At 36.9% G+C, this 72,089-nt stretch overlaps 3 protein-coding genes across 3 annotated transcripts; 1 reads left to right on the top strand and 2 right to left on the bottom strand.

Annotated features, from left to right (window-relative positions):
* The first annotated feature begins 9,686 nt into the window (after positions 1-9,686).
* On the top strand, positions 9,687-12,475 carry LOC147538910 (uncharacterized). The gene has a single exon (XM_086643989.1). It carries the CDS (start codon positions 10,841-10,843, stop codon positions 12,443-12,445), a length of 1,605 nt encoding a protein of 534 aa, XP_086500115.1. The 5' UTR covers positions 9,687-10,840; the 3' UTR covers positions 12,446-12,475.
* Positions 12,476-15,708: 3,233 nt separating this feature from the next.
* On the bottom strand, positions 15,709-19,743 carry LOC147538909 (Leucine-rich receptor-like protein kinase family protein). The gene is made up of 2 exons (XM_086642678.1): positions 17,002-19,743; positions 15,709-16,277 (listed from the first exon to the last, which is right to left on the bottom strand). The coding sequence occupies exons 1-2, from the start codon at positions 19,562-19,564 to the stop codon at positions 15,895-15,897; spliced, it is 2,946 nt and encodes a 981-aa protein (XP_086498804.1). The 5' UTR covers positions 19,565-19,743; the 3' UTR covers positions 15,709-15,894.
* A 19,391-nt stretch (positions 19,744-39,134) lies between these two features.
* LOC147538908 (uncharacterized) lies at positions 39,135-40,190 on the bottom strand. Its single transcript, XM_086643040.1, has one exon. It carries the CDS (start codon positions 40,188-40,190, stop codon positions 39,135-39,137), a length of 1,056 nt encoding a protein of 351 aa, XP_086499166.1.
* Positions 40,191-72,089: the final 31,899 nt, after the last annotated feature.

Here is a 72,089-nt window from a genome sequence, read left to right as displayed (position 1 = left end):
AGAGATACAAAAAAATCAATAGTATAAAAGTTTACTAAAAACCGAGTGATGGTTGATGATGATGAATGGTACACTCTCTCTGTAATCTGTATTATTTCCCTCTCTCTCTCTACAATTTCTCTCTTTCTCTCTGTAATCTCCCTCTCTTACAATTCTTTCTCTCTCTACAATCTCTCTCTCTCTGTTTCTCACTTTCTCTCACAAAAAGAGAAGAAATTAGAGGAAGAAGAAGATGAAAGTGATAATGGTGTAGTTGCTGTCCCTGTTTTGGCCGTGGAGGAGATGTCCACAACTCGTCTCACTCTCTGTGTCTATATAGAAAAAATAATTGTCATTCCTCCTTCTTTCCAACCGAGGATCCCTTCTCTCTCTAACTTCCGTTTTCTTTACTTTCTTTCCTTCTCCATCAATATCTCTTCTTTCTGTTTTTAAAAACTTCCTATAACTCTCCATATTGTGTTTCCTTCTCAGTTTTAAACGTTCAAATCTTTCCAAGATTTGAGGGGATAGGAGAGAAAGAGGAAGGTGTCTCTCGGGTTGATTTGCTGGCTGTCATTGGGGGAGATTCAGTGTATCTCGAAGTAGCTGGAGCTTGTACGGCGCATCCCAAGCTTCAGCCACGTGTTGTTGAAGGTGAATCAGCCGCTGGATCACGCGGTAGTCTCTTGCATTAGTTGTACTGACCCATGAACTCCCGGCGTACCACCCCGTGTGACCGAAGAAAACCCGAAACCAATCCAAGCCGTCGGGTTCATCCATCTTGCTCGCCACGTGTTGCTGAAGGGATATATGTTCACTTTAGTCTACTTGCTTTGACCCCAACTTTGACCTGCTCCTATTTTCGCATTCGGACTCCGAATCCACTTCCGCTTTCGCCGATGGATTCGTATTGGACTCTAATTTCACATGAGCACTAATATTGACTAGAATACCCTTGTCATTAAAATGACCAAAATGCCCCTCAAGTATGTCTATCACGATGTTTTCGCATCGAACTTTGTAAATAAGACCTGAGAAAGAAAATCAAACAAATCATCAGAGTAACCGCTCGAACTTGACTAACTAACCCGAGTTAAGAGATTCAGATGGGACATTTTCATGTCTCATCATGAAGGTGTGGTCATCCCAAATTCTTGTCGATAGTCTCGAAGACTCCTACGGGGTTGATTACCCTCATGCTCGTAATCCCTAACACCATATCTATCACGAGTCTGACCGACTCCATACATTTGTCGGTATTCACCCATGGTCATCCTAGGTCGGTCAGACTCAACTCGCCTATTCCTATCACTAGTCGAACCATTTCTATATAAATTTGAGTAGTCTTGACGACTTCTAGGTGGTCCACTAGTGTGGGAAATAGTTAGAATACTGTCATCATCATCATCATCAAACGACAAACTTGCCATGATCTCACAATGTTCAAGGATACTAACACACAATCACAAAATGAGAACTAACACTTATGTACTAAACAATCACACACAAGTAAAAAGGATGAGATAGAATGCGATACTACCGAGTGTTCCTTTAGTTTCATTCGCCTTTCTTCTTAAGCTTCTCGAATCCTTCATTTTCCTTCGCTTTTATGTCTCTTTTTGGCTCTTTTGTATAAAACGGTACCTAAAAAAGAAATAAAATTAAGAAACTACAAAAACAAAGAAAACAATGGTGGAATTGCTCTCAGACGATGACATCCACCCACCATGGAGGCTTACCAGTGATATATATTGGATAAGAGCTAGGGTTTCTCAACTTCAGGTTGAATTACAGTTCTGCCCTCGTATTTCTAATACGGTGGCTCATCAACTGGCGCAATTAGCGTTAGGTCCTCAGACGTGAGATAGTTTCTCTTTCGTCCTTTCTGTTAACCACCGTTATCTTTTGTATCTGTTTTGTTTTGTACTTTTAGTCCTTGCGACTATACTTGTGATACAATTGAACTCGGTTATCATAATGAAAGCTTATTCCAAAAAAGAAAAAGAAAAAGAAAACAAGAACGTCTAAGTATAAGCAAACAACACTAAACTAATGAACAAAACAAACAAACGATATCCAAACTACTAAACCTATGGTTTCGGATCAAGAAGGTTACCGGAAAAATCAGAAAATCCGGCCAAGTTTCCGGCCAAAAATGCATAAAATCCGGCCAACACAAGCTTCTCCCGAGCCGGTAGCTGCTGTCCCGAGCATGTCCGACCTGCAGCCGCGTCCCATGAACAGTCCGAGCTACAACTGCACGTTCACGAGCTTGGAACATTGGACCCGAGCTGCTGCCGAGTTCCGGACAGCTGCTGTTCCGGTCGTGCTGTGAATCCCGAGCAGCAGCTTCCTTGCGTCCCAAGCTGCTGCTGCCGGCTAGTGTTGTGGATCCCGAGCAGCTCCCATGTAGTCCGTGAAGTGTGCGCGTCCCTTAGCCTCCCGTGCATCCTTCCCGAGCAGCCCGAGCTGCTGCCGGCCAAGGCTAGGTCGGCCCTAGTGTTGGCTGGCCTAGCTTGGCCTACCACCTGCTTCTTCTCTCCTTTTCTCTCTCTAGCAACTCTTTGAAACCCTAGATCTCCAAGAGCCCTCAAACCCTAGCCTCTTTGCCTCCTTTCTCCCTCTCTAACTCTTGTTGTTGAATGATTGATGAAGATGATGAATAGTAGCCTAAACTACTAAAACCCTAGAGTCCCTTGACTTAGTCAATTCATTTAGACTTTATTGACTCTAATCCATAAAGAGAGGGTGCTCATATATTTCTTCCTTGTCATTCTTCTTTGGGCTTGTGTGGGCTTTGGGCTTGGTTTAGAAACCAAGAGGTGCCTCCATCCTTGTCTCTACATCTTCACATTGTCACAAAGGACTAAAATACCCTCGGACTTCTTTAATTTCTTTCATAACTTCCCCGTCCGAACTCGGAATTGACTTCCGTTTTCACCGTCGGACTCGTCATTGCCTCCACTTGTAATTTGATTTGCTTGAAGTCATTTTCTCTTGTTTTGGGTACATGAAATGATAGTGATAATTCGCTCCTTTTATTCTGAATCACACGCTTAACTCCAAAATGAGTACCTAACATGAAAAACACATAAAATATTATTGATAACACTCGAAAAGAACTAATTAGTCTATGTTAGGCTCTCCAAATGTGACATTTTCGTGTCACACCATTGATTGAGTTGAGATTTCAACTTATCTATCTTCACCATGCTTCGAGAAGCAATAAGCATGTCATCCACATACAAAAGGAGATAAATAAAGTCACCTTCGCTAAGCTTCTTGATGTATACACAAAAATCATAGTCACTTCTGCGAAAACCGTGCTTTTGCATGAAAAAATCAAATCGTTTGTACCATTGGCGAGGGGATTGTTTCAATCCGTAAAGAGACTTCCTCAAATGACATACTTGATTTTCTTTACCCTCAACCTTGTATCCCTCAGGTTGAGCCATATAAATTTCTTCTTCCGAATCTCCGTGCAAGAAGGCGGTTTTGACATCGAGTTGTTCCAGCTCAAGATCCTTGTGAGCAACAATACTCAATAGCACCCGAATAGAAGAATGTTTCACGACCGGGGAGAAAATCTCATTGTAGTCAACCCCTTCTTTCTGTGCATAATGTTTGGCCACTAGTCTTGCCTTATACCTTGTACTCTTGATCTCAGAAGAATCCTCTTTCTTGTACACCCATTTACAACCAATAACAGACTTACCTTCGGGCAATGGGACAACCTCCCATGTCTTGTTCTTGTGAAGAGACTCCATCTCTTCTTGCATAGCAACCAACCAACTCTCTCTTTCCTCCGCGGTAATAGCTTGTTTGAAGGTGACCGGCTTGTCGTCTTCCACCGAGAGTGCATATTCAACCACATTTGCCTGTTCGTAATGCCTAAGATGTTTGTCTGACCCTAACCCATGTACCGTCTTATAGAACTGTTTCGGCCTAGTGTGTACCGAAACATCCTGCTGTTGTTGTTGTAAAACTTGTGTACCTTTCCCTTGAACCTCCTCGTGACCGGGTTCATCAATTTCCTCATCCTGAGTACTATCCTAATGCTCCACCTGATCATGATTCCTAGAAACTCGTTGGTCTTCGACTTCTACTTCCACTACTTGAGCTTTAGTAGACCCAACATCACCACAACTAGGCATCGTAGCTTTCGCCATAGCTACAATAGATGACTCATCAAACACCACATCTCTGCTGATTACAAACTTCTTGTCTTCCATACACCATAGCCGATAACCCTTGACTCCTGTAGCATATCCTAAAAAAATTGCCTTCTTTGCTCTATTATCAAGTTTATTACTTTTAACATTGTAATAGGCCGTACAACCGAAAACCTTAAGTCTCCCGTAATCTGCATGTTCACCTGATCACACTTCGTAAGGTATGCCGCCATCTAAAGAAGAATGTGGAGACCTGTTCACAATATAACATGCTGTAGCAACAGATTCTGCCCATCATTCTACGCCTAATCCCGAATTGGAGCTCATACATCTAGCCTTCTCAAGTAGTGTACGGTTCAATCTCTCTGCGACTCCATTATGCTGAGGTGTGTTTACTACTGTCCAGTGCCTCACAATGCCTTCCTGATTACAAAACTCCTTGAATGCCCCATCCATGTAGTCGGTCCCATTATCCAATCTTAACGTCTTCACCTTTCGACCAGTTTTGTTCTCAACCATTGCTTTCCACACCAAAAACATGTTGAATACCTCATTCTTATGCTTCAGAAAATAAAGTCAGACAAATCTCGAATGATCATCAACGAATGTAACAAAATACCTGGAACCACCCTTGGAAACTAACTTTGCCGGTCCCCAGACATCGGTATGTACGTAGTCTAATACCTCTCTGCTCCTGTGCTTGCTTAAAGAGAACATCACCCTGTGTGCCTTCCCGAACACACAATGCTCACAAATCACCATGCAAGGCTTCTTCATGTCCTTCAACAAGCCTTTCCCGCACATCAAAGATAGACCCTTTTCCGACATAGGCCCAAGGCGCATATGCCAAAGCCTCGTACAAGCCGTTGGATCCCTTCCACTGATTCCTACTGCTACATCTCCCGTAATTGTTGTCTCCAAAAGTTTGTATAAATTACCGTAACGAGTACCTCTCATCACCACCAAAGAACCCTTAACGACTTTTATGGAGCCATGCATCTATAATTATCTTACAGCCGTTTCGCTCTAACACACCGAGGGAAATTAGATTTTTTCGCAAATCGGGTTTGTGTCTTACTTTCCTCAATGTTCTCACCACTCCATCGTGCATCTTGATACGTATTGTTCCGAGTCCCACAGTTTTACATGTATTATCATTACCCATTATAACTGTACCACCATCCATACTCCTATAGGTAGAAAACCACTTCCTATTAGGACACATGTGGTGTGACACCCCTGAATCAAGCATCCACTTATCAGAGATCTCCTCAGACACCTCTACGACCGAGAAACATTCGTCAGGGTCTTCTGACACATATCCCGCCTTTTGCATCTCTTGTTTCTCCTTGTAGCCTTCGTTCTTTTGCTTCAACTTTCTCTTTGGACAAACCGCTTTAAAGTGGCAAAGCTCACCACAACTAAAGCACGTTTTCTTGCAAGAGCCTCTAGATTTGGATCTAGATTTCTCGCCCTTTCCATTTCCTCTTTCATTACTCCTCTCCCTCGTTGCAAACAACCCTTGTGCTTGATCCTTGTCTACTCCACCCGACGTCATACCGCTAGTAGCAACCTTACGAAGGTCATCCTCTAATAACGAATTTCTCGTCTCTTCCATGCTTAGACTATCACCAATAAGCATCAAAGTTTGAACAAGGTTCTCATAGGATTTAGGCAATGAAAGTAACAATATGAGGGATTGGTCCTCATCCTCAACCTTAACATCCATATCCTTCAAATCTGAGATAATCCTGTTAAACTTGTTCACATATTCCTGAATAGAAGAACCCTCTTCCATTCTAGATGTGAATAATTTGGATTTTAAGTAGACCCAATTCGTTAGAGTTTTCGTCAGAAATTGCTTTCTATCTTTAACCACACACTCGCCGCCGTTGTTTCTCCGTCTACTAGGAACGCCACGTCCCTCTTAAGACACAACATAATGGTTGCCCGTGCTTCGAGATCTAACTCCTCTCAATCCTCATCTGACATATCTTCTAGTTTCTTTCACGTCAACGTCTTGTGTAATTTTTGCGAGATTAGCAGATTCTTCATCGGTATCTGCCAATAAGAAAAATCGTTTTCCCTATTAAACTTCTCTATCTCATATTTCCCTGCTTTGACTGTACCACTTCTCGATCTCATCTTCTCTTCGTTCAATCTCAACAAGGCTCTTGATACCAACTGTAAGTACTAAACATTCGCGGAAGCTATCAAACCTATCCTTCAAATTGATTCGACTACGAAAATTAATCGAAAAGCTAAGTCAAAACTAAATATGTAAACAAAATTAATGAGGTTCGACTTAAAGCCTACGTCCTCGGGCGAAAAAAAAACTTTATTGAAGGATAGACGAAGACGACTCACACAACCCGCAAATTCATCCCAAGACAGTACTGAATAGAAATTAACCTTCTATCTCTCTCACCTACTCTCACTCCCCCTTTAATGAATAGTTGTTGTGTTGTGTTATTGATGACAAGCACTCATATATATATATATATATATATATATATATATATATATATATAGTATATTAGACCCCATAATAGGAAAGGCTAAACAGTTTAGGAAAGCCTAAACCTCCTCTAATTTGTGGAAATTGAAATTGATCCGACTATGAAAATTAATCGAAAAACTAAGTCAAAACTAAATATGTAAACAGAATTAACGAGGTTCGGCTTAAAGCCTAAGTCCTCGGGCGAACAAGAAAACTTTATTGAAGGCTAGACGAAGACGACTCACACAACCCGCAAATTCGTCCCAAGACAGTACGGAATAGAAATTAACCTTCTATCTCTCTCACCTACTCTCTCTCTCTCTTTAATGAATAGTTGTTATGTTGTTATTGATGACAGGCACTCATATATATATATATATAGTATATTAGACCCCATAATAGGAAAGCCTAAACAGTTTAGGAAAGCCTAAACCTCCTCTAATTTGTGGAATCCTAAACTGATTAGGAAAGCCTAAACCTACCCCAATTAGGAAAGTCTTAAACCGCCTCTCACAGATCCCTTGTCGGTCTTTAGTTGAGCTCCCGATTAAGTTGCGCATGGAGTTTAGAACTTGGCAAGCGAGTAGCTTGTTTAGTTTCTTTCTTCTTTTAAACAGAATTGAAAACAAACATTAGAAAATTATTCTTTGAGAAAAAAAATAAAGAAATTTCAAACTTTTTTTGGTGGTTGGTTGTGGCCTGTGGGGGTGGAGGTTTAATTATGGTGGTGGTGGTAGTAGTGGAGATATAGTGGTGGAGGTTTAGTAATTGTGGTGGTGGGTGGTAGACTTTGCTCGCTTGCCCCCAGGGCCGGCCATGTATCTACCCGTATTCTCTAATTTAGTTTGGCATGCTTCAAAAGCCTCCCAAAATATACCTGGAGCTCCCTCTCTTCAAAATAATTTCCCATATTTTATTTTGGTGGGGGGGGGGGGGGGGGGCGTTTTAAAATACACATTTTCTAATAAAAAAGGGGTTGTAAGGGTACTAAAGTTTATTATTTGAGAGTAATCACATATACACATTATGGTAGAGTTAAACACTCCCACAACCAATAACAGGAGGTGATTTAACTGATGAAGTCTCAAAGAAGTATTAGGTATTAGAGGATACCTACGTGAGAAACATAATGGCGATCTTAAGTTACACAACCCCAAAGAAGTTACCTAATGAAGCAGAGTTGCATAGTCAAGATTTAAACCCTAATAAAGGTGTGGACATGATAGGCATCATACATGAGGCCCAAGACATCAATAAGAAGTCCAACATTGAAGTGCTCTTAGCAACAGGGCCATTACTACACATTGAAGCCAACAAAAATGGACCAAATGAGGATATGCACTGTGAGAATGTTGAAGCCATGACTGTAGACAACATTATGATCCAACAACAAACTCAAAAAAACAAAGCAAGTCTTACTAAGCAGAAGAACAAACAGACTCACAATGGTTCTAAAGGGGGAACAGAAATACGTAAACCATCATGGAAGAGGTTAGCTCGTGACGTTGGTGTCGATGAAAATTTGAAGAAAACAAAAATCGTTGAAACGATGAAGAGGAGTAGATCTCTGGAAGTAAAAGGAGAAGATAGTATAGACAAAAAGAGAGCAAAAACAAATACAGAGAGCTCGATAGAGCAATGGGTAGCGGCGGCCAGCCCTCAAAGGCCGCAAGTTCAATGATTATCTTTAGTTGGAATTGTCGAGGCGTGGGGAATGACTTGACAATCCGAACTTTGAACTCATTCTTCCAGGGAATCAAACCAGCCATTTGTCTGAAACCAAGTTATCTCAAGCATCATCAGTTAAATGGATTAGTAAAGTGAAGTATAAGAACCATTACATAGTTCCGGCAGAAGGGTTAAGTGGTGGATTATGGGTGTTGTGGGAAGATAATGTACAGGTTGATATTCAGAGCAGTTCAATGAATCATATTCATTGTCGAATCCTAGAACAAGGTATACAACAACCATGGAGTCTATTGAGTGTATATGGACCTCCAAAAATCTCCGATAGGGGTAAATTTTGGGACTTCATGAGAGAGTTCCATACACAAACAAAAGAGCCATGGTGTGCAATAGGGGACTTTAATGCAGTTAGGAGCAGTTCGGAGAAATGGGGTGGGAAAGGGTTCAATAGACAAGCAGCGACACTATTTAGAAACATGATATCGGCATGTGACCTAATCGATTTGGGATACTCAGGACCAGCGTATACATGGGCAAACGGAAGAGAAAAAGGTGCACATATCCGAAAACGGTTAGACAGAGTATTGGCTTCTTCAGATTGGAGAATAAGATTTCCAGACGCCCATGTAAAGCATCTCCCGAGATTCGATAGTGATCATGCGCCGATCATACTTCGATTAAAAAAAGTAAGACCGCGAGGTAAAGTACCTTTTAGGTTTGAAGCTTTTTGGTTAGAACATGCCGAGTTTGACAAAGTAGTGGAAGAAGAATGGGGTAAACTAGAAGGCAACGCTATGCAAAAATTACCAACATTAGCTGGTAAATTGAAAGAATGGAGTAAAGCCTCAGTAGGACAACTATTCAATCAGATTGAAGAAAACAAGAGGAAATTGTTAGAGATTCAAGAAGGAGTACCTACTACTAAAGTCATTGAAGAAGAAAAAGTTGCTAAAGAGAAACTTAGAGAACTATATATAATGGAAGAAAAATTTTGGAGTCAGAGAGCCAAAAAACAATGGATACAAGATAATGACCGGAATACCAAATTCTTCCACATATTAGCCCTGAATAAAAGAAGGAGGAATAATATCTTTGCCATTAGAATGGAAAATCAAAATTGGACAGCTGACCCGGTAAAAATTGCTAACAGATTTATTGACTACTTTTGCAGGTTCACAAGGGAAGAAGAAGTCACTCCTATTCCGTTATCTTTGAAAGTAGCCGAAAGTCCCTTGGAGGATGAAGCCAGCAACAACCTTAGTCGGCCGCCAACAGAGGAAGAAATACTCGACATATTCAGAATGATAAAGGCTTATAAAGTGCCAGGACCTGACGGATTCTCTGCCTTGTTTTATAAGAAGTATTGGAAGGTGGTCGGTAAAGATGTCACCAAACAAATTCAACTTATATTCGAAACGGGTTTATTACCAGATTAGTTAAATCATACCAATATAGCTCTCATTCCGAAGGTTCGAAGTCCAGAAAATCCAATCGATTATAGACCAATAGCATTATGCAATGTCTTATATAGGGTTGTTACAAAAATATTAACAAAGAGACTCAGCACTTTATTACCTGGATTAATCTCACCAATTCAGAATGCTTTTGTTCCTGGGAGACAAATTATCGATAATATCATTGTAGCACAAGAGATGTTCCACTTCTTGAACAACACCTCAGCAAACAATGGAGCTTTTGCACTTAATTTGGACATGGCAAAAGTCTATGATAGGGTCAGTTGGAAGTTTTTGGGAGAAGTATTAATCAGATATGGAATCAAAGGTAAGACTCATGAACTCATTATGAACTGTGTTACTGCCACTACCTATTCAATTCTACTAAACGGAAGGCCGAAAGGGAATTTTAGAGGAGGAAGAGGACTTAGGCAGGGTTGCCCACTCAGTTCGTATCTATTTATACTTTGTTCGAAAACACTCACAAGATTGGTTGAACAAGCTGAATTGACCGGGTTATATCGTGGCTTACGAGTGAATAGATATGCTCCTATTGTAAGTCATCTCATGTTCGCCGATGACTTGTTCTTCTTCGGACAATCGACTGAGACAAACATCCAACATCTAAAGCAAATCCTTGATCAATATGCATGTTTCTCTGGGCAGCAAATCAACTTTCACAAATCCTCGATTCAATTTAGCCGCAATTGCAGAATGGAGATGAGGAAAAATATTATGCAAACAATGGGAGTGAAGGAGATGAAATATGATGACAAATACCTCGGTAATTATTTAATGAAGCCAAAGTACAAATGTTCTTCATATGATTTCTTGATCCAAAAATTGTCCTCAAAATTATCCGGGTGGAAGATGAATTCCTTATCTCATTTAGGCAGAACAGTCCTTATTAAAAATGAACTAGCTGCTATTCCGGTATACTTTTTGTCTACTAATCTAGCCCCAAAAAAGGTATTAGACGACATCGAAAGATACCAAAGAAACTTTTGGTGGGGACACGAGGCGGACAAGCGTAAGATGCATTATCTAGGATGGGAGGCATTGCAAAAAGATATGAAACATGGAGGTCTGGGCATCAGAAATATGCAACTAGTAAATCAGTCGTTAATAGGCAAGTTGGTGTGGAGGTTCCAAACAGAAAAAATGCTCTTTGGGTACGTTTACTTGTGGCGAGGTACTTAAAACATGAAGACTTTTGGAAGCACAAAAGTAAAGGATCATCAACGGAGACATGGAAGAGTATGTTGGCATTACGAAGATTTATCGAGGACGGAAGATGTTATATAGTAGGAAACGACAAAAACACTCGCATTTGGGAGGACCCATGGATCCCCTCCATTAGAGGGTTTCGGCCAGGCAGAAAAGAAAATACAGGAGAGGTGGACAATAGTTACAGAGTAAGTGAACTCATCGATGGTCACCGAAAGCAATGGAAATCTGACTTGGTAAGCAAGATTTTTGATGACATCTCAGCCAGGGAAATAATGAAGATACACTTAGGCAATTTGGAAGAAGAAGATAAGATCATTTGGATACATACAGAGAAAGAAAATTTTACATCAAAATCTTTTTACCGGTCCTTAATAAACGAAACACCATCTTGTTCCAATTCAACCAATCATTCGCTGTATGAAGTCTCATGGGAAAAGTTTTGGAAGAAACTCGATGTTGCTCCAAGAGTCCAAATGTTTATTTGGAGATTAATGATGAATGCCCTCCCAACGAAAGTGAAATCGCTAAAATATAACCAGCTGGAATCTAAACTATGTCAACTATGTTACGAGAAGGATGAAGACACTGATCACCTATTCATAGAGTGCAAATTTGCGAAAGAAGTTTGGTTTCGTTCACCACTCGGTTTTCGAGTTGAGGCAGGGAAAACAATTGTTGAAATACTCCAACATTGGATCAATCATAAAATAGGAGACGAAGGTGTTCAATTTAGTTTCTACCTATTGTGGTACATTTGGAAAACAAGGAACAAGAAAGTGTTTGAAAACAAAGTTCCACAGAGCATCAAGGTGATTAAAGACGCCATTAACATGTGGTCAGATTTTCAAAAGAGAGGAAAAACAGAAATTGGTCCCAGTATAGAGAACGAAATCATTGATGAGTCGAGCAAGACTTGGAAACCACCACAATCTGATAAATTAAAGATCAACGTCGATGGGGCACACAAAGAGGTTAAAGGGGCTTCAGCTGCTGTTATTAGAGATGAAAATGGTGAGTTTATAGCAGCAGCAAAAGCAATGTGGTTTGATACTAATTATCCTATAGAAACAGAAGATCAAGCAGTTCTAGTGGGGATAAAGCTAGCGATTCAGCTGAACATAAAGGAAATAGAGTTCGAAAGTGATGCGATCAATGTGATCCAAGCTTGTACGACAGAGAGGGCCTTGATCCCTTGGAAAATAAAGAACCTGATTACTGAGATAAAAAGAGAAGCTACAAAAATTGAAGCACTCACATTCCGACATATTCCGAGAACCGCAAATAAAGTCGCTCATGCTCTAGTTAAGAATGCTTTAGAGTTTAACATTTGTAAACAATGGAGGGAGACAGAAGTCCCATCTTGCATTGTTAGTCCATTAAGATTCGATAGAACTAATATTGTAATCGACAATCCTATTGATTAATAAAAGGCGACAACCGCTCTTCATAAAAAAAAAAAACATAACTAGGAGTAAGACTCGAAACACTAGACATCTACGCGAAAGTTCGGTATTCTGATCTAAATACAGTTTTGTTATCATTAAATATCACCCGCGTTTGGAACTTTCCAACAAATTATTTACACTCTTATCTACCGATTTCTTTTTTAAGGTGTGTTCCAATAATCTAAAGTAGTTTTTTTTTTCTTCTTCTTATGAACGTTCTTGATTTCTTTCTCTTAAATCAATTAAACTTTGCAAACCCCATGTTAAGCTCCATGAAGTTTAATTAGTTGATGTAATTAAAGAGAGAAAAAAAGTGTTGTTTGATTCGCTTTATTCATTATTAATGCTTGTAGAACGAATTAATATATTTGGATAGAGAAGGAAAGAAAGTAAACATAATTATGAAAAGGTAGAAGGAGAAGTGGACCACTAGAAAGGTTGTGGCTTAGCCAGCTTGGTGGTTGGAAAAAAAAGATAAAACCTCTCTTTTTCTATGACCATAGTGGAGAGCATTCTGTATCTAACCCTTCAATGTGTCAAAGATAAAACTTGTATTAAAGTATTAATAGGATATAACTATGAGACAATAATAGGCAAACAAATGCCCACTATATATACTCCCATTTATATATATTCAGCAAATTGGAAAGACATGATTTTGGTCCGATAAGTTTTTTTTATTAGAACTCTTTTTGTACAATTTCCTCTGTTTTATTTATTTTGGTATTGATAAATGATAAAAACGCAGCGAAAATATATTGTTTTGATGCTTTTAATCCGAGCAAGATGTTTTGATGTTTGTCATTTGAATTAGAGCAAGATGAAACATATAACGTGGTATATATACATTTTTTGACGTGGTTATTCCATTGCCTAAATGGCACAGACACATCATGAATATATAATGTGTAGTTTAGATACATCTTAAATAGAATAAGCTCTACAACTGACATCAACAAATATATTTTGCACCCTAAAGGCTATGTATTCATACATTTAGGTTATATTTGGCGCGCGAGAATCACGTGGGAATGGAATATGATTCTTGGGAATCATAATCATGTTTATTGTATGCTTGCAAAACTGAAAGGGGAGTCCTATTCCTCCAGGAAGGATTCCGCCTGAGTGAGGTAATAGCAAACTCAGGGAGGGGGTGGGTTTGTGATTCCCATTCCCGAGAATGTTATTTTGATATTTATAGACAAAATTATCCTTGATAAAATATTAGAATGATAAATATTAAATTAGTCTTTCACATAATAACACAACTAAAAAATATTAAAAACCAAGGGTTTTAGCCACCACCATAGCATCTCTCTCTCTTTCGCTCGAACGTTAGTCTCTCTAGTTTTTTCTTTCTCTCTAGTTCTTTGTGCATTCCAATTGATTTCATAACGTTTAAAAAGTTAAAACAAAATTAGCCAGGACCTTTATTTACTTTAAATAAATTTTTGAATACTACTAAAATTGGTTTATCCCGTTACTAATTCATATCTGCAAATTTGAATAGATAATATTGATTAAAATATATAACAAAGTTGACATATAATACATGAAGTTTAAGTAGAAGGATTTAACAAGACTTTTACAAAAATTTACAGTCCTACTCTATACGAACCAAACACGAAGTTAAGAATCTATGAGGAATTAGATTCTTATTTCTAGTCAAACCAAACATCAAATTAAAATAATCTGATTTCCCAGAATCGCGTTACGGGGGATGTGATTCCCAAGAATCACATTCCTTTCCTGCTCGCCAAACATGGCCTTACTTTATTTATATATTAATATCCTAATTTCTGTAAATCATGTATTTCTATTTGCACTAAGTATCAAACCTAGAATTTTCGGATTCTGGAGTAGGTATACAAAATAATGCTAAATGAATACAAATTCGAAACCGTAGTGGACAAATTTGAAATATTCGCAAAAACATCAAACTCTTCATTATGTGAGAACTTTACACGAAACACGAATCTACATTTTTTTGAATTTGTCGTCGGAGATCTTCAAACGAATTGTCATTGGTGTGGCACTTCTCCTCTTTTGTTAACTGATGAAGAGTTTTGGTCTCACCAGCCAAGTACATACGCTCAACCAAATGTTATAAAGTAATGTACATTTTACATTGTTGTGAGAGGAATTTATGTAATGCACAACGTGAAGGCTGCAAAAATTTGTATAATACGTGTGAAGCGTTTTTCGTGTTTGCCTCCATAGTAGTTATGATTTTTTGCTTGTGGCATCTGTTTCGCAACTTCGTGTTTGTATAACAACGAATTGGCATTACAAAATGTATTGTGCTCCAAAATTCAAATCCAGCGTGTGATAAAGACATGACATAATTTTCTGAACTTGAACACATTTCGCGATGAACGAATTGGCGTTACAAAATGTATTTTGCTTCAAAGTTCATATCAAGCGTGTGATAAAGACATAGCACCAACTTTGAAATTTGAAATTGTTTCACATTCATTTGGCGTACAAAACACATATTGCAATGAAAAAACAACTTATTAGACCATTACTACGAATTGCCGTTACAAAATGTATTTTTATCCAAAGTTCAAATCAAGTGTGTGATAAATACATGCAGGCAATTTTGAAATTTGAAACTCTTCACATAAATATGGCGTTACATAATGTATTTACTCCAAAATTTATAGTTATTTGTAACGCAAAATATATATTGCTCTCGTCAGGATGAGATTTAGTTTGTAAAAAACAATGACTATTGAAAAAAGCAATAGTTGGCGAGAGAGAAACCAGAAACATGGATCAAATTATATCTTTTTTCCTGAAAAAACTATGAGATTCTATTAAAAACCAGATCTAAAGCTAAGAAAAACATGTGTTGAAGGTGCAAAAAACATATTTGAAGCTACAAAAATCATATTTTTTAAAAATCAAGACAAAAATGACAAACCATTGAAGTAATGATGAACAAAACCAACTTAGCTTGGTTGTTTTAGTTTGAAGATAAACATGGTTCCTTTCATGGGAGAAAATAACCAAAACTGAATCTTGAAACTCAAAATAAACATTGTTGGAGAAGACATGAATTAAGAAGATGAACTATGATTTCGGCTGGAGAAAGAAAACATGGTTTTCTGTTGAAAAGAGAATATGAGTTAGAACTAATGCGAAGATAAACCATTTTAGAGTTTTATTTTGGATCATTCCCCCGGTTGCGCCTAAATATATTATGAAATTATAGCTACTTTACATTTTTTACACTCTCATTAGTAAGAAAACCTATAATGTACTATAGATATATGTCACCTTAACAACAAACAAAACATTTGATGACTCTCATATAACATCATTTCAACAAAAAACTCATACTATATACTCATTACAAAAAGCCATTCCAAAAACAAAACTTAACCAAATACGGCTAAAAGAGAGTAACTAATTAAGACCAACTCCTAATTATTTGTACCTTTAGTAGAAACTTTAACATTTGAACCTGAGATGCAAAATGATCCTGAGCGTTGAAATGACTCTAGGGTTTTTAGAATCTGGGTTCCTGATGGTCGAGTACTACGATCAAGAGAAGTACAATCTAGTGCAAGATTCATCATGTCAACAATCTCATTTTGATGATTCAAAATGATTTCTCCTTTGATCTTGTTGTCAACCCAAGAATCAAAATGACCGTCTGAATAACAATAACGTGCCCATTCGATGAAATTTCCGTGCATGCCTAGTTCACTATCCGAAGGACTTTTCCCTGTTAGAATTTGGATCAAGGTCATACCGAATCTGTATATATCATTATTCTCTATTATTTCCATCTCCTCCTTCGCTTCTGTTTCACATAAAACGGTCTCATCATTAGTTTGTAATTTATACGATTACCATATGGCTATAGATATGCATTCATTTTATGCAAAGTCTACTTTAACGGGGCTCGAAGACCAATGTTTGAATCTTACTGCACCAAAAAAGAAATGCACGAAGGCTATAGGATCGTGCTCGTCTCTGGTTCGATAACTTTATAGTTCACCTTTACTAAAATATGAAATTATGTGACTGATGGAGTTTAAATAATGCCAAAATAGTACTTGTAAATGATGATATTAGTACTTGATTAGTTTGACGACGGGGTAAGATTCTTTTTATTGCTTTCCTTTTTGACTTTTTACCTTGTGGAAACACAATTGGGTAGTCCATATAAATGATGAAAAGAACAATCTTATATTAAGCTCGTGACCCACCCCTATAATAGTGTCTTTCTTACATGATAGATACTGATAATTTACGTATCAGAATAGTACAAATACATCTAGTCAGTTCAAATTGGCACATCTCACTTTCTAGAACTAAAAATTTATTGGACGTTATAATTTTGATTCTTTGCATTTCCAGTTTCTTAGACATCTGTTACTGTCAGTTCGGGTATTCCTAATGTGCATTCGGTACTTCGTAGTTAAATATTAAAAAATTACCGTTAATGAATATAACTTACCAAGTTATCGGCATATTTATGTCATCTAATTTAAGTTTTATGTAAGGGGAAATTAGTCACGTACCCGGTGCAACGTAATCTGAAGAGAGAAAACGCTTGGGACAACCATTGACCACCAAGCCAGGAAGATTCAGTCTCATACGAGCTTCACCATTTTCATCAACTATCATCTTCTCCGACGACAAATTCTCCATTAAAACACTCTGAGAATACTTGCCATGCATAAATTTAATAACTTTCGCAACACCCATTATAATTTTCCGACGACAATTCCAACCCAAACTAGGAAGAATCTCATTCAAATTCTTCCCTTTTATATACTCATAAATCAAAATCCCACCTTTCTCTGATTTACAAATCCCAATCAGTTTAATCAAATTTGGGTGCTTAAGTTTTCCAAGATTTTCAATTTCTAACCAGAAATTTGAATAATTCAGACAACTAGTCTCTCTTAATTCCTTCACCACAAATTCTACTCCATTAGTAGAAGATGATTTTCCTTTATATAAACTTCCATCTTTTCCTCTTGAAATCAGATTCTCTTCTTTCATGGAAGATGATATATTTTCAATTGTGATTGATTTTTCATATTTAGAAATAAAGAACTTCAAATTCCAATCAGAATCTCCTTCATTATCAATACTTTTCAATCGAATTTCATTTTGTTTTCGAATGAATAAGATAACCGAAATAGCAAGACCAAGAACAGCCAAAACAACTAAAAGTGAAGTTATAAAAAACCACCAAACTGGTTTTTTGCCATTTCCGCAAACCGGCAAACCGCTTATAAGATTACCACCACAAAGATCATTGCCTGTTACTGCAGATGAACTGATATCAAGAAACGCTCCGGTAGACGGTAAACTACCATGAAAATGGTTATGAGAAATATTAATTTGAACTAGTGATTCAACTTTTCCCAAATTTGATGGAATTTCACCAGATAAATAGTTCTCTGATAAATCAAGATTACTCAATACTGGCATTTCAGATAAACTATCTGGAATATTACCTGTAAGAAGATTTTGACTCAAATCAAGATTCACTAATTTCTTACATGAAGATAACTCACTTGGAATAAAACCAGAAAACTTGTTTTTCTTGAGCTTCAATTGTACTAACTCTGATAAACCCCGAAAACTCGACGGAATTCTCCCTGAAAAGTGATTTTCAGATAAATCTAAGGTTTCAAGTTTGTCACTACCAAATAATTCCGGTGGTAAGTCACCGGAAAAACTATTATTTGCTAAACTTAGCATCTGAAGTGAAGGCATATTCCATTTTTCATGATCAATTCTACCTGTAAGTTTGTTACTCGAAAGATCCAAGAAGTAGATTAATGGAAGATTGAAGAAATCTGGTGATAACCCACCAGAGAGACAATTGTTTTGAATTCGAATTCGCTGCAAACTTCTACAATAACTTAAGCTTTTCGGAATACATCCTTCAAGGTGGTTCGAAAAAAGTATGAGTTTAAATAGTAGTCCAGATTTACAGAGTTCTTGAGGGATTTCACCAGTGAGTTCATTAGTAGAAAGATCTAATGCTGTAAGATTGTTCAATTTTCCGAGATTCTTAGGGATTTCACCAGATAATTTATTAGACCAGAGCTGAAGAACTTTCAATCTTGGTAAAGAAGATAAAGCTTTAGGAATTTTTCCTGTCAAATTATTTGAGAAAAGATGAAGAACTTCTAGGGTTTGTAATTGAATTATAAGTTCTGAAATCTCACCAGATAAACAATTATCACTTATGTCAAGTGAAATTAGGTTTTTAAGATTGAAGATAGAATTTGGAATAGAACCTGAAAGTTTATTCTGATAAAGAAAAAGGTATTGAAGATTTGTAAGATTTCCAACAGACCAAGGGATTTCACCAGTAAGATTATTATAAACTAAATCAAGATGATTTAAAAATTCTAAATTACCAATTTCTTTAGGAATTTCACCAGAAAGATTATTATAACCTAAATAAATCCACTTCAAGTTCTTCATTTGACCTAATTCTTTTGGAATTCCTCCAACTAATGAATTTCCAGCTAATGTTAAGTACTCAAGATTTCGAAGATTCGAAATCGAATTTATAATTTCTCCTTTTAATAAATTTCCACCAAGATCAAGAAATTTAAGACCTAAAAACAGAGTAATTTCAGTTGGAATAGTTCCAGATAACATATTATTTGAAAGATCTATTGATTCAAGTTGAGGAATGAAACCATTTGGAATAAAACCAGTGAAATTATTGTTACTTAAATTTAAATATCGAAGTGATAAACACGAAAATATTTTCTCAGGAATTTCTCCGGATAATTGATTGTTTGATAAATTTATAGTTTCAATGAAAGGAAGAAGGAGAATAGAATTAGGTAAATTTCCTGAAATGTTCTTACCGGAGAGTTCGATTCGCGATATATGAGTTGAATTCATGCAAGTAATACCATACCAGTTGCAGAAATTAATGGAGGAATTCCAATTTGAGAAGAAATTAAAAGGATCATTAACTGAAGATTTGAATGATAATATAAGTTCAAGATCAGATTTATCTTCTTGAAAGGAGTTAATTAAGATTGGAAATAACAAAATGACAAGTAAGAAAAAGTAAAGTTCAGCTCTTTTTTGCTTCTCCATTTTTAATTCACTTTCATGAGATAATTTGATTAAATTTCAGTAGAAATCACTCAATTATGATCAAAATTGAGATTTTTTTGATAAAGTGGAGAAATTTTAGAGTGAGAAAGATTGAAAATTAGGTTACTGAGATTCTTAGGGTTAGAGAGAGAGAGGGGTGAGTGTTGAGTGTGTGAGGGAGGGAGAAGAAATGGAGGAGAGTATAAATAGAGGGGAAAGGAGAAGGGAGTTCAAAAAGGATGAAATTACTAAAATGCACCTTGACTTAACTTTGAAAAGGTTTTGAAAAAGGTGACTGGAAAACGTAACGGTAGAGAGAGAGAGAGAGAAGGGGAAGGAGGTTTTTAGGTTTGTTTGGGGACAGATGTTTTGTAAAAAGGGAATGATCTTTTGTCGGGAATACTTTTTTGACCCGAGATTCAACTTTATTTTTCGTTACAAAAATTGTACCCGTTACAATAAAGGATTCGTCTTTTACTAAACCCCTATCTCCATCTGTTAGGGGGTTGGGTGATGGATCTCATAATTCTCATTGACACTTTTTTTTTTTTTGTTGAAAGGTTCTCATTGACACTTGGGAGTCCACACATTCAAATTCGGATATCTGAGATAAGAAATGGCTACTTATTAGATCAAAATGTTTTATATAACAATAAAAAAACAACCATGCTTATAACAAATTACATAGATCTTTTTGTCATTGTAACTTTCAATATGTAAATCTCATAAACCTCTCCTTTTCAAGAGTCTTGTATATAAGGTCGGTCATGAGATTTCAGAGGCCCGAAGCCAGTTTTAAAAATAAGGCATACACGCTTTTTGTTAAGTTTGTGGTCATCCAACTCAGAACCAATTAGCAATGAGTGGAGAGGACCTATACTTTATATTCTTGGTTGCTAGTTACCCGTTCTCCCATGTGAGACTATTCTCACACGCCCCCTCACGTGTGGCGTTCTTTGAGCCTAACACGTGTGTTTTTTTTCTTTACGGGTGACGTGGAGCACGTGTGGCTTTTAAGCCTATCACGTGTGGGCCTAGCTCTGATACCATGTTAAGTTTGTGGTCATCCAACTCAGAACCAATTGGCAATGAGTGGAGAGGACCTATACTTTATATTCTTGGTTGCTAGTTACCCGTTCTCCCATGTGAGACTATTCTCATTTCACGAAGAAAAAAATTTGTATGTCAGAACTTTCTACATTTTCCAAGTGTGATTTTAAAACATGAAACTTGTTTTTATAACTTGCGCTCTGGATCGAGTTATTTGATTGAGTTGTTAGTAAAAGGCTCGGATTCGGGAAAGCTTTGTCGGTCCTTAGTAGATCTCCCGATCAAGTAGTTAAGCGAGTTCGGAACTCGTCACGTTAATAGCATTTCAGTTTTTTTAAAAAATGATTTTTTGAGAAAGGAGCCCAAAAAAAAAATTAACTTTTATTTTGTACATATGGTGATAGTGTTGGTTGTGGTTGATGTGGTTGTGGTGGTGGAGGTTCCATAATGGTGATTTTGAGGTTTAGTAATAGTGTTGGTTGTGGTGATGATGGTGGTGGTAGTGGAGGATTACGGTAAAGGTTGGTAATTGTGGTGGTGGTAGATGTGGTAGTGGAGGTATAATGGTGGAGGTGTTGTAGTCTTGGTGGCGGTAGAAGTGTCAACTAAAGTAACTAAAAAAGTACTATTTAATGGTGGTGGTTATAGTGTTAAAGTTAGTAATTTTGATGGAATTTAGTAATTGTGGTGGTGGTAGTAGAAGTGTCAATCAAATTTGGGTTGTTTGGATTTTCGAATATGCTTTCTACTTTTCTCTTTGTTTTTTATGAAACCATTGAAACCATATTTCATTCCAAAGTGATTAAATCACTGATTACATGGATATAATGTTATTTCTCTCGGTTCTCTGATTACATGGATATAATGTTATTTCTCTCGGTTCAGCAACATGAGAGTTACATAAGTAAATTCTCACGATTTCGAATGCAAAGTGCCTCATGAAGTGAGAGAAATTGGACTAGACACTGACGAAAATAAGAAAGAAAAAAGATGACAGGATCCTAAAGATCACGGATGAAAAGACCCTAAAGGTCAACAAAAAATTTGAAAAACAATACTATTACTAATACTAACAGAACCACCGTAGTCGTCACCGGAAAACCGCTTTCATCACCGAAAAACCGTTTTCATCGCCGAAAAACCGCCGTCATCCCCGGAGGACCACCACCACCGCAAAGAAACCGCCTCCATTACAAGCACCCACTGTCCCGACGAATAGGCCATTATGTGTTATAAAATCACCATCTTCTCATACCACTAACCATTCCCCACCAACACCACAAAACACCATGAAATCCTCCACCACCACCACCATTAATCACAATCCAATGCTTCACCACCACCACCACAGCACCATCACCCCACCTCACCTCATAGCCCTCGCCACCACCACTAAACCTACTCGAAAATCAGTGGATCTAGCCCTAAATCAGTCGCACCACCCCCACCATCAAACCATCACCATTATTGAGACCGCCTTACCACCACCACATCCCAACACAAAACAACACCAAATCATACCATATATCGCACCACCACCATCCCATCACGAACCGGTTTTACTGTAAAAGAAAGAGAGAGGAGAGAAAGAGGAAGAGAGAAGCAATAAAGAAACATAAAGGGTTCCAGCGAAGGAATGACCCTTCGCCGGAGGAATCAAAACTATATCTGGAAGACGGTTTTTCCTAGAGAGAGAAAATGTTGGAGTTGGTCTCCCGTTGTTTTCAGAGACTTTTAAGTGTAACATGCTTTCTACTAGTTGAGGTACAGTAGACAGCTTGTTATTCTAATAATTTTTCTTATAAAGATAAAATATCGGCCCCCTTTAGATATATCTTTGTAATTTACGAAGCGAGGCTCCCCAGTGCAGGCCTACTTGTATAACATTTAGAAATCAAATTAACTACCTACTTCTTTTAAATTCTCACACTATTTTTCTCTCTCCCATCTTCAAACTTCCAGTTCACACAATTCTTTCTCTTCTTTCACTTTTCTCCCGAAACAACCTTATAATATCTCCAAACTTAATTTAATTACAATCATTAATTTCTGCATTTTTATTACTCTCTCATATACTTGTAAAAAAAATCTATTTCCTACGGACTATACTCTAATTTATGTAACAAATAGCATAAGTTTTTTGCCCGTAACCTGACAATTATAAATCTGTACCGTTGAGTCATTTTAGGTAAACTGTGCTCTCTAGTTTAAGTAATTTTTCTTTAATTTTAAGGTTGGCGTTTTGGGAAAATAAGAAAATTTTTCGGGATAACATTTCTAAATGGAACTTATGAATTTTGACAAATTTTTTGGAGTGTAAAATTTCAAAGGGAAGCAAAAACCCGTCTTCCTCGACTCCTATAGCCAACTCGGCCACCACCACCACTATTTTCCCCCTTTTTTTTCCCTTCTTTCCTTCCACCGCTTCTATTTGTCCTTCTTCTCTCTGTCATCCATCTCCTTTTCTATCTTTCCTCAATTCTCTTTATCTAATCCGGCGCGAGAAAGATCCCTTGGCAGGAAACCAATGTGGTTTTGGGGACTTGTTTTTTGTTTTTGCATAAATTGGGGGACTTGTTTTGGTACGAGTGTTTACCCGCGCGAGCATTGATAGAGGTAAGATCCCATAATAATGGGTCCACATAATCTGGTCTCGATGCCACGGTGAGTATTTGCCTGAAACATTGGTTGAGGTAAGATCCCATGAATAAGGAAAACAATGCGTCTAGACGACCCGCATGTGGGGACCGTCTGTTGGACCGTCTTGTCCACGTGGACAAGACGCCAACAAACTTTCCACGTGGTCATCTTCGAAGCAATACCTGAGAGATTAAAGGTCTGGAGAGAGGAATTGCCTAGAGAGAGAAGGATATTTTTTGATGGAAATAATCCAAAAAACTCTCTTTCTAAATCTTCTTCTCATTGTTTCAACAAAAAAAAATCTTCTTCTCACTCAACATCTGTTTTTTATGGCTTCTGGATGAACAAATTGAATTCTCAAAATTCATGACCTCTTCATTTAGGGCAAATTAATTTCATCTTCTTTAACCTATCCAAAATTAGGGTGTTGTCCTCTTGAAGAACATGACTCCAAACTTAGGTTTCCTTCCAAGTCCCTAAAATCAAACTATATGAAGTCTATCACTTGATCAATCTTTGTTCAAAATTAGGTCTTTTTTCTCAATATCCTCGATCAATCATCTCCTATAAGTGGATTTATAAGATCCAAAAAAAAAAATTCTTCTTTTTCCCCTTCCGGATTTGGAACAAGAGATTTCTAGTGGAAGAAATAAACACAAGTTATGTAAAAACAAGTCTTTGAAATTCTTTAACATTTGATTTGGTAAGTAAATCAGTCTTCACTATGTTCATCTGCTTTTTGTTGAGAGATATCTTCATCTGTTTGGGATCCTTACTTTGAGTGAAGGATGAAGATGCTTCATCCAAAACCCCTGGTGTGAGGGACTAACTAGAGAGAGAAAGGAGGAGCTAACAGAGAAAAAGAGAGAGTTTGATAACTTTTAGTTTCTCTCTCCAGACTCTTTCTCTATCCTGTCCCTCATCGTTTTAAAAAAATGACTTCTGTTGGCGTCTTGTCCAAGTAGACAGGACGGTCCAACAGACGGTCCATAAAATACGGGTCGTTTGAGAGAGACTAAAAGTTATCAAACTCCCTCTATTCCTCTGTTAGCTCCTCCTTTCTCTCTTCAGTTAGTCCCTCACACCAGGGGGTTTGGATGAAGCATCTTCATCCTTCACTCAAAGTAAGGATCCAAAACAGATGAAGATATCTCTCAACAAAAAGCAGATGAACATAGTGAAGACTGATTTACTTACCAAATCAAATGTTAAAGAATTTCAAAGACTTGTTTTTACATAACTTGTGTTTATTTCTTCCACTAGAAATCTCTTGTTCCAAATCCGAAAGGGGAAAAAGAAGATTTTTTTTTGGATCTTATAAATCCACTTATAGGAGATGATTGATCTAGGATATTAAGAAAAAGACCTAATTTTGAACAAAGATTGATCAAGTGATAGACTTCATATAGTTTGATTTTAGGGACTTGGAAGGAAACCTAAGTTTGGAGTCATGTTCTTCAAGAGGACAACACCCTAATTTTGGATAGGTTAAAGAAGATGAAATTAATTTGCCCTAAATGAAGAGGTCATAAATTTTGAGAATTCAATTTGTTCATCCAGAAGCCATAAAAAACAGATCTTGAGTGAGAAGAAGATTTTTTTTTGTTGAAACAGTGAGAAGAAGATTTAGAAAGAGAGTTTTTTGGATTATTTCCATCAAAAAATATCTTTCTCTCTCTAGGCAATTCCTCTCTCCAGACCTTTCATCTCTCAGGTACTGCTTTGAAGATGACCACGTGGAAAGTTTGTTGGCGACGTGGACAAGACGGTCCAACAGAAGGTCCCCACATGCGAGTCGTCTAGACACATTGTTTTCCTAATGGTGGATCCTCGCAATCACGTCTTGTAGTGTACAGTGCCAAGAAGAACAATTTTGCGTGCTGTGTTTAGAACTGAAAAAGAGAGAAGAGGATCTCGTCTAATTCCCATTGATAGAGATTGGGTGGATCCAGTATTGATAAAGGTAAGATCTCCTGTGGGTTAGAGAGAAGATGAGGGGAGAGAAAGGAGAATGACAAGAGAGGCATGAAGAAGAGAGGAAGGAAAGAGAGAAATAATAGTGGTAATGGTAGTCGACGAAGATGGTGGACGGCGAGAAGAAAGATTAAAAAGAATTAAAGGTTGCCGGCAACGGTCGTTAGGAGAAAAAAAAAAAGTAAAAAAAATTCGCTCAAAAATTGTTTCCCTATAGTTATCTACAAAGTTTTTACACTCTTGAAAAATATTTTTATTTCCCAAAACTGCTGGCCAATTATAATATTGCAATGAGAACATCCAAACTTTAAATATTTCTTCTCTCTCTCTCTCTAGGAAAACTGGAGACTATGGCATAACGACTCTCTGTGGCAAAAGTGAGAACTTGAATTTGTTATTTCACTATTTATTACTTTGGATTCGTCTGTTAGAGTAATGTTTTAGTTGATTTCTTTCAATAATTGTGTTGAAGTTGTTCATACTCAGATCTAAAGAAGAAGATGACATTTGGTTGGAAATGCTTCTAAGAATACTACAATATCTAGCTATTCTTCAGAGAGAATAAGTTTGTTTTCCTAAGAACATTTTGAGAATGAAATAGATAGAAAATGAATCAATCACGGGTCCGTGGGTATATAGACCAAAATAATGTTCAAAAAAGGTTTATGATCCAATCTTCCCAAAATATGGGTATTTAGTCCTTTTACATTATGGACATAATAACCCATTCTTTATGAAATAACTACCGTCCATGTCCCTCCTACAAAAATCGCGGGATTTTTTTATTTTCCAGGGTGAATTTGGAAACTACATCTAATGTGGGCGTGATTTGGGGGATTTAAAGCAACTAACGTATAAATCCGAAATTGATTTTTTTCTCTCTCTTCTAACCGTTTTGGAAAGCAAATCTATTTCCAAATCGATTCAAAACAAAAATCTTAACCAAATCAGTTTTCTCTCTCTTTACAGATTTGGAAACCAAATCAATTTTCTCTCTCTTACTATGTAATTTTTTTTCGATTCAAATCAATTTTCTCTCACTTAACTTTCAAATTTGGAAATAGAATATTTTCTTGAATCAATTAAGCGTGATTTGGGGATTAATATACAAAACGTATATATCACTTTCTCTCATTTAACTTTCAGATTTAGAAATATTAAATTTTTTGTAAAACATTACAGCAACATTTGTTTTAGTTTTTACTCATACATAAATACACATCGAATACAAATTATGAAACAAATACGTAAATTATGTGTTATTTATGACGAGGAAACCATCATTTGTCATGTATACAACGTAATTTATCAAACTTATGTGGGTCATGTTCAATAAATTACACATAATTTCTTTTACATTACACATCGTTTACATTCTGTTACAAAAAAAATACAAAATCTTCTCTGGTTCAAAAATGGTGCACATCCATGTACTCTCCATTTGTAGTCTTGAGCAGGACACACAACAGTTACACTATATGTCGAAGAGCTAATCCAAATGCTTTTGCACCACCAGGAAACAACTGACCAACTTTAGTAAATATTTTATCCCAGCATCAGATTTTAGTTTCGTTGACTTACCTTGATTTAATGACTCTGTTTGAAATTTCATCTGTTATATCAAATCTACACACATAAATACACATACGTTAAACAAAAAAAATCATATATTGTATTATAAATTACATGTACAGTTTCGTAAATTATGTATAATGTTTGTCAAATTTTAACAATATTTGAAGGTTTTGAGTGGTTTGGTAAGCTTAACAAGGCTACTGTTTTGGATGAAAAGTATGCAAATTTACTATGAATTGCCTATAATTTATTTCAAAGTACATGAGATTTGGTAGTGAAGCGAAGTTGTTCTACTAATGAAATGAGTATTGTTTTGGGTTTAAAAGTACGTGTAATTTTCAATAAATTACCCATAATTTATAAACATTAATATAATGTTTTTGATATTCCTGATAAAGTATGGATAATTTGTTAGAAAATACATATATTATATTTTCTGTTATAAAAACATCGTACGGAAGATGTTTGAGTAATTTACTATAAATTATGGGAATTTACCAGAAATTACATGTAATGTAGATTCTGTTATGAGGAACCGTACGGAAAAATACCGGTTTCATAAATTTGTACGGATTGAAAATGAGATCTGAAGAACAAATGTGAATATTATTAAGCTTAAACAACAATCTAAAGATATATGGTATGATGATTGATTGCAATAATAACATACTCGATTTGAAGGATTCAAAAAAGAAAATAAACATCAAACAATCGAAAAATAATGAATTAGTAAACAAATCTTTGAAACTTTTATTCAAATCATATATGATCAACTTTAGAGAGAGAGAATCTGTTATAATAAACTGAAACAGAGTATAAAAACTTATAAAACAGACGAAAATTGACTTCAATAATGTGTTTTACCTGATTAATGATGAAGAAGATGATTTCAGCCGCTTGATTTTTTGATGAAGAAGATGATTTCAGCAGCTCTAATGAATATGAAACGATGAAGAAGATGATTTCAGCAGCTCTAATGAATATGAAATAATGTTTCTGATTTAATGGAGGATTTCTAGAAGATTAAGATGTAGAGAGAGAAAGAAAACAATTGTTTTGGTTTCGGTTACAAATTTATAATGAAGATCACGGTTTCTTTGTTTAGAAACGTGATTGGAGAGAGAAATTAGGAGATAAAAATGAAAAGATATTTGGTGAATTAGAAGATAAATGTGTTTCTGTATTTAAGGAAGGTTAGTTTAGGTATTAAAATTTATTATATGTTCTAAGGATTTGTGTTTTCTCTCTAGATGTATACAAATGGATTAGATATCTATTTATATTAATATTTTAGTTTTTAAACCCTTTATGGGATTAGAGAGGATTAAAAGTGGTATTAGGGGTCATTTTTTGGGCCATACACTAAAAAATTCTTGATATTTATAGATATTATTTCATACATAAATCACAATTACATATAATAAATGTGTCACTTTCAGTTATTGCAAGAAACAATAGTTTTTTGGCTTATTATGTATAATATTTTGACTCAAATGATAATTTTCTAAGATCTCAACAATATTCAAATAAACATATTAGTGTGCGAACAACCTAAAATATTAGTGAAATAAATGTAAATAAATATTGTTATTCAATTAAACATATTTGTGAACAAACATTTTAGGGACCAAATCTTGTTGTTCAAATAAATATTAATTAAAATTTGATTTAGAAGTTGACGTAGTATTTTAGTGACCAAATGTTTTCTTCAGACTATTTTTTTTTGTAACGGGATGGTCGAAAGTAACAAGGTAGAGAATGTAGCAATTTGAAGTAATTGTAGCACTCTTGAATAATGTATAATATCTTTGGATGTTGATCGGCTTGAGAAATATGACTGTTATCATTAGAATATTGACAAAGGGAACGCAGAGCCAAGGTAATTATGTTTCGAACTTTTTTCTTACTGTAAGAACCAAAATAATTGGTCTAAGTCAAAGAATCTCTCTTGAATTTTCACAATCTAATAATGGTAGGGAGACATTTTCACATATGAATGATTAAGTTGCTTAAATTTTGTGCAAAATTGAAATAATTCGTGGAATGATCACTTCAGACATAATAAATATAAACTACTTATTAAGAAGCTAAATTTCACCATCAATTTATTAAAATTGCTTCTTTCTCTAATGTCATTCTCAGTATTTGTAAATATCCTTAAAAGTTTTCACTGGTAGGTAAATATCCATAGGAGAATATATATAATTCCGTTAGTAAGAATGTCTATGTGTAATATTGCATCAAAGTTTCTTCTGCAAAAGAAAAACATTTACATTATTAAATATCCATGTCCAGTCTAAATGATTCAGGCAGGGCATTATTAGTTAGGTGGAGGTTTTGGGGTATAATGAAAAAATTTGGGGACATAAAGACTTAGAGCATCTCCAATGCAAGACTCAATCTTCAAATCTTAAGTGCCACCTAGAATTTTAGAATTTTTTTGAGAAAAAACCTCTCTAATGCAAAACTCAATTGAGATCTTAAGATAATGTGGAAGCATTAAGTTTTAAGATGTCTCAACTAGAAACTCTATTTTTGAGATCTCTTTTGAGAGTCTTAAGTGTTCTAGTCATCAAATTTAATTTTTGAACCAATAAAAAACCTTTCTTTCTCAACCACTTTTTCCTATTAAATACTCACTCCGTCCCAAAATGAATGACCTAATTTCTATTTTGGGTTGTCCCATTTTAGAGTCCTATTTCTAAAAATAAAGAAAGGAACTTTTCGCTCTTTCCAATAATACCCATTATTATAAATTTAATGACAACTTTATCTAAAGGTAAGTTCAACTTTTTCATTGTAAATAAAAAAGTTAATGAGGGTACAATTGGAAAAACCATGTTATTTTTGAAAGCCAAACAACAATTAATGATGTTCCCTTAATAAGTTGAGTTTTCAAAATAGGTCATTCATTTTGGGACTGAGGGAGTATATGTGTAACATGTGTATCTATTAGAGTTTTTTTAGAGTATTGCATTGGAGAAGGACTTGAATTAGAGACACTCAAGTTAACCACATAGGAAAGAGAATCTCTATTGAGACTCAACACATAAGCCAAATAAATTTTTTTTTAAGTTTTGCATTGGAGATGCTCTTAGTCCATCATTAGCGCTAGGTGTCGGGGAGCAAGGCGAAGCGGTCAGCGAGAGTCGGTTGTCTTGTCAGCGAGGGTCAGTTGTCGGCGGGTTGCGTCTCGGGTTTTGCTGAGAAGAAAATCGCACGAAGAAAAAAGGGTGCGTCGGGTTGGGTCGCGGGTTAAGGTTTGAGTCACGGGTCTGGATTCTGGTCAGGTCGCAGGTTGCCAAGGAACCGGTTTTTAATGGGCCTGCATCGGGTTCTAAAAACACCTCCGAGAGGTTATATTGCTATAGCCACGTTGAGTCCAAGTTTTTTTGTTTGTATTTAAAATGTAAAAAACGGGTCCGGAAGTGGGGAACAGGGTTTTGTTTGAACCCTGGGTCTTTTGGGGCAGGAATGAAAAATAACTATGAAGTCGAATTCGGAAAAAATTGATAATCTTAGTCTGTCTTATTGGTCGGATTTGAAAAATAATTAGGGTTATTTCCCTAATGGCCCCCAACTTTGTGAACAGCTTCCCGCCTGGCCCCCTACTTTACGAGAAATATCCATATGGCCCCCTTCCGTTATAACACCGTCATTCTCTCTCCTCCATCATGTTTTCTCTCTCTGCCAACTCACGCCACATCATCTGTTACGCCACCTCATCACCTTCTCCGGCAGAGGTCGCCGGCCGGCCAATTTTTCGGCCGGCGACCTTCGAACTAAAAAAAAAAATTGGAGACCTTCGCCGGAGTAATTTTAGAGAGAGAGGGATTTTTTTTTTTTTAGTTTGAAGGTCGCCGCCCAGAAAATTGGCCGGTCGGCGACCTCTGCCGGAGAAGGTGATGAGGTGGCGTAACAGATGATGTGGCGTGAGTTGGCAGAGAGAGAAAACATGATGGAGGAGAGAGAATGACGGTGTTATAAACGGAAGGAGGCCATATGAGTATTTCTCGTAAAGTAGGGGGCAGGCGGGAAGCTGGTCACAAAGTTGGGGGCCAGGCGGGAAGCTGGTCACAAAGTTGGGGGCCATTAGGGAAATAACCCAAATAATTATAACGATCTAGTCTAACTAACAAATATTGATTCGAACTCTAGAAGAAAGAAAAAGAATAGACTAGTACTTACATTTGAGTGCAGAGGTAGAAATCAAAGAAAGAACAAGAAAGATCCCAAATAACGTCGAAGAACATCCTATCATCGTATACCATGTGAAAATAATAACTCCAACATAAATAATATTGAATCAAAGGCATTCTTTATTGATTATTAAACATGAATTTGTAGAGCTTTCAACAAAAAAAAAACATGAATTTGTAGAACTTTACAAAGGGAAAAATGACCTTAATAGAAGGAACAAAAAATAGAAAGTCTAAATTCAAATAAAGGAATGTAATATTTCTATTTACATGTACAGACTAATTAATATGAAAGGAGATATTATTCCTACATTCTTGTTATATTACTCCAAAATTACTTCATTATCATCTCTCATAATCATCAACATCTTCACAATTAATACGTGGTGATAACTTTGGAAAATTAAATCTAACAACACCTAATGAAGATCGAAAGAGAGAGAGAGAGTCTCCCGACCAGTTCTGTAGCTGTTTGCTGTCGTCAAACCAACTAATATTAAAATGTAAGTTGAAGTTAAGTCAGACTCATAAGAGAAAGAGAAACTGTGGTGGTAATGGTGTTGGGTGGTTCAGTTAAGAATAAGAAGACCGAGACAGAAGTACTTTAGCAAAAAGAAAAAAAAATGCTAGAGGATCAAAATGAAGAACAAATCTAGTCTGTTCTTCAAACCAAAATGAAAAATTGAGAGTACATTAATCGTGAGAGAGAGAGAGAGGTGAATCCAAATAAAAATTAATTAATTTTGGAATTAGAAAAAAAATTGAACCTACTGAGGTCGTGAAGAGAAAGATAACAAGATGATGATGAAGATGAAAAGTGACAAAAAAGAAACTAAGGGACTAAAACAGAAATACAAAAGATAAAGATAAATGGGTTATATGGGAACGATTTTATTTGACTTATGAGTGAATACATACATTAAAAAAACAAAAAGAGGTTATCTAGGTATTTTGTATAAACTAGGGGAAATTCTGAAGCAACATTTACTACATAAGCAAGATTATTAGTGAAGGGATTTGAGTAGAAACTATGTATTGACTACAATGAAATATTATCCACAGTTGTGAAGTGGCAACAATTAGAGTCGTACTCAGCCTGGTGGCTTTAAAAAAATCTCTTAATTGAACAACTAGATGTAAAAACAACATATCTTCATGGGAGATCTTGATGAAGAAATTTACATAGAGAACCTAGTTGGTTTCGTTGAAGAGAGAAAACAGTAGATGGTGCGCAAGCTTTGAAAGAGCTTATGTGGTTTAAAACAGGCCCAAGGCAATGGTACAAGAAGTTTGACGATTTTATCCTAAAAAACAACTACACAAGATGTAACGCAGATCATAGTTGTTATGTCAAAAGGTTTGATTTTTGTTACATCGTATTATTATTGTAAGTTGATGATATGTTAGTGGTTGGAACATCTCTTCAGAAAATCGAGAACTTGAAGTGTCAGTTGGCAGGTGAATATGTCTTGAATGATCTTAGTGTAACTCGAGCAATTGTTGGCATGAGAATTATTAGGGACAAGTCTAAGGCTACACTTATGCTCAGCAAGCTAAATATATTGGGTTTCAACAAAAAAAAAAAAAAAAAAAAGCTAAATATATTGGGGGGGGGGGGGGGGGGGGGGTTCTAAAGAGGTTTAATATGGAAGGTGCCAAACAAGTTGGCATGCCAGTTCAAGATTTCGATGTTGCAGAGTCCCGTGACAAGTGTGGAGAAAGAATTGATGGCAGGTGTGCCATAAACATCACCCATTAGGAGTCTTATGCACGCTATAATGAGCACAAGACCGAGATATTTCCCATGCAGTGGGAGTACTAAGCAGATATTTTATCAACCCTGGTAAACAACACTGGAACGCATGAAGTGGATTCTCATGCACTTTAGAGGGCCCACTAATGTAATACATGCTAATATGTGGATGCAGGCTTCACCGACGACCTTGATAAAAGGAGAAAGTACAACATGGTGTGTTTATACTTTTGGATCCAGTGCAGTGAGTTGGAACTCACAGTTATAGAAGTTGGTGACATTGTTAACAATGGAAGTAGAGTATGTTAGTGATAGAAGCAAGTAAATGATATGGTTCAAAGGTTTATTAGCATAGTTGATCGTGAAAAGGAGAAAAATATTTCGTACAATGATAGTTAGAGTGTTAGTCACTTGCCAAGAGCTCAACTTATCATGCAAGGACAGACATATAGATATTTGCTACCATTTCAATCAGTCAATTCTGGAAAATGATGAACTACCATTGGAAAAGATTTGTGGTTTCAGTGCTAATAACCCTTGGTTGGAGTGGTAAGAGGTATAATCTTCCACCTTAGAGGTCAAGAGTTCGAGGCACACGCTGAACAATTCAAAAAAACATTTGTGGTTCAGAGAATCTAGCAAACATGTTAACCAAATGAGTCACAATTGAAAAGTTGAAACTTCGTCATGCTTCAGTGGGTCTGTCGAACTGAGAGAATATGTAGCTGCATAAAAAAGGTTGTGTTAGCACCAATTCAAGTCCAAAGAGAATCACTAGAACTCTAAAACTTGAGGTCACTAGTTTATTTGACACCGAGAGATTATCATATAGTGGGCCCAAATAATTAAAGGATGTAGCCTAAAGGCTAAAGTCAAAAGCTCAAACTCACCTTTCCACTTTCACATTACCCTAGCTTAATGTGGGTCAACCTTAGTCATCCCTTCCTTGTTTTGAGGGAAAAAAATGCAGTAATGCATTAACGAAGATGGAGAAAATCTTAGCCAATTATTAATTGTCTTTCTTTGATATTACGAGTAAATGAAGCCTATAAATGACCATGCTCATTTACAATATTATGATTATCCCACCTTAAGCGAGTGTTCTCTTTTTTGTACAAGTGAGAAAAGAAAGAGTGGGAGATCAACAGATTTTGTAGTGGGAGGGTAAGAGAATCGTAGTGAAATTTTGTAACCGAGGAGTGCACTAGATTTTGTGTACGGTATCTGGGAAAATTGTAACTTCGTATTCATAATGGATTAGTTTTGTGCGACTCAAAGATGAAGTAAGACTTGCTCTGAACCTGTCTAAATCTTGCGTGTCATTATTTTTATTTATTTATGTTGTTTTTTTTTTTTTGGGAAATTGACTGCGATCTACGACAGTCATTACATTGGCATTGATACATCAAAGATTTGATTAGCACGAAACTGCCGAATTCAAACTCTTACAAAGAACGGGCCTATAGCCCAACTAAATTATGGCCTAAAGCCCAACAACGTTATTTATACTTTAATAACCCAATTTCAATAAACCATGTAAACCACCTCCTCTGGGAATCGAACATGGGACCTCCAGGATTTTGGAGTTTATGTCAACACATTGGACCACTTCGACAATCAATTGTTGCCAAACGTAATGGTTCCGTTGATTTGTGTTATATTTATTCACAATTGCATTTTAAGATTCTAGTATTTTTGCATTAGAGAAAAAAATCTCAGTGATTTGATCCTGACATTTCCCCATTAAACAAGTATAACCCAATCATAACAAGAGAGGGTAAAATACATCAGCTAAGATAGACACAAAATATAATGGCCAGTAAATTTTTGTAGAGCAATTGGTAATAGTTCAAAAATCTCATCTTTAAATGGAATGCAGTTATGCAAGTGAAAAAAATAATAGTATATAATTTTGTACTTTGTATAGCCACACAATCTTTATTTATTAGTACACTATATTCTTTTCTCTTTCTCTCTCATGCCCCCCACACACATATATACAAATAGAATGAGCATAAAAGTGGGACAAAGTGGATGGAATGACCAAAAAAGCTTTTCTATGTTGAAAGTTTAAGAAGAAAGTTCAAAGAGAAATGTTAAAAACAAAAAGTGAAGAGGAAAAAGATATGTTCAAGCTACTAATACAACTCGTGCCCCTTCCTTTTTTAAAGGCCCACCGAAATTCTCTTTTTCTTTTTCTTAAGGGATATGCAGTGTGCGGTCTTTGTCACACGGAGCATGCCTTGTTGATCACCATTTTCTATGGTTTTCTTTCTCTTTCTTGATTAATCTCCTTTGCCTCTTGATATATTTTATATGTATGTATTTGTTATTATCCCACTAAATCTTGACATTCTTCACTTAGAGCCCATTAGGATTTAGGAATCTATGATTTAGGCTTTTAGTGGTGGTAAAGCATGCATGGTGTAAAGGGGTGGGTTTTGATCTAGTCATTGTTCTTACAGATCATAATCTTGTTAAGGGGGTAATGTATTGGGATTTTGGTGGACAATCATGGACAATGTGTTGATATTTTTCAACACATTTCACAATTTTCAGTAGGCATCTGTGAAGTGAATGAACTCACTTAAAATGGAAGGATCGTAGAGAGGGAGAGAGAGGACTCGGTTAACAGAGAGATAGAGATGAGACAATCAAATGGGATTAACAAGTGATATTTCTCTGTATATGTTTAGGGTTACAATTGATACTATATATAGTTTATACATATGATTAAAGATAAGTACAACTAGAGATACAATAGATATTAGCAAATCTAAGTTAGGTAAGATCACGGAGGAGCCTGGTTTGTGATCTTGTTTGCATGGGTCGGCTGTGGTATTGCCGGGCTTGTGCTCGTGTCGGGTATATGGGTGAGAGACCCATAATACTCCCCCTTAAGTTGGAGCGGAAATGGAAAGAACGCCCAACTTGCCAACAATCTTCGAAAATGCGTCAGCTCCCAATGGTTTGGTGAATATATCTGCAAGTTGTTCCATTGTTGGTGTGAACTTAGTTGCAATGAGGTTTGATTTAAGCTTTTCACGTACTAGATGACAATCTATTTCAATATGTTTCGTGCGTTCGTGGAATACTAGATTGTCTGCGATGTGGAGGGCTGCGCGGTTGTCACAGTGTACTGTCATAGGAGAAGGATGATCAAATCCGAGATCTGTAAGGAGAAATTTGAGCCATTGTAACTCACAAGTAAGAGTTGCTAATGCTCGATACTCTGCTTCTGCGGAGGAGCGTGCTATAGTGTGTTGTTTCTTTGATTTCCACGATAATGGACTTGATCCAAGCATTGTGAAATATCCTGTCGTTGATTGACGGGAGGATGGACAGCCGGCCCAATCTGAATCACAATAGCCAAAAATGTGAAAAGAACTGGTTGCAGAGAGAAAAATACCGTGGTCCAAGGTTCCTTTAATGTAACGAAGGACACGTTGGGCGGCTTCTAAATGAGCAGAAGTTGGTTGCTGCATAAACTGACTTCGGTTATTGACCGCAAAGGTGATATCAGGGCGGGTAACCGTAAGGTAAATTAGGCGACCCATCGACCTTCTATATGGATTTGGATCCGGAAGGGAAGTTCCATCCGTGGAGGTGAGACGAAGTTTCTGTTCCATTGGAAATGGTGAAGGTCGGGCTGCAGTGAGACCCGAATCCGGGAGAATATCAAACGCATATTTTCTTTGACAAAGGAAAATGCCTGAGGAAGAACGGGAAACCTCTATTCCTAAAAAATATTTTAGTGAACCAAGATTTTTAAGAGAAAACGTATCGCCAAGGAAAGATTTGAGTTTAGAAATGGTCGATTCGTTATTCCCTGTAATTATAATGTCGTCCACATAGACGAGCACATGAATTATGATATTAGACTTGATGTAAGAAAAAAGGGAATAGTCTGATAGAGATTGCGTGATCCTTTTTGTAGGAGAACTGAGGAAAACTTGGAGAACCATTGTCTAGATGTTTGTTTAAGACCGTATATTGATTTATGAAGGCGACAAACACGTGTCTCCCCCTTGTTGGAATAAGCTGGAGGTAATTTCATGAATAGTTCTTCGTTCAAGTCACCTTGGAGAAAGGCGTTATTTACATCCAATTGGCGGTGAAGAGGCCAATTTTTAATGGCTGCAATAGAGAGGAGCACACGGACAGTTACTAATTTAGCGACGGGAGCGAAGGTGTCGTGATAATCTAACCCTTCTATTTGCGTATAGCCTTTGGCGACTAGCCGGGCTTTGTAACGTTCGATCAAGCCATCGGGTTTAAATTTGATTTTATAAACCCATTTACAACCTATGGGACGTTTGTTCATAGGAAGGGGAACGAGAGACCATGTGTTATTTGATTCCAAAGCTTGAATTTCTTTGGCCATGGCTTCTTTCCAATGTGGAAATTTCATAGCTTGAGAAAATGATGAAGACTCATTTTCCGATAAGACTGAAGCAAGAAAGACTTTGTGGTCTTAAGATAAGAATTTATCAGAGAGAGAATGTGTTAATGGATAAGGGATATCGGAGTTTGAATCAGAGAATGGGAATCCATGGGTGACACATATATAATCGTCCAAGTGAGAGGGTGGACGCCTGTTTCTGGAAGGGCGAGTTGGTACAAGTTGTTCAGTGATCGGAGGCGAGTTATGACTGACCAATGGCTGGTTAGGAATTGAAATGTCAGTGGGGATGCTGATCGGTTAGGAAGCGTTATGTGGAGAAAGGGCTGAAGTGCCTAAAGAATCAGAGGGGAGCGATGATGTACTCTCTATATGAAAGACCGGGTTAGTGGTGCCCTAAGAGGACTCGCCTGGGTCAGCAAGAATGGCTGAGGGCACATCAGGTGATGAGGGCCCTGAGGTTGGATCAGACGCTACAGGCACACCAGTGTCTTGTGGTTCCAGCGAGATAGATTTTGTGGGCACTCCAGTAGCTGGTAATGCCGAGGAGTCGACTGTGGGGAATGTAAAAGTGCCATCGTCTTTGATAGAGAGGAAGGGACGTGGAGGTGGTAGTGTGGCAGAAGAGTGGGATGACATGGGAAACGTGGATTCGTGGAACACAACATCACGAGAAATGATTATTCGATGGGAATGTAAATCAAATAATTTGAATCCTTTTTGCCCGTGAGGATAACCTAAAAATATTGCCGGATTGGCACGAGGATCCATTTCGGTAGTAGGTTTTGGTGTTCGGACAAAACACAAACAACCAAATACACGGAAGTGGGAGAAGGAAGGTGGTGAGCCAAGCAATTTTTCATGTGGGGAAAGACCATGAAGAACGGGTGTTGGTAACTTATTAATGAGATAGATTGCCGTTAATACGCACTCATCCCAAAATGATAATGGAAGATTTGCTTGAAGTCGGAGGGAACGAGCGACTTCCAAAATGTGTCGGTGCTTACGCTCGACGACACCATTTTGTTGCGGAGTGTAAGTGCAACTACGTTGGTGTAATATTCCATGCGTGGAAAACCAATTTTGGAGGTCTTTGTTCATAAATTCCGTTCCATTATCAGAACGAAATGTTTGAATTTGAGGGAAAAGAGTGTTACCGTTGCCCGAACATATTGTATGGATCTTGTTATTGAATTGGGTTGTTACATAATTAAAAAAATGGATGATCCATTTAGTAGTGTTCGATTTATTATGCATTAAAAAAAATCCATGTAGATCGAGAAAAATCATCGATTAATGTTAGGAAATAATGACACCTGGACGTGGAGGGAGTTGAAAATGGTCCCCATACATCCGCGTGGATAAGTTGAAAGGGATGAGTAGATTTAGATGTGCTAATCGGGAAGGGTAATCGGGTTTGTTTAGATTGTGGACAAATTACACACGGAACTTTATTTTTATTGATAATAGTAGAACGCATACAAGGAATACGTGAAATAAAATACTTATAACGAGAAACCGAAGGATGACCTAACCTCCAATGCCATAAATCAAAAGAACTAACAAGATTATTACTAATAGAACTAGAAATTGAAAAGATCCTAGGTTCCGTGCGAAGCAAGTATAGTCCTTCATGACATTCACCAAGTCCAATCGTCTTTGTCATCAGTAGGTCCTGAAAGACACAACGAGAAGATCGAAAAGTTACTTCACAATTAAGTGATTTAGTAGTTTCGGAAACGGAGATAAGATTAAACTTAAATGAAGGTATATGAAGAACATTACGAAGAAATTATGTAGGGGTGAATTTAATCGAACCTATATGATATACTCTTACTCGAGTACCATCGGGAAGCCGAACAAAATAATTTGCGGGAGCCAATGAGTAAGTCGAAAAATAAGAAAGATCGGAACAAATGTTTTTGGCCGCTCCTGAGTCAACGACCCAAGTAGCGAACGAAGGAGAAGAAGTACCTGTCATGTTGACTGCTGGGTCTTGCATAGTGGGCCTGTAGACAGTGATAGCTGGGTATTTCTTTGCTGGTCCAGGAGTGTCAATAGATACTTGTATTGATCAAGGGACATAGATGTTGCTGCAGGCACCACCGCGTCAGGAGCAATAGAAAAAACAGGAGCTGTTAATGGACCTGACTTATTCTTTGGTGGGTAACCATGTAACTTGTAACAAGTTTGTTGAAGGTGGCCATGAAGTTTACAGAAATCACAGAATGGACGTGGTCGTTTAGGACGAGGTTTGTCAAATGAATCCACTCGATTTCCAAACCGGGTATGGTTGTGACCGACGGCTAAAGACGCCGCTTCAACGTCAATGATGGAAGAGTTCACAATGTTTTGTTGAATCTCTTCTTGCTTGATAAGAGAGTGGATCTTTAAAAGTGATGGAAAAGGATCCATAAGTAATATCTGGCTTCGAATAGCCGAGAAACGGTCATGAAGACCTTGGAGGAATTCCATCGCACGATCCTGGTTAGTACGATCAAGGATCGATTTGCCATGGCCACAAATGCAAGGACCAATAGCCATTAAGGACAACAACTCGTCTTGAAGAGACTTAAGACGAGTAAAATAAGAAGAGACATCGGAAGTTTCTTGTTGAAGTGACGAAATCGCTTGTTTAAGTTGAAAAACTTTCGGAGCGTTCGTTTGATAAAACCTATCGTAGAGATTTTTCCATATGTCTGAGGCAACATCATCATAAAGAACAGATTGACGAAGATCTGGATCAATGGAATTTGTGATCCAACTGACCACCAAATCATTACAACGCTCCCACAAGTGGAAGCCGTTTGGGTTGGTTGGTTTTGGAATGATTCCATTGACAAAACCGAGCTTATCTTTAGCTCGTAAGGCCTTGGTCATACCTCGAGACCAAGACGGATAGTTATCTCCACTGAGTAGAGGCGTTATCATCACCGTAGTTGGTGAGTCGGAAGGATGAACAACATAAGGAGATAAAACTTGGTTTGGAACTTGCATAGTTGTTTCAGAGATGGTATCTTCTGGAGTTGTCATCGAAAAAAAAAAAAGAAGTGGCTCTGATACCATGTGAAGTGAATGAACTCACTTGAATAATGGAAGGATCGTAGAGAGGGAGAGAGAGGGCTCGGTTAACAAAGAGATAGAGATGAGACAATCGAATGGGATTAACAAGTGATATTTCTCTGTATATGTTTAGGGTTACAATTGATACTATATATAGTTTATACATATGATTAAAGATATGTACAACTAGAGATACAATAGATATTAGCAAATCTAAGTTAGGTAAGATCATGGAGGAGCCTGGTTTGTGATCTTGTTTGCATGGGTCGGTTGTGGTGTATTGGCAAAAAATAGAATTGGACCTTCCGTATGCGCCCACCCTCGTGTAACACGAGAGGAGTGCCTTCAGTAGCCTCTATGGTCTAGCAAGGAAGCCCAACGAAAGCCCAACACGCCTCGCAAGCCCATAAAGTCTAAGCAGGCTTGCCCAAGCCCACACTCCTGGCATGCCAAGATAAGGTCTGCCATGACGATCAACCCACACTCCAGCTAGTTGTGCGTACACGTGGCCAAGTTGTTAGAGATTGAGTCAGTCCAATCCTAGCATTCTGCTAAACATTGGAGTCATGGTAGAAGACCTAGTCTTGCGCTACTTTAAAGGAGTAATGGACCATTTCTACTGGTAACGAACAGGCTAGGGCAACGGGTATCGTAAGGCTACCCTTCCCTCTCAAGAGATCAACGGTTACGAAAGCAGTCTAGTGCGATCCTACTATTGCGGATCTAACAACCCTGCGCCCCCAAGAGCGGTTACTATCCTCTACACTTTATAAATAGGGGAAGCCTCACTCTTGGAAGGGGTTCAGACTCTCACTCGAAAACTACTTACTTATTCTCTACTTAGCACTCTAGAAGCTCTACTCCGATCACCTCACTCATTCTATACTAAGCTCTGGCTACAAATCACCTACCCCGACGACCTCTGGTCTAAGCTAGCCTAAGGCAGAGATTCCGGCTAGAAGCTTCCACGAAACCACATCGAAACTTGCTAGAGGCTTCTCGTTTATCTCATTCCTTGTTAGTCTATCCTTCTGTAAGCAGAAGACTACCCTTCCGCAAGCAGAGATCTACCCTTCCGCAAGCAGAATCCTACTCTTCCATAACCAGAAGTCTACTCTGCTGATCAAGTAGTTCAGAAGCTACCACAACTCACCATTCCGTAGAATCGATCTCCGGCCACTCTACGAGTCGTGCCGATCCGACGCTACAACGACTCTACCATCATTTGTAACTTTATCTTCGGTTTATTCACTTTATTACATCGAACTAAGTTACTGACTTGACCGTCGGAGGGTTCTTGGCCGACACCATCTCCGGTGCCCCCTTAGACTTCACGGCTGTGTTTCCCTTGTGCAGGTTTACAGGCTACTAGTACCCATTTTCTACCCTGACGTTAGCCCGACAGTAGCTGTTTCCTTCTCTGACGTTTGCCTACCCATCTACCCGACTACCAGAACCGACCTTCTGCCCGTCAACCTGTCTATGTGAAGGCCCGAAGCCTAGTTGCTGGTGCCCACCCGACGATCCTTCTTACCGTGTGACTTTCTACCAGTCCACATGTGGTATTGCCGGGCTTGTGCTTGTGTCGGGTATATGGGTGAGAGACCCATAATAGCATCTCACCATTTAGCAGAGATGCAATTCATAGACAAAATATGTAATAGACATTTTTCAAAAGATTGATATTACATTATATGTTTTTTGTTTTTTTAGATATTGACTACGATAGTTACTATAAAGGCATTGATACAACACGATAACCACTGAATTTAAACCTTACGGAAACTACTGGTTTAATACCCAACGAAACTACTGACTTGAAACTCATCTAACTACATTACTTTCTTAATCAAAATATTCACACATGTCCTAAACTAATATCTCAAATAGTCAGATACTGGTGGCATTGAAATGTCCCAAACCATGACCTCGGACATTGATGGCACTTCAAATGTTCCACAGTGATGCTTGTGGCATTGGTGGACACTTGGAGAAAGAACCTTGAAGCCCACCCAACCCTTTTCATGCATTGAGCTTACTCAAGTTGGTTATGTCCATGACTCCATTCTGTTAGGAAAACTGATGTACTTTAGAGCAGTTCCAATGCAAGACTCAAAAAATCTCTGTTTATATTATATGTCAAGTTTCAATTGAGATTTTCACTCTTAGGTGGCGAAAATAGAGATCCTCAACTTTTTTGTGTCTCCGATTCAAAACTCTAAACTTATCTTATTTACTTATGTAACATACTTATTTTTGTAAATTAATAACTAGTTATTTAGAAAATATAGAAGGCTCAATTTCTATTGGTTGAAAATAAAATGTTGATGAGTTGGACAATTAGAGATATTTCAAGAGAACACTCTAGAAATAGTTATTTATTTACAAGAGGACACTTTAGAGATATCTCATGAGGACTCTCTGAAAATAGAGTGTCCTCTTGAGATATCTCTATTCCACCCTCGACACGCCATCTTAGAGATCTAAGTAGAGTGTTGACTCTAAAAATCATATGTCGCACTCAGAGTTTCTAAAATTGAGTGTTGCATTGGAGATGCTCTTAATGAACCCGGAATTTGGAAATTTTTGGTTACTGCATCCTACACCTCTTACTGGTATCACATACTGATACACGTACTATTGTCCATGCTATGTAGAGAAAAATTTGTGACAGCTTGAAGTCTTGGAATGCCAGGAGGTACCTTGGCCAAATATCTCCATTAAAGAGCACAATATTCTATTGATTGGTGATGGTCGAAAAGGGATATAGCATGAGTATAAAATCAACATTTTAACTGGCAAAACTCACCAGGTACCTTCTTCCTCCACTTCATTATTCTTATACAATCGATAACATTCACCTAAATCATGTATCAAAAGGTCTAATACAACGTTAAACTGAGGAGTTCAAGGTTTTATCTTTATTGGCTTCTTTGACATAACAATTGATAAATGCAGATTCGAGCACAATTTGCTGCCTGTGGTTCACCTTGTTGGGTTTAATGCATACTATGGCCCGTTTGATGTTTGGGCCCACTTGCATATTGAAATTAATTGAGGGTGAGCCACACTCACTCAACACTAGTCAAGACTATTTTGTATTGTAGCTATCACATGAGTGGGGGCCCACCTCTAGAGAGAAGATGACATGCAAAGCTTTCTTTCTTTCTCTAGACAATTATCCCACATCTTCCAACTAGTGAAACTAAAGATGCCTTATAATGAGTTACTTGACAACTCATAGTAAAGCACATGGTGATGTAAAGAAGGTTCCCACACGCGTGCTCATACATGCGAGACAATTGGGCTTTTGGCCATTTGGTTCTTTGGGGCATGTGGGTCTTTGGGCTATTTGGGCACTTAGGCCTCTTGGGTCTTTAGGCCGTGGGCCCGTGAGCCAGGGAGTCCGGGTGGGATTAACCTAATCAGTCTTTGAGTTTATCTCAAACTGATTACGTGGGGTTAATCTGATTAGTTTCCGGGTTTATCTCCAAACTTCTCTACCACGTTTCCTAGGCGGTTAGGGTTTTCTCTGAGCCTATTTATACTGGGCGTATATGAGAAGAGAAAACACACAACTCAATTTCGGCTATCTTCCTCTTTCTGTCTGCTTAAGTTTCGAATCCTGCAATCTCCATTACTATCTCTATTAGTGCAGACAGAGGAAGTAAGTTGTGGTCAATCCTTGAGGAGTGATCGGAAATCAGTAATTAGCACCACGGCTACTCCTAAATCACTTTCAAGGCAGTGACCTCCATACCACGACATAGTGAATAAAGTTCTTATCTACTCAATAGTTCCATTGATCTACCCCATATTTCCAACACACCTTTAGTTGGTGATACAATGTATATGCCAGCAGCACTTGGAAGCGGCTACAGCTTCATTTTGATACATATTAGGAGAAGTCCACCTGAAGAGTCCAGACTATTTTGTATTTGAGTTTCTTTTCAAAATCCATCTTCAAGTTTGATTTCTTCTCTCTTTTTGGGTTCAAGATCAAAATAAGTAAATGGCTCAGTTGGTTCTTCCCTACAATCAAAATAAAAATTTTTGTCATGCAATGGTATCTATAATATGGTCTAGTGTAAATCTTCTGACCAATAAAAGTTGAAGTAACAAGAGGTTTCCCTCATATAAGTAAGGAATTAACATAGATCGAGGTTTCTGCATGTTTACTGCCCTTACTTTCATGTCCATGTATTAGAGTGTACGATGAAAGAAGAAAATAAACATTAAGTTACATATGATATAGGCCTCCAACAATATGTTTGAAAGCATGGCCTAATCTAATAATAAAAGGGCACCCATCGTCATTGAATTGCAATAGCAAGCCTCTTGAAAGAAGCACGGATAGATAGGATCGAAAGAAACGTAATTATAACGAGGGTATAATTCGTGCCCGCTGGGCACGGACAGTTCTATCAGATGCGTCACGTGAGATTGGCTTTAAGATAATTGTGGTTGATCTATACGCGCCCCACATTGCAGCTATAGACACTCCTCAAAGGCTTAAGTGATCCATATGTAAATGGGGTGCCTACAACAATAATATGGAGAGAAAACTGGGATCTTTGAAAAAATGTTATTTCTTATAATCTCAATCCTTGAATGAATTCTAATCAATCTGAACCCTCAAACTTTGAGAGAGTAAATCCCAACCACTAGAGATAAACATGGGAGAGTAAATCTTGGCCATTAGGACGAGGGGGAAACATACCCTTATATAGATATTACCACGAAAACGGTTTTTTATACTAGCCATAATCTGTGCCTTTCTGGCGCAGCCAATGCTGTCTAGCACAAAGAAAGGTTGTATGATTTTACTGTAATCCTTATATGCCCTGGTTAATGATAAAAAGCAGGGTCTTATGGTAACCCAAAAAAAAAAACCTGATTTTCTCCAACTTGATGAAATCTCTCATCCCCCTTTATATACAGTTTCCTTTTTCAACGTATAATATAAGTTAGGCTTTGTGATCGTCCTAGACCAGTACCCAAAAGGATCTCTGACCAGAGATTTCGGCACGTAGAAAATATTTTGAACATAAAAATGAATAGAGCAAATGAAAATAGAAGAAATTTTCAGATAATTATAGAGAATCTATGGATTGTTTTCTTTATTTTATGTAAGTTGATTATCATAGCTACCTTCACGAGAGGGTTGGACAATAACCCCACTTTCACATTGGTCCCCATCCCTAATTGACCGTAGTTCCACCACTACCACCATCACTTTGGTCACTATCCTAATTTCACACCTTGATCATCACCACCATCATATCCACCACCACATAACTTTATTGCCTTACTACATTAGCTCCACAACCTCACCCTTGCCGACACCACCATACCTCATATGTTAATGTATATAATATAAATGTGTATAGTATAAACATATAATAGTGATATGTCATATATATTAACATCTAGATGTAATAAAAAAACATATATACATATACTAAATGGGTAGAGTCAGGCGAGTTAATCAAGTAGACTTATTGGCGGAGGGGAATACCAATCGGGTAGGGTAGCTGGCGAGTTACACGGGTAGTTTTATCAGGCAAATGGGCGAGTGTTAGCAATCGGGAACCGTCGGGCTAATGCTAACTGGTCAGAATCAGGCAGGATGCCAGTAGCACATCAAAACCTGAGGCCAACCCGTTTATTTCATCGGGTCACTTGGGTTGAAGCCATTTTCATGTTTAGGGTGTCGCGGACTCAAGTTGAAGCCAAATCTTATACTATTACAAATAACATAGCATATAACAAATAAATGAAATATTAGGCTTCAATAACAGCTTAAACTTTTCTAAGAACATCAGGCCACAAATATTGCATTATTGTAGAAAAACAGCAATAGAACAAAAGATTTGGCTCTAGGAAACATAATATAATCCTTTAGAAATGTTAGATGAGAAGCACAACCGAAATTAACAATCGCATTTATCATTGAAAAAAATCGCCAAATATCACTTACTTATTTAGATGTTCCAACCGATGCTAGTTGCAGTTTGTGGCAAAGCAATGCACATAATATGTTTATTGGCAATCTCTTAGGAATAACGGGTGTAATCCATTAAAATCTCCTCGCATATTGTTTGCCCCGTCATACCCTTGACTTCGCATGTTTTCAGTATGGGGTTGTGACGAGAAAAAACATATATTTTTTGTGTACAAGCTCTTTCATCTTTAACGAGATCCAGGATTACATCTTCAATGTGGCAACATTCTAAGGTTACAGTGTTTGAGTTTGCACGACGAACCTCATCTTTTTTATTAATTGCATGTTGTCGTATTTGAAGACGTAATTCTCGATCTCATTCAAAAGCACTCGAATCAAGCTCTTGTGGTGACTCAACTTGTTGTGTACAAGCTCCTTCATCTTCAACTCTTTCTTCACCAGTTCTTGAAGAATTAAGAGGAGGTTGTTGACCAACAACATTTACAGCAGAAGGTACATCTATTTTTGTTTTCTTTCCCTCTTTCGGCTTAATGAAAGAATCTATTGATTTCTTTGCCTAGGCACTTTAAGAGATTCTAACGTTTTATCTTAAAAGCATAAATGGAAATCATATATCAACTAAACATGAATCAAACATCAACCAATATCAATCGACAATCAAATAAACTAAATATGAATCAATCAAATAAACTAAGGTGTCGTTTGGCAACAAAAAGTAAAAGTACTTTTACTTGTAGTAGAAGTTCTTTTACTTTTAAAAAGTCAAAAATACCATCAAGTTAATTTGTCAAGACACTTGCTTATAAGCTAAAAAGTCAAAAAGTTAGTTTGGTATCACCATTTATATTTTTATCATCATTTTTTTTTTGAAATACTTTATTCTTCTTATCATTATTCTCTATTCTCCATCAAATGAATTTAGATTTAGAATGAAACTTAATTCTCATTCCGAGTGTACGAAAGCTAATTTCTTATAAGAAAATGAGAGCGAATAATAATGGTATATAATAAAGTATATATTGAAGTTATTTGTATGAACAATAAAATGTTTAATAAATAAACGAAGATAATACAACTATTTTTGTAAAGAACAATGTCTTATTTATTTATGGTTCAATGTGTTATTGGATAAATAAGGGTCGATTCTAACCTACAAATAGTTTCATTATCACCTTCACAACTTGATTTTCAACTTTTAAGAAAGGGCTTGAGAGAGAAGTAAGACTACGGAGGAATTGTATAAATGCTTCAATACAGTCTCTTATTGCCAATGCAACATCATCAAGATTCTCAACACCTCAAAATCTTTCCCTTCAACAGGATGTGAACTTGATGATGTTGAATGTGAAATAATGAAGGTAATTAAGATTGATCACCTCCTGGTTATTATGCAACACTAAAATAGTCACTTATTTGGTGATCAAGTTGTCAATCTTGATCATGAAATATAATCCATTCAAGATCACTGGTAAGGATTTACTTGAATTAATTAATTGTGGTGTCTTCATAAATTAGGGATTTCATCATAAAATAATAAATTAGAGATTTCATCATGTAAATGAAAAGCTCAGGAGGGGGAAGCTAAAACTCAAACTAGACTACAACCGATTGTAACTTCTTTTCATGGATTAGGGGTTATGGCTCAAAGTAAGAAACATCCATGAGGGAGATAGATAGTGGGTTTTGCTAATACTTTAGAGAGAGAGAGAGAGTTTCACTGCTACTTGATAGAGAGATAGAGTGAGACTTGTCGTTTTCTGAAGAGGATGTGAGTGTTGAAAGGTAATTAGTAATTTCTAGAAAAATAATTATCTATGTTTTAAGTATGTTTTTAATTACATAAGAGTTATGTTACTCAAGAGTCAAGAGTTATGTCAATCAAGACTTGAGAGTTTAGAAAATCAAAAGTTGGGAGTTTGTAAGTCTAAGAGTCTAGGAGTTATTGTAATAGTTATGTCTATCATCTATGATCTATATAAATAGATGTCTTTGTAATGAGAAGATATCAAGCAAAAAACAAAAACAACATTCAACAATAGCATCTATTTCAATACAATTTAAGTTTAGCAATTATCTTCTTGTTAATCTTCTTGTAAGAACAAGGAAAGCACCCAACAAATTTGGTATCTAGAGCCATCTATCTCATTTTAAACCAATGGCGACAAACAATTCATGTTTCAACCTCTCATCAATTTCAGTTCCTGTTTTTGATGGTGAGCACTATGACTATTGGAGCATTCAAATGAAGACAATTTTCATCTCACAAGATTTGTGGGAGTTCATTGAAGATGGATATGATGAAGAAGCACTAGATGCAACACAACTAAAATAAACAAAGAAAAGAGATGCAAAAGCATTGCAATACATCCAACAAGGGGTAAGTAAAACAATCTTCCCTAGACTTATGGGTGCAGTAAAATCAAAAGAAGCCTGGGAAATTTTGAAAAATGAGTTTCAAGGGTCTGAAAAAATTATTACAGTTAAACTTCAATCCTTGTGGAAGGACTTTGATAGTTTAGCTATGAAAGAGAGTGAGAATATTCAGCAATTTTCCTCTCATGTGACTACAATTGTTAATCAAATTCGAAGTTGTGGAGATATACTTGAGGACAAGAAAATTGTTCAAAAAATCCTTCGTAGTCTTCCTCAAAAATTTGATCATGTAGTTGCAGCTATTGAAGAATCAAAAGATCTATCTACATATACCATGAATGAACTGATGAGTTCTCTTCAAGCACATGAACAAAGAATCAATAGATCAACAAATCAACCTTTGGAGCAAGCTTTCCAATCAAGATATAATTTCTCAAACAAGAAATTTTCTAAATCCGAGCAAGGTAGAAAAGGAGGTGGTAAAGAAAGAAAGGAAAATTGGCAATCAAAATCCGGTAATTCAAACCCCTCTTGCCGAATTTGCAAAAAATCTAATCATGAAACTAAAGATTGCAGGTTCAAATGCAAAAGATGCAAAAATGCAAACCATTCCTATACAAATTGTTGGTTTAAAGATAAGGAAGAAGCAAACTTTATCAAAGATGAGGAGGAACATCAACTCTTCTCTTGTATGAATACCCAAAATGTAACTAACAACATTTGGTACTTGGATAGTGGTTGTAGCAATCATATGACGGGAAATCAAGATATCTTTGTGAAGCTTGATCAAAGTCACAAGTCAAAAGTGAAGCTTGGAGATGGCAATCTTCAAAATGTAATTGGTAAGGGAGTCATTGCAGTGGATACAAAAGGAGGTACACAAAAATTAATCCATGATGTTTTATATGTTCCTAACTTGACCCAAAACCTCTTAAGTGTTGGACAGTTGCTGCAAAAGGGTTATTCACTATATTTTGAAGATGGAAAATGCAGAATTTTCAGCAAACAAAATAACAAAACCTTGGCTGAAATTGACATGAACCAAAACAAGGTATTTCCTTTCTTCATGTCTCAAGTTGACACATTTGCCTTCAAAAGTGAAAATGATGATAAAACATTATTATGGCATTTGAGATATGGTCATTTGAATAATAATGGATTGCATTTGCTTAAACAAAAGAATATGGTGATTGGACTCCCCTCTATTGAAAAGACAAATCAGGTTTGTGAAGGATGCATATATGGGAAAATACATAGACTCCCATTTCCTAAAACATCTTATAGAGCCAAAGACCCTCTTGAATTGATACATTCAGATATTTGTGGGCCGACAAGGACTCCGTCACTTGGAGATAAGAGATACTTCATCTTATTTGTCGATGATTTTACTAGAATGATGTGGATTTTCTTTCTTAACCAAAAATCTGAAGCTTTTTCAGCATTTCTTCAATTTAAAGTGTATGTTGAAAAGCAAAGTGGGTATGAAATTAAGTCTCTCCGAACGGATCGAGGAGGTGAATATCTTTACAGTCCATTCATGAACTATTGCAAAGAAAATGGCATACAAAGGCAGCTCACCGTTCGAAGAAGCCCACAACAAAATGGAGTGGCGGAAAGAAAGAACAGAACAATCGTTGAGATGGCTCGAAGCATGTTAAAAGGTAAAGATCTTCCTAACAAATTCTGGGCTGAAGCAGTCAACACATCAATTTACATTCTTAACCGTTCACCAACAAAGGCTGTTCGGAACAAGACACCATTTGAAGCTTGGCACAAAAAGAAACCAGTAATTGATCATTTAAAAGTTTTTGGATGCATAGCATATTCATTGGTTCCTTCTCAAGAAAGAGAAAAATTTGACAAGAAAGGTGAAAAACTTATTTTTGCTGGTTACAGTGATGAATCTAAAGGCTATCGACTTTTTAATCCTAACACTAACAAGTTGATTGTTTCAAGAGATGTTGTATTTGATGAAATGACAGCTTGGAGTTGGGGAAGTTCTTCTGAAGCACCAAATTCATTTGAAATTTTGGAGCCTTCAGTAACCGAGGGAGAAGAACCACAAGTTGGTGAGACTCCACCATCTAGTCCAAACACAAACTCACAATCAAGCTCATCAAGTGCCACAAGGCCAAGCAGTCCAGATTCACCACCAAGAAAGACACGGGCATTACAAGATATATATGAGTCGTGTGATGTAGCTTTTTTCTCTAGTGAGCCACAAACTTTTCATGAAGCAGCAAATGAACAAGTTTGGAGAAGCGCCATGGATGACGAAATTGCTACAATAGAAAAGAACAAAACTTGGGAACTTGTAGACCTACCAAAAGGCAAGGAAGTTGTTGGCCTTAAGTGGGTTTATAAGACAAAATTTAATGAAGATGGTTCTGTCCAAAAACATAAGGCAAGGTTAGTAGCAAAGGGTTACTCACAACAACCCGGAATTGACTTCAATGAAACATTTGCACCGGTTGCAAGAATGGAAACCATAAGAACAGTTCTAGCCTTGGCAGCACAATTTGATCTAGATGTTTATCAACTAGATGTAAAATCAGCATTTCTTAATGGAGAACTTGAAGAAGAGGTCTATGTGGAACAACCACAAGGCTATGAATTGCAAGAACATGAAGACAAAGTCTATCGTCTTCAAAAAGCGCTTTATGGGCTTAAACAAGCACCAAGAGCGTGGAATAGCAAAATTGATGATTATTTTCAGAAGAATGGTTTTCAAAGAAGTCCAAGTGAACCATCACTCTATGTGAAGAAGGAAGGCCAAAATGATTTTCTTATTGTATGCATATATGTTGATGATTTAATTTACATGGGCTCAAGCATGGATATGGTGAAGGATTTCAAAAACAAAATGATGAAAGAATATGAGATGTCTGACTTGGGTCTTATGAAATATTTTCTTGGGATCCAAGTGAAGCAATCAAAAGGTGAGATATTTATTTCTCAAGAAAAATATACTGATGATTTATTGAAAAAATTTCAGATGGACAAGTGCAAGCCGTTGTCTACTCCTATGGCATTGAATGAAAAATTACAAGTCAACGATGGAGCAAAAAAAATTGAATCAAAATTATTTCGAAGTCTTGTTGGATCCTTGATTTACCTCACAAATACAAGGCCAGACATAATGCACTCGGTTAGTCTTATATCGAGGTTTATGAATGAGCCAAGTATACTTCATTATGCAGCAGCAAAAAGGGTTCTACGGTATCTTCAAGGTACAAGAAAACAAGGCATCTTGTATAAGAAAGAAGAAGATAACAATTTAGTTGGCTATACTGATAGTGATTGGGCTGGATCTTTAGAGGATCGAAAGAGTACATCAGGTTACATATTTTGTCTCGGAACAAATATTGTTTCATGGAGTTCAAAGAAACAAAAGACCGTGGCATTATCTTCCGCTGAAGCTGAATATCTTGCTGCTACTGAGGCAGCATGTGAAGGAGTTTGGTTGAGAAGAATTCTCGTTGATTTACTTCAGACTCAAGAACAACCTACTCTCATTCATTGTGATAACATGTCAACAATTGCTATGACAAAAAATCCAGTGTTTCATGCAAGAACGAAACACATTGAATTGCGTCACCATTTCATTAGAGATTTGGTAAACAAAGAGGAGATAAAATTAAAGTTCATTGGAACGAATGATCAACCAGCTGATTTTCTCACGAAGTCCATCAATAGTGAGAAATTTGAGAAGTTCAAGAAGTTCTTAAAAATTACAAATTATGAAGGGGTGTTGAAAGGTAATTAGTAATTTCTAGAAAAATAATTATCTATGTTTTAAGTATGTTTTTAATTACATAAGAGTTATGTTACTCAAGAGTCAAGAGTTATGTCAATCAAGACTTGAGAGTTTAGAAAATCAAAAGTTGGGAGTTTGTAAGTCTAAGAGTCTAGGAGTTATTGTAATAGTTATGTCTATCATCTATGATCTATATAAATAGATGTCTTTGTAATGAGAAGATATCAAGCAAAAAACAAAAACAACATTCAACAATAGCATCTATTTCAATACAATTTAAGTTTAGCAATTATCTTCTTGTTAATCTTCTTGTAAGAACAAGGAAAGCACCCAACAGTGAGATGATGCCTAATAGAGATGATGCCTAATGGAGATGAAGAAGGGGAAAACTAGGTGCTGAAAAAGTTGGAGGAACCCTAAATAGATACTTACCCGCCCCTAATCTGTTACTCCCTCAGTCCCAAAAAGAATGACTTAATTTCTATTTTGGATTGTCCCATTTTAGTGTCCTATTTCTAAAAATAAAGAAAGAAACTTTTCGCTCTTTCCAATAATACCCACTACTATAAATTTAATGACAACTTTATGTAAAGGTAAGTTCAACTTTTTCATTGTAAATTATAATAGTTAACGAGGATACAATTGGAAAAACCATGTAATTTTTGAAAGTCAAACACTAATTAATGATGTTCCCTTAAAAAGTTGGGTTTTCAAAATAGGTCATTCTTTTTGGGACGGAGGGAGTACCTCGGAGGCTCGGACACATAGTTTCTCTCCACAAAAATGACTTCATGTTGAAGTCAAAAGCTAAAAAAATTGACTTTAGAAAGAAGTCAGTTTTCAACTTAAATGAAGTTGAACATTTTGTACTACCAAACTAACTTTTTTACTTTATGTCTTAAATAAGTTAAAAAGTTACTTATTTCTGTGTTGTCAAACGACACCTAAATATGAATCTATCAACATTGTCAATTGAGAATTAGACATCAACTAATGAACTAAATTTGAATTACTTAAGATTTATAACTCGTAAGAAATTAAGAGTTATAAATCATAACCATCAATCGGACAAACGAACATCAACTAATGATTGAACGTATCTAAGATCCATAACTAATTAGAAAGTAAGAATCATAGTTCATAAATCATAATCATCAACTGATTGAAGTCTTTCATTTGCAAATTCTAACTTTCAAGTGGTCTGCAAACAAAAACTTATAAGAGGAATCAAGTCGAAAGTTGGGCTACAACCTAAACCATCTCCACAATTCTCAAAGGGGCTCGTCAATATCTAAAAGGGGAAGCAAACCTATATGATTAAATTTAAAACCTGAAAAATAAGGATCAATAATCTCTATGGGGTAGTCCATTCAGATTTCAGGATCTCATCAATTTCTTGATAAATTTCTTAAAAGGGGAAGCAGAACTATATGATTAAATCTAGAGTTAATTCCTATTTTTTCATAAATTCAAATATGTCCCCCTTTTTTAGTGTAAATGTCATAAGTACTTTTCCTATATATATTTTTTTCAAAATAAAATTAATTATAACACATGAAATTCCACCTCACTTCCACCTCACATCTCTCCCCACCTCATATCTCTCTCCACCTCACATCTCTCTCTCCACCTCACATCTCTCTCTTCAACACACCTCTCTCTCTCCAACTCACCCTTGTCTTCTCCGGCGAAGGTCGCTGGACGGAAAAATTTTCGGCCGACGACCTAAACATTAAAATAAAAACTCTCATCTCTCTCTAAACACTCCGGCGAAGGGGTTTCCCTTCGCCGGAGTCGGTCTGTTCACGAACAGGCCTTCTTTTTTATGTTTAGGTCGTCGGCCAGATAATTTTCCGGCGAGAACCTTCGCCGGAGAAGACAATGGTGAGTTGGGGAGAGAGAGAGAGAGGTGATTTGAAGAGAGAGGTGAGGTGAGGTGGAGAGAGAAATGTGAGGTGGAGAGAGAGAAGTGAGGTGGAAGTGAGGTGGAATTTCATGTGTTATAATTAACTTTATTTTGAAAAAATATATATAGGAAGGGTACTTATGACATTTACACTAAAAAAGGGTTCATATTTGAATTTATGAAAAATAGGAGACCATAAAGGAAGTTGGTCACAAAGTGAGGGGCAAATAGGAATTAACTCTTAAATCTAAAATCTTAGGAATAACAATCGATAATCTCTATGAGTCAGTCCATTCATATTTCAAAATCTTTTACAAAGTATACTTCGAAGTAGTTAAAATCGAATCAAGTATTGTGTACTCACCAGAAATCTGAGTATCCCAAAAGTTGGACTATTCCAAAACTGAAAGTTCAACCGAATCCTTGAGAGAGAAAGTGAAGATTTAATATGAAACCCTAGTTACTAGGCAGTTGACTCTCTGCTTCGTCGACTTTTATTTTTGAGAAAGATTTGAGAGAAAGTTCAGCTTGAAACCCTCACGATAAATCATTAAGAGAGAAATGGAGATTAAAGATAAACCCTAGTGAGTCACTCACTTCACTTGCTCGGGTCCTCCTTGTTGTAGAAAGATGAATTTGTGAGAGAAAAATTGGTGGGATTTGATCGAGATATATAATTGCAGGAAGGAAAATGCTAAGTGTACAAAGAATCTTTAGCAAAATTCTTGACACTATGGGTCACACGGGTAAAAAAAAGGTGCAGAACAAAGTCAAACTTTGAAAAACTTTTGTCTTTTAGTGAAAATGAGTCATTAAGTCGAGAATTGTGTCAAGGATTTTATACTTGTAGCACTCCCGTTGTAGGAAGGTATGGAATAGTTTTATGTGGGTGATCGGGGGAAAGAAAGAAAGATTTTCAGAGAATAAAATATCAAAGGGTGGAAGACTAAAAATGTTCTCCCAAACACATCCTCCTTTTTATGTTGCCAGTATAATCGCCGGTCGGCGAGTCTCGCCGGAATTTCACTTCTCTCTCTACCTCTGTTCTCTGTCCCTCTTTTTTTTTCTCTCTTTTTCAATCTCTTTTTTTTTTACTCTTTTTTTTCCTCTCTTTCTTCCCTCTTTCTATCCTCTATCTCCGGCGAAGGGCCCCTTCGTCGAATTCTAGTTTCCAGACGAAATCGATCTGGCCTCATCTAGAAACCAGACGAATCTGGTCTGAAAAAAATCTGACCTCGTTTGGAAATTAGAGCTCCGCCGAAAGGGCTCCTCCCATTTGACGGAGTTAGAGAGAGAGAGGGGAAGAAATGTTGGCGGAGATAGTGGGAGTGTGCCCGAAATTTCTAGTGGAAGTCGTGGGAATTGATGGTTGTAGTGGGAGATAAAGAAAATAGAAAAATAAGCTGAAAAATGTGAGAGTTTCAGTGTTTGGAGAAAATAAAAAGTTCCAAATTCTTTTTCCACCCAAAACTTTCTACTCTGGAATTCTTTTTCATTTCCCCAAATCACCCACCTTTTATTTTACTTATTCTTAAAACCTTTATTTATTTATAAAACAGAGAGTTAAACTTTACTATAGGTTTTCATAAGGTGATCAATATATGAACAACCAAATATCATATGTGGACTACAATTGTCGGGCCCAGTCAACCATGTTTGATTTAACTGAATTAGATTTAATAAAGGGACAGACCTATAAGACCGTAAATATTAAAATAGTAATTAATGTGAGGGCCATAAACAAGAAGATGAACTAACCAATTTCGAGATTATCAGATCGTCACTATAATAACAATCTCAAATAAAGATTATCACTATTTTAGTACTCAATTTAATTTTTTGCCTATTTTAGAATCAAATTCAGTTGCTTCTATCAATGATCAAAACCCCTAATTTCATCCTTTAGAGCTTTTGAAACTTTAGTGTAATAAATGGCTGAAAGTAACGGAAGAACTTCTGCTCGAAGTAAGATTAAATCCTCAGACGATGTTGAAGAGGATGATTCTTTGGTTACTCGAAAGCCGATTTCAAGAAACAGAAAGTCTGGAACTATAGATAATAATTCAATTAAGATTCTTAAGGTTAATCTGAGATATCTTCTCTGGTTTGGTATTTTTGTGCGTCCAGTTTTCATTCCCATATACACATGTTGAAGAGGTTCAAAAGCTTAGTGTTATCGCTCCATTTCCTTCACCAAAAATTTTGGATTTCCCACAGGTTGGTAGTGAAGTTTCTAGCATTTGAATTTCTTGTGATTTTGTTTAGTTATCATCCCTTTTAAAATTTTGGTTTCTAGGGTTTTTTAATCTATAGTTTCTAGAGGTTCTAGGGTTCATGTCTTCATGAATATTACCTTTCTCTTCGGAAAGATTTTCAACAACTTTTTTTTATTTTCTTAGTTTTGCCATGATTAATAATCTCTCCACAGTTTCTCTCTCTACAAATATAGTTGTTGGTGTTGAAGAAGAAGACTTCTAGGGTTTATGGAAGAGAAAAAGAGGGTGGACTTAAAATAAAAAATCTACTATTTAGAGGGAGTAAGTAAAATATATTAGAGTTATCCCCTACAAATTGTTGTCCATATAAGATTTTTTATTTTTCCATTTGTCCATATAAAATTGTTATCCACATAAGATATTTGATTGTCCTTATATTAGTCACCTTTCATAATTGAATTTCATAAATCCCCACTTTTCTAAAAAAATTCGTTAGTGCTTGTGTAAAGACAAATAGACCCTTTTGACTTTTTAGATTAATTTGTGAGCAGACGTTAATTGGACTTGGGTACCCCATATGACCTAATCAACCTTCACAGTTCACATATCACGTCATTCTAGGATTGGAAAACGGTCTGGAAATCCGACACCCTAACCGCCCAGGCCGTTAAGACCTAGCGACCGACTAAAGCCCGGTTTAGGCTTACCTGTGCTATCGGGTTAAAGCGGTCCGAACTCGAGCAAGGCCTCCTACTCGAGTCCCGACCCATTATACCTAGGGGTGGGAATCGGGCGGGCGCGGATGGGCTCGGGCTACAAAGTGCCGGGCTCGGGCGGATCGGGCTCGGATAAGCCGAGCCCGAGGTAGTGAGCCGGGCGGATCGGGCCGGGCGAATCATTGACTTGAAGTGCCCGTAGCCCGTCCGAGCCCGGCTACCCGAACGGGTTTCAACGGGCTCGGGGTGGACGGGATCGAGTTTTAAAGAATTAAAAAATATAAAATAAACAATAATTTAATAAAAAAAACAATAATTAATTAAAATACCAACCATTTTATATATGATTATCAGATTATATCATAAACAAAATTACATAATCATGAAAAGACCCATGCTAATATCAAAAAGTACCAAAAGGTCCAAAATATAAACAAAAAGTTACATTTCCCTCCTTCATTAATCGAGCAATTGAACTTGAGACATGCTAGGACTAGGAGTTGGTTCGAGAAACCCGTCGTTTAACGGATCAAACTCCTTCAAAGTAACATTAAGCTCATGTTTCCACCAATCCTTAAGACAAACACAACACTCTAACATTTTCGGAGTTAGGCTACTCCGATAGTCCCCCAAAATTCTTTTACCTAAAGAGAAAGCCGACTCGGAAGCAACAGTCGAAACCGGGACAGCAAGAACATCACGTGCTATTCGGGACAAAATCGGATACCTCTTCTCGTTCTCACTCCACCAACCCAAAACATCAAACTTTTCAATATTATCAACCGAGGGATCCGGCTCCGACTCATATCTAGATATTTCTTCGGAAGCGGTAGCTATAGGGTTCTTTCGGACTCTCTTAATACTTCTCCAAAAAGCACCACGCCTAGACGATCCATCGGGCTCACTCTCGGGTTGATCAACAATAGACGATGAAGAAACGGATGTAGGCACACTCAAATCAGCTGTATACTCTTTAAATAATTTCCGTAATTTGCCGATCATGGTGATAGATTGTTGAGTAGAACACTTGATAACATGAGACGAACTTTCGAAACAGTTCTCAAGTTCAGTTAAGAGCATATTAACTTTCATTTTGATCCTTGGATCTAAAATACATGCAATACCGAAAAATACGGGAGTTTCACCCCAATACTTACAAAATTTAGCTTCCATCGAATGAATAATGCCCGCGAACATAGGATCATTTCGATTATCCAAAAATACCATCCCAATATCAACCAAATACTCCAAGACGGAGTTAGAAGTCACATAATCAACACCAGAAAAGAAATTGGTTGCCTCATAAGAAGGCTTCAAAAACTTTTACAACAAAGTGGCGTGCTGCCAATCACTACTCGATAAGACACAAGGTGGAGATCGATCAGATAAAAACGAGTCAATCGTATCCTTATACGGAAGGGCACTTCTCAACATAAGATAAGTTGAGTTTCAACGATGTTTTACATCCAACTGCAATTTTTTAGGAGAATAATTCTTTGATTCACAATGTGTTCGAAATTGTGCATTTCGAGTCTCCGATGCAGCGATATATTCAAGAAAACCTTTCAGCCGTGTAAGCATTTCTTTAAACTGAGGAACTTTAAAACCATATTGAACAACTAAGTTCAAGATATGACAGCAACATCGAACATGAAATAATTCGCCCCTCAATGATAAATGAGGCATTAACTCGATTAATTGAGAAATAGACACAGTATTTGCACTGGCATTATCCATTGAGAGGGAAAACACTTTGCCAGATATCATCCAATCATTAGTTAACTTATCATACAAAACGTTGGCAATGTGTTCCCCAGTATGAGACTTGTCCAACAGAATGTAAGAGATGATTCTCTTTTGGACACACCAAATCTCATCGATGTAATACGCAGTTATGCACATGTAACTAAGCCTCTGGTTCGAAGACCAGATATCAGAAGTAAGAGCAATTCGGCCAGGAACACTAAGTAAAGCATTTCTAAGTGCATCTTTTTCTTCCTTAAAATATTTAAGGATATCATTTCTAACTGTGTTCCTGGAAAATGACTTGAACCCAGGATGGAAGGAATCAGTAATATAAAACTCAAAGAAAGGGTCCTCCACAAATTGCATCGGCAACTCGCGAAGGATTAAAAGCTTGATCGTGTTTTTGCAAGCTCTCGCTTGACTAAACTGAATGAACCCATATTTCCACTCTTTGGATCTTGTACCAACTTTGATTGAGATAAGTCGATTTTTAATTTGGCAGCACACTTAAAGGTGTGCCTCTTGAAATGGGTTGTCCCATTAGAAGATTTCGAATTTCGAGAAACACCACAAAAATTGCATTTGGCTATTTTAATGATCTTGCCTTCATTTTTAAGATCAGGAGCATCATGAAAGGAATAAAAGTCCCAAACCTTAGATGTTCTATCTCTCGTACAAGTTGATTTTCCTGTCGGCACATCTACTTCGCCTGCGGGAGAACCAGCAGGAGCAGATACACCAGGAACAGGAGGATCAACAGTACGAGCAGGAGATATTTCTCCATGAGCACCACTCTGACTTTCCGTCAAATCAACCTAAGTAGAACCACAACCAACATAGAAAGTCATTCTACTAAGCTGAGTTCATGTGAAGAGAACTAAGATAACGAAATTCATCATCGGTTTGTAGGAACGTCAATTTTCGTTCGGACATTCAATTTCTAACCAGCTTCCTTGAATCACCCATTTTGGTTACAGTGTTTTAACAACAAAGAAGTGTCCACAATTGTGAGAACCATTTAGGCTCTTCATCAATTCGGTCCTTCTAAGTGTTTAAACAAAGCATCCGAAACTGGAATGACAAGTGATCCAGTCTGAAATCATGGATCCTACAAAGAAGTTAAGAAACATACAAGTTAGAAATAGACAAGTTCAGAAAACAAATAAGTTTAGGAACTTAGAAGATAGAAAAAAAGGAGTTAGAAGAGAAGTTAGAAACATAGTAGTTAGAAACACAAAAGTTTTAAAAAAAGAAGACAGAGAGGAGAGTTCTTTTAGAAAAACAAAATAGAGAGAGAAAAGAAGTTTAGAAAACTTAGTTGTTTTAAAAAAGAAAGAAAAAGAGAGAAGAGTAGTTTGAAAAAAAAGAAAACAAACAAAAAAGAAGTTTTAGAAAAACAAAACAGAGAGAAGAGAATAGAAGTTTTAAAAAAAGAAATCAAAGAAAATGTAGTTGTTTTAGAAAAAGAAAACAGAGAGAAGAGAAGGTTAAAAAACTTGTTGTTTTAAAAAAGAAAGAAAGAGAGAAGACGAATAGTTGAAAATAAGAAAACAAAGAAAATGTTGTTGTTTTAGAAAAAGAAAACAGAGAGAAGAGAAGGTTAGAAAACTTGTTGTTTTAAAAAAGAAAGAGAGAGAGAAGAAGAAGAGTAGTTGAAAAAAAAAGAAAACAATGAAAATGTTGTTGTTTTAGAAAAAGAAAACAGAGAGAAGGAAGTTTAGAAAACTTGGTTGTTTTAAAAAAGAAAGAAAAACAGAGAAGATTAGTTTGAAAAAAAAAAAAAAAACAAAGAGAACACTCTTAATGGTTGAATGAAGGCAAGATTATTCGGGCTGAACTATGATTGTATATTTGTATGATATCTATATCCATTCCATCTAATGGTTCTGAAACAGAACAATCTGATCTGTTTGATCAGACAAATCAATAGTCAGATCTGTCTGATTAAATAGATCAGACTCAAATGAGATAGATCTATTTCAGAACTAAAGAAAAAACATCCACTATTTTGTATGTGATAATCATAGTATCATACTATACAACGAAATACTAATCAATGAACTATGATAGTATGATACTATGATCTATCTATGTAATGGTTCTGAAACAGAAAACTCTGATCTGTTTGATCAGACAGATCGATAGTCAGATCTGTCTGATTAAAGACTCAAATGAGTTGAGTTCTGTTTCAGAACTAAAAAAAAAAATCCACTATTTTTTGTATGTGTACAACTTACATCGACATCAACCACCAAAAAAAAATTACATGATGGAAAATAGACCTCTATCTGATCTATTTGATCAGACAGATCAAAGGTTTAGGTCTGTGATCTGTCTGATCAAACAGATCTGACTCGTTAGAGTCGAGATCTTTACACATAATTATAACAAATAACATTATACACATTATTCATGAAATCCGGCCAAAAAGAGTGACTAAATCTGGCCAAAATTATGAAATCCGGCCATGTGCACAGTCCGAGCTGCAGCCGCACGTCCCCGAGCTTGGAAGCTCCTGTCCCCTGCACGAGTTGCTGCCCCGAACCTTTCTCTAGGCCGTCCCATGCTTTGATGAAGGAATCTCGAGCTGTAGTTGCTGTTCCCGTGAACAGCTGCTCGGGTTGTTGTTCTTCACGAGCAGCTGTCTTCACAAGCTGCTGTGAGGACAACAGCTCGAGTTCGCCCTTCTTGTGCTGACCTTGCTTGGCCGGTCAAGCTTGGTCGGCTACCTCCTCTTCCTTCTCTCTCCCTCCAGCTTTCCAACTTGAAGAACAAAAACCCTAGAACTCTAAGAACCCTAGCCTCTTCTCTCTCTCCCTGGCTTGGTGAAGAAGATGATGAATAGTAGATAGATCCCCTTGACCCCTTTCTTTCACTTGTTTATACACAACCTAGACTTAGTCAAACTTGACTAGACCATTTTGACTTGGACCAAAGAGAGGGTGCTCATAAATTTCACTTTGTCTTGTTCTTCTTCTTTTCTTTTGTGGGCTTGAGTTGGTTGGGCTTTGCTTCAGAAACAAGGAGGGTGCCTTCATACTTGATTTCTACAAATCTAATTTCAAGAGACGATTTTTGCTTCTATTTTCCATAATTTCTCCGCCCGAACTCTGATTCGACTTCCGCTTTCATCGTCGGACTCGTCATTGACTCCTCTTGTCATTTGATTTGAATCTTTTTCTCTCATTTTGTGCACATGAAATGATAGTGACAATTCGCTCCATTTATTTCGATTTTCATGTTTATCTCCAAATATGATGCCTAACAAGAAAAGTACATAAAATATTATTTATAATACTCGACAGGAACTAACTCATCGAAGTTAAGTGACCTATGTTAGAAGTGACTCGAATATGGATTGGTATCGACCCGGTTTATGACCCGCCAACCCGCTTACAAGGCAATGGTAATTGCCTGCCGAGACCTTCGGTCTCAGCGTTGAATTTTGGACCCGTTAGCAGAGCTGATTACTGAGACAGAGCTGGTATGCGAAGCAGGGCTGTGAGGCAGAGCTGGACTCAGAGACAAAGCTGGAATGCTGAAGCTAGGCTTATGTCGGTGATTAGTGTTATCTGTGTATAATGTCGGTTGTAGAGAGAGTCGGTTGTAGAGAGAGTCGGTTGTAGAGAGTCGGTGAGGCGGTGGGATTAGGGTTTAGTGGCTATATAAACTAAACCCTAAGGAGATATCAGTAAGCACAATCTCACGAATCTCTTGTGTAAACTTGTTTGCTTATCATAGTAGAAATCATCGCGCCGTTGTCGCCGTGGAGTTGGTCTCACCAACCGAACCACGTAAATCTCCGTGTTTTGTTCTTGATTGTTCTTTACTATTCTTATTGCTTGTCTTGGATTACTCGTATTGTTCACATTAATCCCAATTGGGCATAACAACCTAAATGTGGCATTTTCACGCCACATCAATAACCTCTCCTCTTGCTTCTTTATCTTTAACCACTCCCCTTGATCCTTTATCTTTAACCTAACAATGTGGGATTAAATTGTTGGAGCTTGCTTAAATTTTGACCTTTGAAGAGTCTTGTTTTGTGAATTAAAGGAAGATGTTATCTATACAATCTCTATCCTTGATCCTGTATCTTTAACCCAACAGTGTGGGATTAAATGGTTGAAACTTTCTTGACTTTTGGCCTTTGAAGAGCCTTGTTTTGATAATCAAAGGAAGAAGTTATATATAAGCTCTCCCCTTGCTTCTTTATCTTTAACACTAAAGATGTGAGATAAATAATTGGCGAGAGTAAAAATTTAAGCAATTGGGAACAATCCCACATCATTGAGACACAAGAAAAAAGAAATTTGAGTAAGGATTATTTATATTTTCCTTGCCCAAAAACATCATGTATTCTTTCTTTAGTCCCACATGATTGGGACAAAAGAAAAAAGTGGCTTAAATAAGGATTCTCTATATCATACTCTAAATAGTATATTCTTCCACTTCTAAAAAGCATCAAACTATTTTAAAAAAAAAAGTTATTTTCCTAATAGCCCCAACTTTATGATCAGCTTCCTACCAAGCCCCCAACTTTATAAAAAATACCCAGATGGCCCCCTTTTTCAGTTACCGTTATAACTTTGTTAACTGGTCGTCACCTCTCTCTCTCTTCCATCTCATTACCTCTCTCTGCCACCTCATCTTCTCGCCACCTTATCGTCTTCACCGGCGAAGGTCGTCGGCCGGTCAATTTCCCGATCGGCGGCCTTCAAACATAAAAAAACAAAATTGTTTTCCCATCTCTCTCTCTAAAAAAAATGTTCCATGAGAATAAGGCTGCTCTTTCGAAGCTAATCACCAAGAAATTTGATTTGAGAGCGAGAGAGACAAAGAGGAAAGAAAGTTCCTTCCTTCCTTATAAAGGCTTTCAACTTTCTCTCTCTAGAATTGTTTAATCAACCCCACTCTTTAGCTGCCTGTATGATAGGCCCAAAATAGGTCTATTCCCGCAAGTATACGGGGTCAAGTTATAGTATTTATAATAAGAGCGAGTATCGTCCCAAGAGATAGGTAGGTAACTTCGGATATTGGATGCGGGTTTAACCCAATAATCAAGATGTCAATATCTAACTTAGACTAAAACACACACACACACCCCTCATAAAATTGATGATTGATATATAAGAAATAAGAAAACAAATGAAACTAACTAAACTATCTAAGAGAGGGGAGAAGATATCTAAGGTTATAAAATCCACCACATAATTTCACTTTATAAAACAAGCACTTAATTACTTAAATCACTTTTGTATTTACTCGGGATCCAATATAATGAACTATTTGGATTCCGGATGATATTTTAGATAAAACAATTTTATAATTACTAATTCTAATTGTCTTCCTTATAGAGATTCGGATCGCTTAACTATTATTCATCATCTAAAAAGCATACTCCATCTAACAACTTAACGAAAGTATGAAATATCTAATTATAAGGCATGAGTAATAGAAAGAAAATCCAATCCATATAGATAAACAATCAATAGACATTAAAGCACATCAAAAGATTTAATCAATCAAAAACAAGTATTATAAAGATCCAAAATGGGTTTCATTTACAACCTTAGATGACTAAATTAACTATACATGGAATCTAGAGTGACATTCATTGACATTGTAAAATAAATAAAAATACTAAGAAATTAATGGAAAGAAATCACCAAAGATGTTCAAATTCCATATCCCCATGTATCTCCAATTTGTCCAAGATTTGCTCCATTTATGCTCAAGAATTTTACTCCAAGAATTCCAAGTAATAGCTATTTATTGCACCCAAATAAGAAAAAGAAAGAGAAGGAAGAAATTAGATGTAGAAAGAAGTTGGAATGAAGAGATGAAATGGGATAAAGATGATAGAAGAATATGGAAGGGAGAAGGAGAAGACTATTAATGGAAGAAAGAATAGTGGTAGAGAAGAAGATGGAAAAAGAATGAAAAAGATGGATTTAATAGTAGAGAAGAGGGATTAGGTAAGAGGAGGTTGAAGAAATAGGTAAAAAGAAATAGGTAAGAAGAGGTTTGGGAATAGAGAAGAGGGATTGAGTAAGAAGAGGTATGAGAGGGTTTGCAAGTCTAGGTTCTAATGGAGGAGAAAGGGATTTATTTATAGGGTTAGGGTTTTGGTTGGGTTAAATGGTAAAAAGAATGAAAAGATAGGGTCACATTTGGAATTTATAAGGGCTTAAAATATAAAACCCTAAATCACAACCACATGTTGTCGGCGGCTGGGTTTTGAAATGATGGACACTTGTCGAAAGGAGGGAAGGTGAAGGATCTGGCCGGTTAGGGTTTGAGAAGCGGGTGGACACGTGTCGGCGTCTGAACCTGCTGAAAACTCGGCAGCTGCTGTGTGACAGGATCCATGGAGCATAAGTTGCGGGTTACCCAGAATCCGTCGGATTAGAGGACGCGGGATCTGGACGGACAGGAGCAATACACGCGTCCGGGAGCATAGAGGTTAAGCTGCTTCGGCTGCACGGAATAAGAATAAAACACGGGATGCACAGGAGCCGCACGATCTGAAGAACGCGGTAGCGGACGATCAAGATTAAAAAGTGGGCTCGGGATCGTGGGAGCTAAGTGACTTCGGTTGCACGGGATAATGATAAAGGAGGGACGCACAGCAACCGTCAGATCTTGGACACGCGGAGACAAACGGTTAAGATTAAAACGTTGGGGCAGGACTACCGAACTAAGTTGCGTCCGAAACACGGAATCATGCTCTAAGGGCCCATTTCGGTGCTCAGCGCTAACACGGTAATTGGATAAACCGGCCTTCTCCCTTCGCCACGTGTCTGTTAGTGTACCGCGCGCCAAATTTGTGCCCGACACTGTACCGAAAGCTGACAAAATGTTGACCTGACTTTGACTTTGGCTAATTCCCTTATCCGAACTCCGATTTAACTTCCGTTTTCTCCTACGGACTCGTCTCGACCTCTACTTTTCAACCACGCATTGACCTTGGCCAAATTACCAGAATGTCCTTGACTCCAAATGACCAAAATACCCTTCATGCATCTTTTCCTCGTTTTTAACCGTTTTTCACACCTAACTCTGCAAAAGACACCTAATCAAGAAAACCAACCATTTTATTATAATAAAGACTCGAAACCGACTATCTTGGCTAAATTAAACGACTCAGATGGGGCATTTTCATGACCCATCATTGTACTTAAACATCTCTCTCTCTTACAATTTGTTGGCATTCATAATCTGTCAAGGTAAACTTCTTTAGTACTCTTTTGAAGCCCTAACCTAATTCAACCCAAGTAGATTTCCCCTGTTGAATCAGTTTTAACGAGAGAAAGGGAGAGTTTTAGAGAGAAAGAGAAAGAAGCTATTTATCTTCTCTCTGAATATTTGAGATCCCTAACCTAATTCAACCCAAGTAGCTTCCAAGCAAGTTAGGGTAAGCCCTAATTTTTTGATCTTATCTCTGAATATTTGAGATCCTATTATTAATTAACTATGATAATAAACTGAAGCTCTTCAAATTTAGGGTTTTTTTTCATGTGTTATATTTGTTTCTGAGATCAAATTGGACTTTTAGTAATTGAGGAAGATATTTGAATTGTGGTAAAGTTAGTTAATGGGAGCTAGAACTTCAACGACTTACAGAGGAGAATCTCCTGTTTCGGCAGTTCGGCATGGGAAGCTTCTCATGAGTATCTGCATCCTCCTCCTCCAACTTAACCTTCATATGTGCAGCGGAACCAAAATTACGAGTCGCAGAGAAGCTATGAAGCTTCGACACAGACGTATTTCTCACCACCACAAGAATTTAGTGATCGGGTGAGAGGGGCTCAGAGGAAGTTAGATAGAAGATATTCGAGAATAGCGGATAACTATAATTTGTTGGAGGAGGTAAGAAGACAATATCGTAAGATATACTTGCAATATTGTTGTAAGAGATGCCTAGATCTGATTACGATCTTCTCTTTTATTCAATTTGAATCTGTAAATGTTGTTTCTTATTGATTAATGAATGATCTATCCTTGTTTTTCATCTTCTCTTTCGAAATTTAGCACATATGAAGCTTTTAGATCTATTAATCAACTTTTCTGTTTTGTCAAATCGGTTATTTCTAGGTCTTAGAATTCAGATTTGAATGTAGTTTTGTTTTATCTTGAAGCTGAATTTTCAGAGTTTTGAAATCGAAGGTGGTTAGAGAGAGGGGAAAGGAAAAAACAAAGTTTTTTTTTTAGAGAGAGAGAATTTTTTTTTTGAAGGTCGCCGGTCGGAAAACTGCCCGGCCGGCGACACTAGCCGGCGAAAACGATGAGGTGGCGAGAAGATGAGGTGGCAGATGGAGGAGAGAGAGGTGATGACTAGTGACTGAAGTTATAACGATAACTGAAAAAGGGGGTCATCTAGGTATTTTTGATAAAGTAGGGAGCTAGGCAGGAAGGTAGTCATAAAGTTGGTGGCTACGACCGCCAAAGCCTGAGGGGGCCCGCGGGCATAACTGGGCTGCAACCACTAAAATAGCAAAGGTAATCCGGCCCTAAGTGCCCGAATGAACCCCTATCGGACAGAAAAAGTTCGAGTCTGATCTGCCCGAGCCAGTGAAGCGAATGCTCGAGCTCGACCGGGACCGCCTGATTCCCACCACTACGTCATTCCCTCCTTCCTTATACACAACCATTTCCTTCACCTCACTACTCCATCACTACTTCATCACAAATACAAGCTCAAAAAAATCATCATTACACGATCACGAACAACAACAACAACTCAAAGTTACTGAAGGGTTTTTGTATGTCCAATTTCAGGGTTTTAGGGTAGGGTTTAGTAAAATTAGATTCATTCATCGTTACAAATGGTGTTGATGTGTTGAAATACGGCTGCCCATCAACATTATGAGCTTGGAAAAAAAATGTAAGTTTCATTATCACACAATTGATTTGTGTATGGAGATGTATGTTTAATTCTTGGGCAAGGATGTCAATTTGCATCATTTTAACATGACCCTAATCAGGGGTAAGGGTCATCGTAAACGAATGGTTGGAATGTCGGCTTTAATGCCCGAGAATGATCCCTATCCACTTAATGCCACTGATAATACATTACCAAGTAATGGATTTTGTTGCCCTTCTCTAATTTCATAATAGATTGTGTTTATGATATTGTTTTATATATTATTTCTTAATGTGTCTTGTTTTAGTCTTCTAATAGGTGGTACTACTAGTATCAATGAGCATGCGTCAACAATGCAGCCACCTCTTGTTCAAACAATCTTTAATTATAATGATGAAGATATTCAAGATGATCCTTATATGACCATGTTCCTGTATGTTTTGAGCCTCAAATAGATCCAATAACTGACAATGTAATGAGATTAGATGATATTCGTGTACAAGAAGAAGATGAGGATAGTTTTTTGTCTCAAAAGGATTTTTTTTGTTGAGGATATGGATAATGAGAATGTACCAGAGCCTAATGTTGAGTTTCAAGATGACATTCATGATCCGACTAGAGACGTTAATCCTCCTACCCAACCACCTCCACTTCGTTTTGATCAAGCACAAGAAGAACAAGAGTGTGGTAAGTTTTTTCGTGACACAGAGGTGTTGGAAGACTTCAAAATAGAGTTCATTGACGAAAGCACAGTGCCTATTGCATTTCAGAAGGGTATGGTTTTGTCGTTTGTTAGCCTATTCAGAAAGATTGCTAAAACTATTCTATCTTGAATAACTTTGAATGAAACTTCTGAGGAATGATAAAGACAAGATAATGTGCATTTGTTTGGGAGAACCCGGTTATGCAAATTAGATTCCTAATTATAATGAAAATCCGGATGCAATTAATTCCTAATGCTAATCCTGATGCCGATCTTAATGTTAATCATGATGAAGTTTCTGTTGTAAAACTATGTCCATGACATATATACGTGTCTCAAGTTCCTGGTACAAAAACAATCAAAGTGAGGAGAATACATGATGTGCATACATGATGTGGAACATGATGTGCATACATGATGTGGATACATGATGTGCATACATGATGTGGATACATGATGTGCATACATGATGTGGATACATGATGTGCAAAGAGGGGTCGTACAAAGATTTGTAGTGCCTCTTATGTGTTTTGTACAAATGTAGTGGAGAATCGTACCAAGAAAAACCCATTGAATTTTAATCTAGAAGATGTTAGAGAACAAATGCAGAAGCATTACAAAGTCAAAATTGATTACATGAAAGCTTATAGAGTTTGTTGTCTTGTTAAAGATAGGATCTATGAGATTTTAGAAGAGTCATTTGCATTTATATTAGTGTTGTGTGAGAAAAAGTTAGAAACAAACCCTGACCGTGTTACACAATATGGAATAGATTCGATATCTAAACAGTTTAGGTACTATTTTGTGGCATATCAATCTTATGTGGAAGGCAGGAACAACCCACAAGGAGGTAAACTTCTAAAAATACATTAATAAGATTCTGGAATTGAACGCTAAAGCATATGTTTACTTGATGAAGGAATCGAAGTATACCTGGGCTCATGCATTGTATGACAAAGATTCAGGGTCTGAGCAGACGACAAATGATATGAACAAGTCTTTTAATAATTGGGTTAAACCTCTGATGGATAAATCAGTATGCGTGTTATTATCAAACATAACCAAATGCTTAGGGTTATGCATACAAAGAGGAGAGAAAAGAGCGAGTACTCGTGAGATAATTTGTTGGTTACTAGGATGCAAAAACAAGTGTTTACAATGGAGTCTATAGTAGGTTAGCACACTTTTGATTGGGTTAATTTGGATGATACTGAAGTCAAACTGAATAACTTTGGGAAGTGTCGGACAATGAATGTACTCGACATGACTTGCACTTATGGTCAGTGACAGTTAAGAAAGTTTGTTTATGTTCATGTTGTATGTGGTGCTTTCGATTTGGGTGGTGTAGTATACGAAAAGTATGTGCTACATACTTATTTCAATTTTGGGGGGTTATTCATTTCCTTTTATAGTCATTTTATCTTATGTTTGTTTATTGTTAATGTAGCATGTGTAGTGAGTTTTAAGATGTGTGACATATAAAGATTCTTACTAAAGAAGTTTGCATCTAATTGGTGATTCTACTGAGTGAGTAAAGGTAATGGTTATTTTAAATTATTTTGTTGGCTAGCTATTGTTTAATGTGAAGACCTTTAATGTGTGGTTTTTATTATTTAATGCATTGTATTCAATGTCATTTGTATCATGTGAGTGAATGACACATACTTTGTTGTTTATTACGTTATGTCATTGAGTTTGTTTATAAAGAAGTTAGGGTTGTTGGTTACTTATTCTTTCTTATTTTGAACATGCAGCCTACCATTGATATTGTTAACATACCTCCATTAAGTAGAAATCTCGTAGATCAATAGATATAATTCTGTAGGAGAACCTACTCAACAGTCAACAAGTAAAGTTAGAAAGTGTTGAAGATACAAGCAGACTGGTCATATTGTCCAAGGGGTGCGGTTGTAAGTAACACTTAACTTTTAGGTTTAGTAGTTGATTTTGCACATATCTTCGAAAAAGAACATGTATGTTTTTTAATGTTCTCGATTTTTTATGTTAGTTTTTGTCAAAAGGATGTTTACTTGGATGTTAAATACTTTTTTTTTCTAGTTGAACGCATGACTTCGAAAAAAGAACATGTTTGACTAATGTATAGATAAATGTGTGTATGTTAGTTTAATGATGGGATTGTTTATGGGTGGATCTTTATGAAACATAACAGAAGAACTACAACTCCTAGAAACGTAACATAAGAACTATAAATACTATAACCATAACAACTACAATAGGCATGACACGTCTTAACATTAAAACCTGAATTTTAATTTTTGTGCAACTCCTTTTCATATATCATCCAACGTGATGGGATTGTTTATGAGTGGATCTTTGTTTAAGTTGTTATCTAAATTAAATTTCTTTAAACACTACTATACTTATTAAGTCTTGAAGCTTAACTTTGGTGAACTAAAGCATTTTTGTCCTGTGAAACCCGGGTTTTCACCCTAAGTCGCGTCGCCTGGAAGTCCCGTGTAGCCGGTGAGGCCATTTTAAGGGATTGGCATTAAAGCGTTGACAGTGATCAGGCAAATATGCTTGGGCTAACTAGAGCTATGTCTAAAAGACAAGATAAGGCTAATAGTAGCTATAATAAAGAAATTTTGATAAAAGAAAATTTCGAAAAATCCTTACAAAACTGGAATTTACCAGTCCAAAGTTCTGTTTATAAACAGAAAGGAACTTTTGAATTCGCCTCGGATTATATCATAAAGACTGTAGAAGAGGCTATACCCTTAACTGAGGGTTACAACTCATTTCAGTTGTTGTCAAAAAATTTGATTGACAAACATAGACAACAACAGTTCAAATTCTTGCATGTCGGGTTAATTCAAGTAGGTTTGAAACCTGCTACCCGATTAGGCTTAAACACGTCCGCAATTATTTGCGTACGTGATAAAAGGCATAACAAATTTCACGATTCATTACTTGGAATTGTGGAGTCTAGTCTTTGTGACGGACCCATATTCTTTTCGTGTTTTCCAAATTTTACTCTGTCGTTAAACGACCCTACAATTATGCACTCTCTTTGCTTAGACATTAAATCTGATGGATTTAATATGATGCAAGGAGCTGAAAACATAATCCTTATTTACAGGATTCAGTATAAAGTTATGAACACTGTAGTACCCAAGATGAAAAATATTTTACAAGATCAAAAGGGGTCTACTACTTTGTTTATAACCAATTTAGAAAAAAGTAATTTAAAAGTCCCAAAAACGATCACATGGGATCAGGTTAATTTACCTGAAAATTGGATACTTGAAAAGGCTAATGAGCCTGTTAAAAAAGATAACCGTGAACTCGAAGAAATCAAAGAGTTCCCTGACGGTGATGTTGAAATTGTCTTCTCTAATCAGAGAATTGCAAGGCTAAAATTAGAAAGCCTAAACAACAAAGTTATTCCAGGTAGAAGTTCTACTTCGTCAGTTCCAACAACTAATTTTGAAAAAATTTCTGGAACAAAATTTACCTCTGACGGAGTAAACCAACCTGAATATAGGGTTAATTTACCCACTTCTGAAATTAATAGTGAAAGAACATCCCCCACTCCTTCTGATATGGGTTATTATAGCCTTTCGCCTATAACGATCCATGAAGAAGAAAAATTCAAATTTA

This window comes from Eschscholzia californica, unplaced genomic scaffold (genome assembly GCF_041429995.1).
Source record: "Eschscholzia californica isolate CP2 unplaced genomic scaffold, dmEscCali1.0.p SCAF_5, whole genome shotgun sequence".
NCBI classification, from domain to species: domain Eukaryota; kingdom Viridiplantae; phylum Streptophyta; class Magnoliopsida; order Ranunculales; family Papaveraceae; genus Eschscholzia; species Eschscholzia californica.
Note: the sequence above shows the minus strand (reverse complement) of the source record. Positions and strands in the feature narration are given on the sequence as shown.

Bases quoted from the DNA above. Each gene is read 5' to 3' on its own strand.
- LOC147538910 (XM_086643989.1), top strand. From the start codon at position 10,841: ATGGGAGGCATTGCAAAAAGATATGAAACATGGAGGTCTGGGCATCAG.
- LOC147538909 (XM_086642678.1), bottom strand. From the start codon at position 19,564: ATGGAGAAGCAAAAAAGAGCTGAACTTTACTTTTTCTTACTTGTCATT. The intron at 16,278-17,001 runs GTACGTGACTAA...TATGTGAAACAG, and splicing joins TTCAGATTACGTTGCACCGG to AAGCGAAGGAGGAGATGGAA.
- LOC147538908 (XM_086643040.1), bottom strand. From the start codon at position 40,190: ATGACAACTCCAGAAGATACCATCTCTGAAACAACTATGCAAGTTCCA.